We start from the raw sequence: 72,089 nt of genomic DNA, 5'->3' as shown, positions 1-72,089 counted from the left end.
ACATCAGTGTCTTTCTTGAGTTTCTGCAAATAACAATTAGTTGGATAAAACCTGTGAGGGGACATTTATTCTTCTCACTTCCCATTTTCATTTTCTGCTGTAAAGTTGAATATGTCAAAAAGTGACTGTGGTCCAGCTGTGAGCTGTATCCACTTTGTGTGAAACATCTGCTCACTGTCGGCTTCAACTCAGGACTCACAGGCCTGATATAAGGTCTGAGGACACTGTTTTTTATCATGTGTGTTATATGTGGACAGATAGAGACCAGGTGAACTCACGTGTTGCAGATGCAATGAAGAGTTCTGACTGGCTGATTCAGTTGAAGACAAACTGCTGACTTTAAAATCCTAAAGAGAGAATAAGTAGAATTTAAACTATCTTAGTCACTTAAAGTACAGACACACTCCTATTAACACTGATTCATTATATCCTAAATTCCTTACTTCAACACCTCATCCTTCCAGGCAGTGAATACTTGTGTCAGTGTAGTTGTGCTGGTGTCCTCTGATCTCTGAGGAGTTTTGTTGTAGTCAAAGAGCTTAGTGTCACCAACTGTCCTGTAAAATATGAACATAATCACAATAATAAAGAATAAAAACTTATATTTGCAGTTACTGATCATGTAGCTGATTAAAAGTTTTAGTTGATAGTAGTTCTGGGTTTTGTAAAAATACAACACAGTGGTCAGTGAACAAAAGTGGTGGAAAGTAACTAAGTACATTTACTCAAGTTCTGTACTTAAGTACAATTCTGAGGTACTTGTACTTTACTTGAGTATTTCCATGTGGTGCTACTTTCTACATTTCAGAGGGAAATATTGTACTTTCTACTCCACTACATTTATTTGACAGCTTTAGTTACTTTTCAGATGAAGATTTGACACAATGGATAATATAACAAACTTTTAAAATACAACACATTGTTAAAGATGAAACCAGTGGTTTCCAACCTTTTTGTCTTTTGACGTCTTACAAAAAGCAGTGTGTAGTCGGGGTCACATTTCACATGTCTATGAGTTGTTAACAGCTCCACCAAATAGTGATTTTTCCCTCTAAACTTCTCACATGCTTTCATTTCAATAAATGTTCAAATGATCCAATATTTCAGCAAAAATCAAAGATTAGAGAAAAAGTCCAAAAACTGAACTTTGTTTTTTCTTCTTTCCTCTCCCATTCATCATCTCACGACCCCTCAGATTTATCTGCTGACCCTTTGGAGGGGCCCAACCCCTAGGTTGGGAACCACTGGACTAAACTAGCTAACTGTATATAAAGTAGTGTAAACTAGCTCCACCTCCAGCAGCTACAACAGTAACATGCTGCTCTAACACTGATGCTTCACTATTAATAATCTAATGATGTCATATATAATAATATATCAGTCAGAGGGACCAAACCACTACTTTTACTGCAATACTTTAACTACATCAAGCTCATAATACTTATGTACTTTTACTGCAATACTTTAACTACATCAAGCTCATAATACTTATGTACTTTTACTGCAATACTTTAACTACATCAAGCTCATAATACTTATGTACTTTTACTGCAATACTTTAACTACATCAAGCTCATAATACTTATGTACTTTTACTGCAATACTTTAACTACATCAAGCTCATAATACTTATGTACTTTTACTGCAATACTTTAACTACATCAAGCTCATAATACTTATGTACTTTTACTGCAATACTTTAACTACATCAAGCTCATAATACTTATGTACTTTTACTGTGGTAGGATTTTTCATGCATGTACTTGTAATGGAGTATTTTTACATTGATGTATTAGTACTTTTACTACAGTAAAGGATCTGAGTCAATAGTTGAGTTATACAACGTCAGGGAACTTCACAGCTCAACCTGGCTGCGTCTCTTCCTGGTTATTATCAGCTCATATAGATCGCATGTGAACTACGTCACTTTAGAAATGTTAATATGCTACGTTTTGTAGAAATGTTGATATGATACGTTTTGTAGAAATGTTAATATGCTGCGTTTTGTAGAAATGTTGATATGATACGTTTTGTAGAAATGTTGATATGATACGTTTTGTAGAAATGTTAATATGCTGCGTTTTGTAGAAATGTTGATATGATACGTTTTGTAGAAATGTTGATATGATACGTTTTGTAGAAATGTTAATAAGCTACGTATTACACGTGTTGAAACGTAGATATTCAACGTCTCTGTGGTTTGCAGACACGTACAATGCCAACGTTTTATTCTGGCGACCAGGCTGAAACATATCATATTAACATTTCTAAAGTGATATAATTCACTTGCGATCTGTATGAGCTGACTTTCCTATTACGAGGAGGAGAAGTAAGTTTCTTGGTGATGGTTGGTAAGGAAGTTGGAAATCAGCAGAGGACGGTTCAAGACCACCTCGAAACCAACGCCCGCCTCCCGTTCCAACCGACAAAAGCGAGTGGGTGTTTTTAGTGAGACGTCAGGACATTTGCAGCCGTTTTTATTTTATTTTTTATTTTATTTTAATCCAAACCATGATCTTTCCCTAACCCTAACCAAGTGGTCCTTGTGCCTAAACCTAAACAGACGTTAACCACAGCGTTGTCACACCATAAAACATCATTATTCAACGGATAGACATTTTAATGTGCTACGTTTTGTAGAAATGTTGATACAATACGTATTACACGTGTTGAAACGTAGATATTCAACGTTTCTGTGGTTTGCAGAAATGTTCAATGCCAACGTTTTATTCTGGCGACCAGGCTGTATTATCTGTGTTAACGTCTCTAAAACCGCTTCATGGTTGATACAAGTTGATAATCTGATATAAAACAATTCAAACGAGTCGCACAGACACGTTTTAGAGAAAAATATCTGATTAAACACCGTCTGAAATAATCAAGACTTCTCTTTTTATATCAAAATATAGACTATCATTCGTTTTATTGCAAACTGTTTGATTTATTTTCGTTTCAAACAAATATTTTTTTGAAGTCAGACACTAGTTTATTTCTACCTGTTTCAAAACTGTTTCCGGCTCAGTTAGTGAAGTTACTATGATAATAACAAGATGTGGCTTAAATCTGATCTGAAAACACTCACCTGATCAATGATCGATTTTCAGCTGTTATACTAAAGTTTCGTGAAGATTAATGATCGGTTCTGTCTGTCTGAATTTATTCACCGGTTGAACTTTTTCTCACTGCGCCACTGATCCGCATCACAAATGAAAGTGAATGAAAATGTTCACAGAAAAAAAGGTGGGCCATGCTTACCACGTGTGCAGATTCTCACGAGGTCTCTTTTTTCTTGAAGTGACATAAAATGATAAGACATTGTTAAATGCAATGATAAAAACTGTAAAAGTCTAATAAAATATAACAGTTCTGACAGATGATTGTTCAGACCTGACCATCATTAGGTCTAATAATGACGATGATGATGATAATTTCCTAAAAGTAGCCTCTGTGTAACTTTTCATTCTGAGGACATTTCTTTGAAATTGTGATGTCAATTAGTAGAATACTGGAAATGTTCTTATTATGGAGTTTTAAGAAACTTAACATGCTCAGATGTAGTCTGACACACAAAACTAAACAATGAAAACTGAGTATTTTCTGTCAGTTAAAGAATTATTAAGGGTCTTATTTATTAAGAATTGTTGCAAACTAACAAATATGAACTCAATAATTAACCCTTATTTATCAACACTTGTTTTTCTTGTAAGTTGTATCAAATTGCACCACCTTCTCTGTAAAATGTCCTAACAATTAACCATTAAAAACCTGCAAATTACTCTGAAATGTACAGGAAATTAATGGATAACAGTCAAATAAAGTGTTAAAAATAACTTTGGTGAGATTCTCAGAGAATGTCACAAATTCTCAGTGAATGCCAAAAGTGAGAAGAGATTTTAGGGCTAATTTCATTTCAATCAGGAGAGATTTCAGTTTTGTAAGTGAACAATTATATTTATTGAACATGCATAATAAGATAAAATGTAAAAAGTCTTTGGCCATTAAACCCCATCATGATGTCATCATATTTATAAAGGAGGAAGTGAAGGTGAGAGTAGAACAGAATATCCCCCGATGGAGTCTAGACACTGGTGGTGGTGATGAATAAAGGAATACTGGGATCTGGATGATGAGAAGAGGAGGAGCTTCTGGTGATCTCAGACCTGTGCTGACGTGATGAAGTGGATGTGGATGAGGAGGAGGAGAGTTTAAAGTTTGGTAGCTAAGACATGATAGGCTGATAGAAATCGTGGCAGAGGATTTGTCGTCTTTTGTTAAATGTGTTTAAAACCAAAGAGATGTGCATAGACAGCAATATGAACCTTTTATTTAAGCCTATAATGGTCAACAGCCAGGAGATGGAACAAGTGAGCTCCTTTAATACCTTGAGACTGTTATGGACCAAGCCTTCACCTTTTCTAAACATGTGGATCACATTTACAAAATATCACAACAAAGACTCTTTCTATTACATAGTTGCGAGTTTTGAGGTTAGTCAACACATCTTAAACAGAGTATCAATCCCTCATAGAAAGTGTTCTTACATTCAACATGGTGTCCTGGTTTGAATATCTGTCAATAACAAGGTCAAACTCTCCAGAATAGTCAGGCTTGACAGTGCAATATCAGGCTGTAAACAAAACTTGTTAGCTTATCACTGTGACAAAGCAGATGAACAAATAAAAAATCTTAAAGGATGACATCCCCTGAATCATCAGGGGCCTTCAGGGGGACACTACAGAGTCTCCTATGCAAAGAAAAATATCTATAAAAAATCATTCAGTCAGAAGACTGATGCATTTCACCATCTCCTCATTAACCTCTTCATGTAAACAAGGTGGAGTCAAACAGACCAGGAGTGTCGACCACAACGACACGACGACCGTCTACTTCACTCTTTGCTTTCAGCGGTTGGTGACTGATGTTTGACTTGATTCAGCTCTAAACTCTTCTCTTCCCAGAATGGTGTTTCCTGAAGAGCTCTTTCCACTTCCAGTCTTCCCTATCAGCACAATCCTGAGACTCTCTGAGCTCTGATTCTCATCATCACCTGTAACATCAGAACAAGTGGAGTTACTTGACAATCGCTACATTCATCAACAGCACAAAACAAGATCAAAGAAAACTATTAAAAGTGTACTTACAGGTGACCGTGCTTTTTGTTTGAAGTTTTGTAAGTTCAGTCTGTAGCATGCTGATCTTTTCCATCTGAGCATGTGCAAAGGTGTTTGTTGTATAGCAACATGGTTTATTTTTAGATTGTTCCATCTTCTCCACAGTATCCAACATCTCAGAGATCTGCTGCTTGTTCTTGATGTTGAGAACAACATGTCTTCCTCCACAGCTCTGAATGAGCTCCTGGATGTCTCTGTTCTTTCTTACAGAGTCAACAACAGCTGGAGCTGTAGGATCTGTCTCCACAGTGAACAGAATCATGGTGAAGTCATTGACTGGAGAGCTGAATGTGTTCTGGATGGTCTTTAACTCTCCCTTGTCTTCATCAGTGAGGGGATCCACAGGTAGGACCAGGATGAAGGCATGGACGCCCTCAGGATCACAGAGGGAGATACACCTGAATGATTCCTCCATCACTGCCTCCTGAGGTTTTCCATACAAGGCAGGCAGCTCCACCAGGGAAACCCGACGTCCACACACCTCTCCCTGATGTTTAACACACTCTGATGAGTTGGAGACTGAATGAAGCTCTGTCTGACCTAAAATGGCCTTGACTGCTGAAGTCTTTGTTACTGTTGCGATTTTCACATTTTTTTGTCTCTTGCTGATGTTATTGTTTATTTGTCTTTGGTTAAAAACAAAAGAAAAAGAGAGAAGAGTCAATGTAAGAGCAAGATGTTATACTTAAAATTTGATTTATTCTCTCAATAAAAAACAACAATAATTTGTCAATAAATAAACAAATAGTCATCAAGTTTCATTAAAATAAAGGTTACAATATAAAAGAATTTAGTCCCCCATGGCGACCTGAGCTGCCACCTCACTGATGTTTCCTGGCGGCTGATGGACATTCAACCTTTACAGCATCATGTTTTTCAGATTTGGTAACACAGCGGTAAAGCAGACATATGAAATGAGTATCATATGTATCATTAAGTAACACCCCTGCTTCTGTTGAGCAGACATCAGTGTCACTAACAAACAAACATGTGCTCTCTTTTCTGAGCCACCTTCCAGTTCAACTGAAATGGCTTCAGTTTTAACTGAAATCCTCTCGTACAACATACTGAAATCATACAAAATTGTATTTTTTCAATAGAAACTGTGAACACTTTTCAATAGTTTATGTAAAAGGATTTCACAATACTATATGAGCGCATTTTAATTGTGTATATGAGCACATTTTACTAGTATGTGTGAAAGCTTTTCACTTGTATGTGTGTGAGGTTTTCAGTATAGTATGTGAATGATTTTGGTTTCATATGTCTATCATATTTGTATGTATTCATATGTATATGGATGGTAATTCTGAATAATGTCCCTAACAGTCCCTCATAACCTGGAGCTCAGGCCTTAATAAATAATGGTGTGATGGAAAAGCAAAGCTCTGAACAACTGTCCATCAGTCATATGAATCATCCTGAACGTCTGTGAAGTTAAAAGAAAACTAACAAATATGTCATCATTGAATCAGGAATAATAAAGTCCTCAGCCATTATACTGTATATGATACACTGAAGACAGTTAGAAGGTGAAGTCAGTGACTTTCAACATGCTGTTTCTCACTCTTTCACCTTCCTGTGTTTCTAACCACAACCAGTGTGACATTTTATCTCAGCAGCTGCAGATGAACAGGAAGAGAAACTAAATGAGATTTGAAAAGTGAGCGTAGGAATGAACTCTTGTCTCTCTCATGGTGTCTGATTAAAAGATTGACTGAGTTTGAGATTTTCACCTTTTCAAACATTACATTTATCTGAAGAGACTCTTTCACCTTGTCACTACAAAACATTTCTTCCTTTAATTTTTAAATGTTAAATCTCTGTTGAGCTGTTCTGGAGTTCTGGAAAAAAGTTGTGTATTCATGTACCATAAAACTGATCTGTTCAAACTAATGCAGGCTAATCTGGCCATAGTCAAAGTAAACTGGCAACTCTGTATATTTTCATTTTTAATCAGTTGATCCATAATCTCTTTGGGAATTAAAAAATACCTGTTAAGATGTTGGAAATCTCAACTGAATTCACACTGGAAACTTCACTTGGTGTTATGAAATTCAGCCTCACAGAGCTGCTTAACTGTAGACTCTAACCAGCCTTTCTTGTTGAATTAATGATCATTTTTATAATTTAATATTAGTTTTGATGTCAGTATTACATTCATGTCAGTTTTTTTTTAATCTCATTCATTGTGTTTACATAAAAAGGATTTTTTTTCTTTTTTTGTCAGAAGCTGAATTGTGTTCTTTGCTTTCCAGCACATGCAGACACATCCATGTGTTACTCAAGCATGTTTCATTGAAATGACCTCCCCATGACTGTAATAAGAGAAGTAAGATCAATAGATGCAACATCTGAAAAATGACAAGAAAGATTTGTACTTATTCAGATTATACAAATCAAAGATACATTAAGTCTTCTCTTGGTGGAAAATGATAGAGAGAAGAAATCTTCAAACAAATACAGTAATAATGTTTATAAAGATTATTATTTTGCTTCTTCTGTTTCTCTAGTTTTCTTCTTTGTGTCTGAGTCTCTCAGAGCTTTGCAGAGCGTGTTGTCAGGTGTGACTTCCTGTCTGACTAAACCACAGTGGAAACAAGAGCTTGTTTTAGATGAACGAGTCCTGCGTGTATTACTGGTAAGTACGTGACAATACATGCATGTTGGAATTATGATATGCATGTATTGTCACATATTCAGTTTTCAGAATGAACCTCCACCAACCACAAAATGAATATACAGTTCTGAAAGTCCATGTCTAAAATATAATGGAAGGGTAACTTGTGTTGTTCACATTTTCTTTTATTATTTTACATCTGTTCTGTCTTGTGTTTTGAAGTTCTTTATTTTAGGATAGGATATTTCATTTTGAAAAAGCTGTAAATGTGGAGGGTACCCACTTGATTTTGTCTAACTCAGGCTATTGTACCTTAATTCAAGCCTAAGTTGAATTTAACTGCATTTTTCACAAAACAGGGACTGAATATTTGACTCCCATCACTTACATTTCAGTCTGGCTGTACTTCAGAGCAAATATGAACAGGAGGAACAATTACAGAGACCAATAACTATTGTATGTATTGTATTGTATTGTATGTACATATGGGCTTCTGAGTTTTCAGTTAAGAATTACTGTCACACCAGCTGTCTGATGTGATGAAATTGCACTATTTTAACTATGAATTTTGAGTTGCCCCTAAAGTGAAATGTGACAATGAAAAAAAATAAATCTCCTAAATTGGACGTGAGATTTTTTACTCAACAGCAACAATACAAGTCATTGCTGTAAATCCCTAACAGTAAAGGTCTAATCTTCACTTTGAGCAGCTACAACCTTTAAACACTGCTTACATGTTATCACATCAATAATTTCACACAACTATTATTTAAAAGAAGAACTTTTGACATTTAGATTAACTTTAACAGTCCTGTCTCCATGGTTTCAAGTTTATTATTAACAAATGCAGTCAAATATTGAATTAGGGTATGTTTTATTGTTTCGTTTACATACTGTAGGTAAGTAAAATAGTACTTGAAGTATCAAATTATATTCAATAAGTATTTCCTACTCTTATCTTTAAGTTTCACTTTTGAAGGTATGTGCATTTGACTTTTAAAGTCAAAGGAGTTCATTATTTCCTATAAAAGGTTTGTATAAAAATACAATGACACTTTTAAATGTATGAAAAATCCAACATTTTTAAGTCCAATTTAAATAGACTATAATGATATAATGACTTATAAACAACATAGAGAATTTGTTTTTGAATGTTTTACCAGTCATGGCTTCAACATTTTTAAGATTATGAAATGGTGACATATCCAACATACAAGTTTTATTTGCTATATATATATACATATATAAGGTCTATATTTAGACCTTTGTTCCCAGCAAACCTGATCGGAGGTTTTCGTCTGGTGACTTTTCTGTCACAATGAAGGGTGGGATTATCTTGCAGACAGACTGAATATGAGCAGCCTTCCTTGTTCTCATCATCCAAAGTGAAATCAGCCAATCAGAAAATTCTGCAGATACGAGGTTTTGCGCTTTGGCCATCGACATGTGCCTAGCAAAATTGGTACATCTAGGAGAAACCTAAATGTGGGGGATTCAACTTTGAAATTTCATAGGGGGCACTGTTGAGCCATTTTGCCACACCCATGTCCAAGACCCATAAAACATATAAATGTTCACAACTTCAGACGCATGCGCCGCTTTTTACATTGGATGACTTTACTGCAAAAAAAAAGTGTGTTTGTTTCAAATAATACTATTATGTATATTATTACTACTGTATAATATATACTATATTAGTATATATACCTCAGGTTGTTGTGTACCCATGGAAATTAAAACAAGTTATCTAATTATTATGGTTTTAGAACAATGACCCTTCAAAAAAAGTTAGTCCTATGGCACAACTTACCACAAAGTAGGGCTAAAATGGGCATGGGGATGGGGTAAATTGAGCCCTCTATGGGTAATTAGTGCTACGATTAAATACTGATATGAAAATCACACAAAATCAAACAATTTTGAGATAATGTTGAACTTTATTACTGCTATCAATTTAACAAAGGCAAAACTCATACTTTTAAGTAAAATCATATGTTTGTGTCTTGTTGTTCAACATGTTACCTAAACAATTTTAGTAGACATTAAACTGTGATCTTTGTGTTTTACTGTAGCTACAGAAAGAATGAGTGTGTAAATGTGCTTTTCTGTATACAGACAAGTGACAAATTAAAGGAAAAACTGGTCCAGGTCTGAATGCTTGACCCCTACAGTGAGGGGGTCTGGTGGCTCTGTTATGCTGTGGGGGGCATTTTGCTGGCATGGTCTGGGTCCACTTGTCCCCTTAGAGAGAAGGGTCACTGCTAATCAATACAAAGTTGTTGTGAGTGATCAGCTTTATCCTATGATGAAACATTTCTATCCTGATGGGAGTGGTCTCTTCCAGAATGACAATGCCCCAATTCACAGGACATGAAGGGTCACTGAATGGTTTGATGAGTATGAAAATGTTGTGAATCATATGCTATGACCTTCACAGTCACCACATCTCAACCCAACTGAACATGAATCATCAAAACGAGGGAATCTCTTTTAGAAGAAGGGTGTTCATCCCTCCATTAGAGTTCAGAGGCTTGTAGAATCAATGCCAAGGTGTATTGATGATGTTCTGGTGGCCCAACACCTTACTAAGACACTTTATGTTGGCTTTTCCTTTAATTTGTCACCTGTCTGTATGTACAGCATGTTTGTGTGTGGCTTAAACTTAACATTAGTCAACAATTAGGTATTTATTCATCTACATTGTAACACTTGTAACAGGGATCAAACATTAACATGAACAGTGTCTCTAGTCTCTAGAATATCAGAAAAATAATTTTTAAGGGGTAAATTAAATTGACCCCACAACCTCCATTTCGACAAAAGTGTGCGCTTGAGTCCAAGATGGATTGAGTAACGTGAACTATACTTTCTTAATTTGTGGTCACATGATTACTTTTGTTTATGGTTACCTAGATAAAGGGGGTGGTTCATTTTACCCACTGGCTCGATTTACCCTGTTCTCCCCTACATTTACTGCCAGACTGACAACTTACTGCTAAACTTTTCCTCTGCTCCGCTCACATTCACATCACTCTTCTGCTGCTCGCTCTCTGCGCTAGCTCAACCACACACACTCATTTACACACATACAAATGCAAAGACGCACCTCCTTATCCCTTAACGGAGCTACGCTACTCTTGTACCTCTTTAGAAGATGTCCTTTGAAGAATGAAGAGAGGGAGGATGACTCAAAACAATTCCACAATAACGTAGAGTGTTACTGTGTTTACACAGTATGAGAGTGAAAATTATTAGTAGCCCATTGATATTAATGATCGTCTGAAATTTTAGCAGCAGCGCCGCAAAATTATGAGCGCTGCTGCTAAAATATAGGGGAAACACTGGTGTGTATGTATATACCCCTCTGTCGAACAGTAACATACAGCTAACAGTGTAACTACATCCTCCTAAATAACCTACATTAGCATGAACAACACTGATAAGGTAACTCCATCTACAAAGTAATTAAACCATCCATCAATTAAGCTAGCAAACCCGTCAGCAAGTATGCTACATGAAACAGTGTAATAGAATGAGGTAAAAAATGTGAATAAGGAGATTGATTCAGACAGCAATATTCACAAAATAAGCACTGAAGCTTAGATGTATGTCCTTCATGCACACAGCAGAGGTTATAGATAGTCCATATTATTGCCTCTCGGCAGGGTTTCACCGCCATGACAATGGGGAAATTTGGCTCCGCTCGTTAACTACTTCAAAGTCGGGCAGGGCTGTGTGTTGGGAGGGTGAGAGGGGGAGAGAGTCCATGTGTGTGACGTCACCTTATTAAGAGCTAGAACTGGTAGGCTTTCGTACAAGCTCACGGACTTGTGTGCGGTTTTGTTTAAGTTATTAAACTCATGGTATCTCCCTCCACAGTCAGAAATTCAATTCAATTCAATTCAAATCAATGTTTCTTCCCAAAGACTTCCTTAAGTTTTAATTCTTCCTGATCATCTGATCTGAGGCCAATCTGTAACACCAACAGGAAGACATGTGGTCCTGGAGCCAGAAGACTGATGCATTTCACCATCTCCTCATTAACCTCTTCATGGGACAAGGTGGAGTCAAACAGACCAGGAGTGTCGACCACAACGACAGGACGACTGTCTACTTTACTCTGTGCTTTCAGCGGTTGGTGACTGATGTTTGACTTGATTCAGCTCTAAACTCTTCTCTTCCCAGAATGGTGTTTCCTGAAGAGCTCTTTCCACTGCCAGTCTTCCCAATCAGCACAATCCTGAGACTCTCTGAGCTCTGATTCTCATCATCACCTGTAACATCAGAACAAGTGGAGTTACTTGACAATCGCTACATTCATCAACAGCACAAAACAAGATCAAAGAAAACTATTAAAAGTGTACTTACAGGTGACCGTGCTTTTTGTTTGAAGTTTTGTAAGTTCAGTCTGTAGCATGCTGATCTTTTCCATCTGAGCATGTGCAAAGGTGTTTGTTGTATAGCAACATGGTTTATTTTTAGATTGTTCCATCTTCTCCACAGTATCCAACATCTCAGAGATCTGCTGCTTGTTCTTGATGTTGAGAACAACATGTCTTCCTCCACAGCTCTGAATGAGCTCCTGGATGTCTCTGTTCTTTCTTACAGAGTCAACAACAGCTGGAGCTGTAGGATCTGACTCCACAGTGAACAGAATCATGGTGAAGTCATTGACTGGAGAGCTGAATGCGTTCTGGATGGTCTTTAACTCTCCCTTGTCTTCATCAGTGAGGGGATCCACAGGTAGGACCAGGATGAAGGCATGGACGCCCTCAGGATCACAGAGGGAGATACACCTGAATGATTCCTCCATCACTGCCTCCTGAGGTTTTCCATACAAGGCAGGCAGCTCCACCAGGGAAACCCAACGTCCACACACCTCTCCCTGATGTTTAACACACTCTGGTGAGTTGGAGACTGAATGAAGCTCTGTCTGACCTAAAATGGCCTTGACTGCTGAAGTCTTCCCTGCTCCTCTCCTCCCACACAGAACCAGGTTTAAAACTGGTTTGATGGTCTCTTCAGTGAAGGTGAGGAAGGTTCCTTTGTTTTCATGCATAATGTTCTGAATCATCTCCATTAGCAGGTTATGGTCATCTTTAAACATGTTGTAATGTCTTCCTCCACAGTCTTTAAGGAGCTTTCTCTTCCAACCACAGAACAAATATACAGTTCTGAAAGTCCATGTCTAAAATATAATGGAAGGGTAACTTGTGTTGTTCACGTTTTCTTTTATTATTTTAGGTCTATTTTGTCTTGTGTTTTGAAGTTCTTTAAGGTTCTTTTGACATTTAGATTAACTTTAACAGTCTTGTCTCCATGGTTTAAAGGTTATTATTAACAAAGCAGTAAAATATTGATAAAATATTGATGCCATAAACGAGCGTCAAGTGATGAAGTTTGCTGGTGAGGTGAATGACAGCTGAGACAGTCTTCAGAGGCCGACAGTATCCATGACAACACACTGTCCTCTGGACCTTTGTTCCAAAGTAAACACACAGATGTACCCTGTAATTATTTGAAGTACCCTAAAATGCAAAAGGAGCCATGTATTTTGCCTGTTTGTTGGTAATAAGGTCATTTTGAAATAAAATCACATCACATTTATTAAGTGCGCAGGAGTCATCACATCTTCCCTGAAACATCCAGATTTTTACTCAGTTTTATAGTCATACTGTATCCTGTAATAACATAACAGTTACCTAGTAGTTAAAGAATAACTAAAGTATTAATTATCTCTAAATTCTTCACAAATTTCCAGATTATTGCTCAGTAGGTCGTACATACTCTGTAATAATAGAATAGGTACCTGGTAGTTTCTAAGTTTCTAAATTGTTACCCCCTTATTCCATAACTTTACATCTTGTTCCCCTGTACTTACATATATGTATTGGTACGTAGCGTACTGGTACACTGTTACTACATAAGATTACACCGTAACTACGGAGTAATTACAGTGTATGTTGTGGGCTGTATTCTAAAGCGTTACCCATTATTCTACTTTATTTGTTGACGGTCTTTTGCTTAGTCGAGTTAAATGTTACTGATGTTTCATATCTTGTCATCTGTAGTTGTAGGAGGTTGACAGTGAAAGTAAAGAATGTGGGTGAGAGACCTCTAGAGGATTAGAGAGGAATCCCAGCTTCATCCTCACAGCTCTGCTCTGCAGTCAGACTGGACAAGGTAAATAATGCTGGATAGTTTAATGAATAATACTGCATCATATTTTAATTGTTATATTTTTTGAGTAAAATTTGAATCTGCGACATAACCAGTAACATTTATCTGTCAGATAAATGTAGTGGTACAATGTTTCCTCTGAAGTAGAAGTACACAGTTGCATATTTTATTTTTTTAATTGCTTAATTGGGACCATTTGTGAGTTATTTCTGGGTACAATGACTTAGAATAGTAATATAATTCAATATGTTCCATACCTAAACATAATAAATCTATATCTGTCAGAATACAAAAATGTTGTAGCAAATGTTATATACTTCCAAAGACCACCAGGAGTCCTTGAGAGGGCTGCAGAGGTTCAAAAGCACAAATAGATTAATTTCACCTATATTACACTAAACTTCCAGGGAATGTATCTTCTTAGAGGATTCTTTCAGACAAAATCTTCCCAAACACAGGTCTGTGGTCTACTGTGCATCTATTTTGGAGGTTCCTCAACATGAAAAAGTTTGAGTTTGCCTCGTTTCTCAAAATCCCAACAGTGCTGTATTTTTCTAGTTTCCATTTATGTCCATTGTTCACTTTTTGCTCCTCTGAAGCAGGAAAAAAGTTGTTATATATCATGTCATGTCTTTCTAAACCATGATTTGAAAGTTTTTGTTTTTTAATAAATGAAATTCTGAGTGAGTGTTTCACAAATTTCTGCTTTTATAATATGTTAGTCACCTTCAGCCGAACATGGCGGAGGTGAAGCTCTGCTGCAATGGAACAACCAATTAGCTTTCACTTCTTATCAATGTGAGTTCTTTGGTAATATTACTTTTCTCTCTGGGGTTTGGTTTCATCAGGTTTTATTTTTGTGACACGGGCACCATCTTGTGGAGTCTCTGCAAACTGTTTCAGGAAACTGACATTTTACATCATTTTCTGACATTTTATGGATCAAACAACTTATCGATTAATCGAGTAAACATCAAATTAATTGATAATGAAAATAATTGTTAGTTGCAGCGCTGTATAGAAGCTTAAAAATTCACTGTAAAATGTTACAATTTCAGGGAAAAAACCACATCAAACAACTTTTAACTGGCCTCTGGAGTCACTCTTTAATCTCAAGACAATCCTGGTAACCAGAAACATGAATTATAGCAGTAAGTCGTTTCTAAGGATGTGTGTAATTCTGCTCTCTTGTGTTTGATACAATCTGATGGATAAACAGCCAGATAGTGATTTAATAAAAATTTGGAGAAAACCTCTTTTGAATTGAAATCTTAACATTTAAACTCTGTTTAGCACTGAGCTCAAGAAAGTCAAAGTGTTTTTTTCTCTTTTCAGTATTTTTATTTGCACCTTTGTTTTCCTGACTTTTCATTCTGCTTGTGAAAAACTTCCAAACGTGACCAAGAGAGCCACCGTCCAGACGTCAGTTCAGGGTAAGACTGTATTATTTTGGGAGGAGACGTTCACTGACTCCACTGATGAAGACTTCTGATGTTCATCATCAAATAATTACAAGATTATTGAGTTATGTTCACATTTGACATTGATCTATTGACCTCTTAAAGGACATTAAAGTACATGTTGTTCAGTCAGTATGTCAGTGCCACACAAACACTTGTTCAGTTGGCAAATAATTATACTTTCCAGTTCAGAGTGGTAACTGTGTGATGACATCAGAGATGAGAAGAAATCTGATTATTTACAGTTAAAGTCCAGATGAAATGAAAAATACCCTTTCAACCCTTTCACATCACATCTCCAGTCATATTGAGCATCTATTTAACAATATATGCAAAAAATACAAAAAATCAATTTCTTTGTATTCTTATATCAAAATCCAATCATGTTTTCTTCCTGTAAAACAAAATATAACGTGAGTTTACGTCGGCTTGAACCAACCCAGTTCAACCAATAACATCATGAAATCCACCCAAACAATCAATCTGTAGCGACTACTGGCAACAATGTAAAAGTCTCTGAGAGGCTGAGGTTGGGCCTTGTTTAATAACTTTTATTAATGAAAAGGATCAACTTATTATAACGTGCACAAAATATAGGCTACTCAAAATAATCACAGCAATCTGGTGTAAAACAGCGGTCAACAAAAAATACGACGATCCACTCACCCTCTGTCTCTTTCTTACCAGCTGGCATGCAGGTGAACAGGTGCTTATATTAACTATAGGATACCACCACCCATATCCATGTGACCTGATTATCAATCACCGTGATCGTGCTATAATAAACAAACCAAAATAACCCAAAATATAAAACAAAAAATTACTACTTTGCAATTCATTCAAACTTGAAAATTAATCCATTCATGGCTCCTACACAGTCTTCAACTTTTAGCAGCACAGAGCTGAGATTCATTATGACACGCTCACTCCTCAACGTTCACATCATCGTTATTTTCCGCCTGTCTGTCCTGTTTCACTCCAAAATACGTCACAATGCAGAAGTTTAGATCCTCTCAAAATGCCGTTTCATCCTGACTTTAACCAGGGTTTGTGTTTAGGGTTCAGAATCTGTCCACAGTCTGACCAGTTAACCAGTCTGGTGCAGACTGAGCCAGTTATGATTATTAGCTGAAAACCAGTGGGGTTAATATGGGCTATATTCACTCCTGAGTAATCTTATGTAATCCAATACAACAGCTCTGCCGTAAAGTCTACTTTATGAAGCTTCTACATTTTCAGTTTTTGTTGACATTGTCAGAAATGTGATAATTCTACTTCATGTTTATTATTGAGATCGTAGTGGGTTGCAGTTGTGTACTGGAGTGAATTATATTGAAAAGTATTAACATACATGTGGTGCTGACAGTAGATTTATTTTATAAAGGTGTACATATTTCTGTGCAGTCTACATTTGGAGGTTATATCATTTTTATTAATTTCAAAAATGTTTTGTAAAAGACTTAAATTGACAGGATTTTATCAGAATATTTTTTACACATTATATTAGATGGTATTTATCATCTTGTTATTTTTACAGTATGAAACTTCTGTTCTGATGGAAAAAAGCATAAACAGACCAGCAGAGATGATATTTATTAGGCAGGCAAGTTTATTTGTGGCACATTTAAATTATATATAATAATTCAAAGTGTTTTACATAAAACATAAAAGGCATCAAACTAAAATGTAAAAGAAACATTATAAAAGACGCATTTAAATTCAGTTAGTTAAATAGAAGAAATAAAAAGTTCAGTAAACATTGTCAGTCGATGGAAACACTGCTCACTCTTACTGGACAGTCCACTAAACAACACTAGTATATTTTTACACGGAATAATTAATTTGCTCTTTTTTCAGCTGTAAATCTTCACATGATGCTTGAACTCATGAAACCTCAACAGCATCTCACTGCAGCAGTCAACAGGTTTATGATCCACAGCTGAAAAACTAAAACTCTACATGTTGATTATTTTCTAACAGGATGTCTCAGTGTTCACTTTCCTGTTTGAAGTTTTCACTGTTGAACTTTCTGCACTTTTTAAATTATTTAACATATTAACCTTTAATAACATTTACAATCAATCAACATTCACTGTTCAGTTAAAACAGAATAATCAACATAATAAAAACAGTTACATTCTCATCATCCTCCATTTTTACATTCTGTCATTTCAAAAAGACCAAAGAACTGATGTGAGATTTGCTCTTAAATTCTTTTGGTTTTGAACATTAAAATTCACTCCATGAATCTTGATTCACACATTTCTAAACATGTGACAGTTTCTTCTTCATGGATCATTTATCAGTCAGCTGTGTCACTGTTCAAAAATGTGCATCACATCTGTATTAATGACACATTTTACAGTTTCCAGATCAACACGGTTTGCCAATAAAATCCACTGAAGAAGATCAGGTGGAAGCTTCAGAAACAAATAGCAAGTGAACCTCCAATGAAGAATTTATCAGATCAACTCCATCTTACTAATGTGTAAATAATAACTGACCTCTCTCAGTAGTGAAGTACTTCATGTGTACATTACACACATCTACAGTGATATAACAGCCTGCAGTCACTCAGTCCTGACCTTCCATTAAATGAATGAGGATAAAAATACAATAAAGCTAAAAGTTAATTTCTATTGATTAAAACAAACAAATTATAAAAACAAGCAAAACAAACTTATAATTGACTTTTCATCAACTTTATAAAGATTTTAAAACTCTTGTTGCTTCAGAGAACTGCAGCGGTGTGAATGTATTTCTGTCTGTGAATCTAAAAGGAATAATATTAGTTAAACTTCCTCTTGTTGCATCGCTCTGATAATCTCTGATCAAACTAAAATAGTTGGTTAAGTAACCAGGAGCTGTACTCTTTGAACGTGAGACAAACTTAATTTGAATAATTCTTCTTTCCACTGTAAGAAAATAGAGATTTTGGACATTTGCTCATAGAGGAAGTTTGGATATGACCATAAGAAGCTTATTTTGATCAGTCTGCAGCTTGTTTTGAAGAGTTGTGGAGAACTGCTGCACCAGCAGGTGGCATCTTCATCATCATCATCATCATCATCATCATCATCAAAGAGACATTGAACCAAAGCACAGCCAGAGGTTTTAATGTTCCACCATCTAGCAGAGCTGCTTTCCTGTCTGAGAACTTTTAGTGCCATGGCGTCCCCTCAGAGCTGATGATCTAGAATACAACCTAAATCATTTACAGCAGTTGTTGCTGCTGTTACTGTCTGCTCTGCTTTAACTGGAAGTTCTGGATGTTTTCTTAGTTTGACTCCAGATCCAAAAAGAAAGAAGATAAAGTTTATTATCAGAGAGCCAAACAGCAATATTCTCCACTTCTGCACTCCACATATTTTCTACAGTGATTTGATCTTTATGAGATTGTTTAAACAATGACTGTCAGACTTATTAAATCTGACACAAACTGCTGATAATAAATATAATGTGACTCTTTATCATTTACTGGGCTGACTGTAATAACAGGAAACAACATGATGAGACTGAAAGTTCATTCTTCTTCTTGGAAACAAAAGCTGACAAAACATCTCAGCACAAGATCCATTTAGTAGCTGTCCTGGAGCTTTTGACTATATCACACTATCTTCATCAGCAGATGGAGTTTGTCCAGTTTTCATGTAATTGATGTTCAAATGTTCATTATTCTGAGAAGATGAAGAACTTCTTCACCTTGTGATGAGTCAGATTGTTTTATCAGCTGCTGGTTCCAGTTTACAGAAAGAAGAACATTTAATTTCACTTCAAGCCATCATGGATGAGAAATACTCAATTTTCCAAGTGAGTCTTAAAACAACAGTCAGGAGCCCAAATGAACATTAAAGCTATTTTTCTTGCTGTAATCATTTCTCCTGTTCATACTGACCATTAGAAGATCCCTTCATAATGACCTTACAATGGAAGTGATGGAGGACAAAATTCACAGTCCTCCTTCTGTGTTAAAATGTATTTTAAACTTTATCTGAAGCTGATATGAAGCTTCAGCGTCCAAATGAGTCAAATCAAGTGACAGAAAGAGGGACTTTGGCACTAATAATAAAAACAATAATAGAAACTATACAGTAAAGTTTTTATATTGTAGCTGGTATATTATATCATCATTATGCAATATTAAATCCATCCTGAACCACCTTAAAGTGTTTCACACTCTCAGTAATAGAAGCATTAACAGAACATGAGATGAAAACAGTCTATTAGAGTCAAATCCAATCAGATGTGTAGTAGAGAAGCTGTAAAACAGACTTCACCTCACTGTTGATGTTAGAGCTCCACCTGCCGGATACAACAGTGTCAAACACACAAGAGAGGTTCAAATGTTCATTATTCTGAGCAGATGAAGGACTTCTTCACCTTGTGATGAGTCAGAAAGAAGAATGTTTAATTTCACCTTTTAAGTCAACATGGATGAGAAGTACTTAAAGTGCTCAGAATAAATTAACTAGTAACTAAATCACAGGTGTAAAAGAGTCTTTGAATTATATAAAGACTGTGAGAACAAACTATAAAAACTCAGGAAAACTGCATCAGCAGAGAGATCAGTGGACAGCAGTAAACCTCAGCAGCACTGACTCAAAGACATTTATGATATTTACTCAAAGACATTATTTATCTGGTCTGTGTGAAAATGTCAGTTGGTATAAAATGATTCAGACCAACTGTGGCTGGTCAGCATCAGTCATTTAGTCCTGAGCTGAACCGTTATTGTAGGAATGATATTTCCACCTGAGGTTCACACCACAAATGTGTGTTTTAAGTGTTTTCTATACAAACAGTTCCCTGTTTTAACTGAACAATATAATGTGTTGCAGATGCTAAAATAGTTATTTGTTCATGTTTGGCAGGTTGGATTTCTTTATTGAACACTGGACAAGTATAGCAGGAATACTAGGAGTTACTTGGGTTGATAAGATGAAGGAAATAGAGAAATAAATGCAGAGGTGAATGAAGACGTGAGTCAGATAAAACAAACTTCCTTCCTCAGTGTCTCCTGTGCAGGTAGAAACAAACCTGTCAGCTCTGTTCTGTTTCATCACTTTATCTGTTTGACTTCAGCATTAAACAGTCCACACTGAACTACAGAGAAAACACTTTATTCATCTTTCTGCAAGAATGAACAAACACACCAAAGATCAAATACAGACAAGTTGATCTGAGATTAATATGAATTATGTCTTAAATTGATCAGTTCAGTTATAAAACATCTGTTCTTATTTGACATGTAACAAAAAGCAAAGAGTTCATCATCTATAATGACATTTTTCATCATTTTTATTCATCTGATGAGCAGTTTTAATGATATTCATGCTTGTTTAATATTTGATGTGATATTGATGATTTGGATGCTGCAGAGAAAAAAGGCTGAATAACATTTAAACATTTCATTTCACTGATATTACAAACATCATGTTCTTCCTCATATTCAAAAGAAAACAAAAATAACAATTTCTAACAAACCGGCATTAAAGGAAAAATACAACAGCATAAAGACTGTTTACAGAAGGAAAAGGTTTAGAAACTGCAGTTAATTCTACCTTCTAACATAAACGAGTGGTAGACACCTGTATCTCTTAAGAATTACTGGTACTTTATCTTTTTCCTCACTTCTCAAAGAAAACAAACATCAGCTCAACAGTAAACTCCGGATCAGGTTCTGAGAACATTTCAAGCAGAGACACAGTTTTTATCAAACCTAAACCTGCAGGAGCTTTAGTGGTTTTAGGATCTCATTTTCTTTTAAGAGCCGAACAAACAGTGATTAACTGGACTGACCTGGTGCACCAATCACCTCCTTGTTCCCCCACACATCTATTTACATATATATACACACACCTGACACATCATGTATACATCCATGCTGATGGAATAAACACACGTTAATGAACTATTACAACTAGATGTAACACAGTAAGTAAATCTGTAACTGTGTTGTTTTTGTGACATTTACATAAAACAAATCATCTCATGAAATGCAACAGGAAGATTTCTCCTCCAAAAGTTCCTGCATCAGGTTGCTTATTTCTTCTTCTTGGATTTTTAGCAGGTTTTCTCTTTTCTCATCTGTCACAGTCTTCATTTGGTTTTCATGTGTTGTCAGTAAGTCTTTGACTTTGTTCAGATTTTCTCTCTTTTCTGTCACAGATTTCACAAAGTCATTGATTTCTGCTCGATGTTTTTTCCTCATTTCTTTTTCTTTGTTGAATTTTAGTGCCTTTAACAGGTCATACTGCTGATCTTTGTCTTTCAGTTGTTTCTCATGTTCTTGCTTCTGAGCTTCAAATTCCTTGATGTGTTTCTCTTTGAATTCATTGAACTCTTCAGCTTGTTTTCTGGCCTCCTCTTCATATTTCATCTTCGTTTCATCCAGTTTTTTCTTGTAGTTCTCCGCTAATTCTTTTCTCTCTTTCTCCTCTTGTTCTTTTCTGGTTTGATCTTCTTCTTTTCTTTTCTTTTCATATTTTTCTCTTTCTTCCTCATATTCTTCTTGGAGCTTTTTTAATCTTCTCTGTTCTTCCTGTCGTCTCTCTTCATCTTCTTGATTTCGTTTCTCCCACATTTCTTTTTGTTTCTTCTCCCAGGCCTCTCGTTGTTTTCTCATCTCTTCTCTGTTCTGCATCAGCTGTTTATCAATGTTTTGTTTTTCTTCTGATTCTAACTTTATCTTTTTCTCCAAAGCTGCAAGTTTTTGTTCCCACTCCTGTCTTTGAATGTCTTCCTGGTTTTTCCTCTTTTTGTCTTCTTCGTCTCTCTTTTCCTGTTCTCTCTTTCTCTCTTCACGTTCTTTCTGAATCTTTTCCTCCTTCTCCTGAAGTTGTTTGTCTCTCAGTTTTCTCTCCTTTTCAATTTCTTCTCTCTGTTTTTCTATTCGTCTTTTCATTGCCTTCATTTCTTCTTCATGTTTTCTTCCAAGTTCCTCTCTCTCTCTCTTCATCTTTTCTTCCTTCTCCTTCAGGATCTTCTCCACTTCCTTCTTTATTGCTGCCTCGGCCTCTTGCAGCATCTCATTGGTGAAGCAGCTGCCGCCATTTTTCTTCACCATGGAGTCAATCTTGTTTATCAGTTCACTGACTTGTGTGCGGTTTTTTTTATCAAAGTTATTAAACACATGGTATCTTCCTCCACAGTCATCAATCAGCTTCTTAAATGAATCATCACATTTCTTCTTAATGTAATCCTCAATGGACAGGCTCTCACGTTCCAGTAAATCTCCTCTTGTGAAAAGAATGATGGTGAATTTTTCTGAATTCTTCCCAAAACCTTCCTTGATGAGTTTTAATGTCTCCTTCTCTTCTTGTGTTAATCTGCCAATCTGTACCACCAACAGGAAGACATGTGGTCCTGGAGCCAGAAGACTGATGCATTTCACCATCTCCTCATTAACTTGTTCATGGGACAAGTTTGTGTCAAACAGACCAGGAGTGTCGACCACAACGACAGGACGACCGTCTACTTCACTCTGTGCTTTCTGACAAAGTTTGGTGACTGATGTTTGGCTTATTTCAGTTTTAAACTTTTGTCTTCCCAGAATGATGTTTCCTGAAGAGCTCTTTCCACAGCCAGTCTTCCCTATCAGCACAATCCTGAGACTCTCTGAGCTCCGATTCTCATCATCACCTGTAACATCAAAACAACTGAAGTTACTTTAAATGTTCACAGTTGCTACAGTTCAGTGCTGTAGACTCAAGACTGTAATACAGGACACAGAAGAAAATGCTTTATTTTAATTTACTTACAAGTGATCTTGTTCTTGTTTTTCAGCCTCTCAAGTTCAGCTTGTTGTATGTTGATGTGTTTTTCTTGTTGTATGACTTTATCCATCTGAGCATGTGCAAACATATGTGATGTATAGAAACGTGGTTTATTTTTAGATTGTCTCATCTTCTCCACAGTATCCAACATCTCAGAGATCTGCTGCTTGTCCTTGATGTTGAGAACAACATGTCTTCCTCCACAGCTCTGAATGATCTCCTGGATGTCTCTGTTCTTTCTTACAAAGTCATCAACAGCTGGAGCTGTAGGATCTGACTCCACAGTGAACAGAATCATGGTGAAGTCATTGACTGGAGAGCTGAATGTGTTCTGGATGGTCTTTAACTCTCCCTTGTCTTCATCAGTGAGGGGATCCACAGGTAGGACCAGGATGAAGGCATGGACACCCTCAGGATCACAGAGGGAGATACACCTGAATGATTCCTCCATCATTGCCTCCTGAGGTTTTCCATACAAGGCAGGCAGCTCCACCAGGGACACCCAACGTCCACACACCTCTCCCTGATGTTTAACACACTCTGATGAGTTGGAGTCTGAATGAAGCTCTGTCTGACCTAAAATGGCCTTGACTGCTGAAGTCTTGCCTGCTCTTCTCCTCCCACACAGAACCAGCTTTAAAACTGGTTTCATGTGTTCAGACTTTGGTCCCATGTTTAAACCAGCATCCTGATCATCAAATACATTACAGCTCAGATGTTCTCCATTGTTCTCTTGTGCAGTTTGACCCAAACGCGTTAACAGCTCTGGAAGTTCAAGGTCCTTCTGCTTCAAGTATCTGTATCTGCACATTTTGATCATCTTGTTTAAGTGAGGATGGTTCTTGTAGTTTTCTATGAAACCTGAACTCTCCTCTCTGGTTGGTGATATCAATATCAGTGAATGATCAAATGATTGATCACTAAAGAGTTGAAGAACTCTGCAGAGTCTCAGTTTGTGTTCCTCAGTGAAGTCTTCAGGTTGTAGAACCAGCAGGAACACATGAGGTCCAGGATCAGAGAGACTCACACAGTTTTCTACATGTTTTCTTAGTTTGTCTTCAGAGATGTTTGGAAGCAGCAGATCTGGGGTGTTGATGAGAACTATTTCTTTCTCTTTCAACTGTCCTCTGACTCTCAGACAGCAGTTTGGTTCTTCCTCAGTGTTGAACTCAGTCTTTCCCAGTATGAAATTCCCCACTGAACTCCTCTCAGACCAGCTGTTCCCCAGCAGAACAACCCTCAGCTCAGACACTGAGAAGAAAAAAACTATGAATTATTCAAGGCAACTGTGTGCAGATTTAATCCAAAATCAGCAGCTCAAATTATCAACCAGAGAGAATCACAGCAGTTTAAAGGCAGATTTGGAGAAACTCTGTCAGCCATTAATCTTGTATATTTCATTAAACCAGACATTTTGGACCATCAGATCTCATTAAACACCAGAATATTTCTGACTAAGGTCAGTTTGACTTACTGCGAGGTGGCAGCCATTCATAGCTACTGTTGCGCTTCAGTGGTTGCAGATCATCTGTAATATATAATAAATAATTTATTATTTCCCATGTATTGTGTAATAAGCATGTTGATGACAGTAACAGTGTTATCATGATCTTTTTAAATTCATTACCAAGTATTATTTAGTTATTACATGGTCTAACTTTCAACCTTATTTCAATAAAAAAAAATCTTTTTCAGCCAACTGACAAACAAAAAGGCAAATGAACAAACATACAGGAGTGAAAACAAAGCATCCTTTGTAGAGGTAAAAAAAAATCCTGGAACTGTATTACTGCAGTAAGTAAAGAGAAGCTGAGTATTTACAGAAAATATCATGCATACATTTAGGCATAAAGTACATTACAGATTTAATCCCATAGAATAGATTCCTGCAACTGTGGTCTTCTGTCAAACTATATGAGTGACCTAAAATTAAGTATATTAATTTTATCAATAGACACATTATTAATCAGTGCATATCTGTGAGGTAAAGTCTGTCTGGACTCACCAGAAGCTGCAGCCATACTGTCACTCTGCTGGAAACCCACAAGACAGAAATTCAACTGGTGCTGCTAACTGATAAAAACACAATGAAAAACACTAAATTAGAACAAAACTCTCTTTGAATTCACTTTAATTACAATTGACAGGATGAAGTAAGAAGATCTTTAAATGTATATTGATTGATAAAGGTGATGGTACTGACTAACAGCGGTTGTTCAGTCAACACAGTAAATACCATATAATGTATTGATTTATGGCTGCTCCACTGCGAATTTTTACCTCTGATCCCTCAGAAATGTTGCTGCATGAAGAGATCATTTAGGTTTGTGTCATTTATAATCTGTAATTATATAAACAGGTGCAACAGCTTGACTAAACACGGCTGTAAAACTCGCATATCATTTGACAGCTTGGTATTTTGAACAATACAAATGTAAAATGGTTAAAGAAAGAATTGCATTTTGTGTTTATTGCAACACACTAGAAGCCTCCTTGACTGGCGATCCCTAAGAAACAATAAAGGCTCAGTGCCTTGCTCAAAGGCTCCCGTCTGGACCACAGTGTGTCTCACTCAGCTTCCTACCAACATTTAAGACTTTTTAAAAAAGCTTTTTAGAAAATTGAATGCATTCTTAGCTTTCCCTAAACTATAAATTAACAAACGTACTGAAGCAGTTTTACTATGAGAAGCAGAAGCAGGACCAGTTACACTGGTGTTCTCATCACCGTCATCTTATCATGTCCTCATTGGACTTTATTGTGGACTTTGCACTCTGGGATAATGAGTGATTTATTTTCCATCTATAAAACTGATAAAAGCATGAATAACACCACTAAAGATTAGAAACAGCTTCATTTTTATAAGGATTTCTAAATAAGTTAATTCTTTGCAGTCTTTGCACTTCAGAACAAAAACAAACAAATAGACACTATACATATATTTTTAAATAATATTAAAAAGACCAGAATCATTTATAGTCTCTTCACATATAAAATCATCTTCTTGAACACCTGAAAATGCTGGAAATGCTTCACCTACCTGAACTTACAGCTGTTGTCACCAGTTGTACGTCGTCATTGTGCTTTTTACAGCAGATAGTTTTCAGCTGTTAGAGCCACTGTGACAGTTATGATCTTTAACTCTGATGCATCAAACCTGAACAGTCAGCACACAAAATAAAAATCAGTTCTCAGTTAACAATGATATGTAAATATACCATTTAAAAAGAAGAAATACAGGGAGAAGAAAAACTGGAAATCCACGTACACTGTAAGTGATTTGTCTGTAAAATGAAAAGTTAAACTTGAAGTGATGATTAAAAATTATGGTCATTTGTGTCGTTGTGCTACGAGACACAACTGTAATGTAAACTGTGTTTCTGATAACTGATCAGAACCATAACGTTCAGTTATAGAAATTAAACATACAGTCAACAAGTTAAGTCATCTCAACAAAAGCTGAACATTTAGTCACATGACTGTTGAATCAACCTGAACTTCACTGTTTCTATTGTTCTGGTCATTAAGTGCATATTTTCTTTATTCTCATATTTCTTTGGTTAAATCTACTCACCCGAAAACCATTTCACCATCAAGCTCATCAAGGAAAGTACAGACTTCACAGTGATAACTGACTCACTGAGAGTGAACTAAGGGTGTGTCAGGAGCAAACGAGGAACCTGATTGGACAGAAAAACTGGACTTTGATCCAAACTCTAGTCATACGTGGCTCATACATCCTCGTATTTAAAATGGCCGTCCCTGCTGACATGTTAATAAAACAAGGGCAGAGTTTAACATTCAGCGCTGACATCAGCAGGCAACTTACTGATATACAGATCTGTCCATGAATGACAAGTCTGAGTGAATCTATAAGATTCTCCAAATAATGAAAACAGGTTTCAGTCGAGTCACAGATCTGCTGACCAGTCAGAGAAAGTTTAGACTAAACTGAATTTAGTGGCGAGTTCAAGATGGATGGTTGGATGAATAAAATGTCTGACTTTTCTGTTTTTGACTCCAGAAACTGTCGTTTACATCTTGTTTCTTACTTGACTTTCTTACTTACTGCCTAAATGTCACCAAAGTCAAATCATAGTTGTGGTAGATCATATAAGCGGTCGTATGAATAGCTTTTGTAAGGGATATAAGGGTCATTTTGTAAGACAGTAACGACATGTGGTGCATTTGTTCAGTCAGGTTTAGGAAGAGTTCATGTTGATGTCTGAGTGACGGAGAGAACTGTCAGTAGTAGTTTTTTAGTTCCGCCTTGCATAACGAATAACATAATTTAAACAAAAGAAAAAAGTTGACTGTTGATTGTTATAATGTATAATTTTGCAGCTAGTTTCAAGTCAAATAAAAGGAAGGAAGTGATTGTTTTGACGAGAGGAAAAACATTCAAAAACAAGAAAAAAAATCATTTCATGTCATAGAAAAGTGAACTGGCTAAAGGTCCAATCCTAATGAGAATATGAAGATAAAGTAAAATATGAAAACTAACATGCAGGTAAATCTTAAGCCGGTTTTTCCTTCAGATGATGATCCATCCAAACTTGGCAGCAACACACAGTCACACTGCAATAAATCAGACCTTTGATCTGCTGTTTGACTGTAAAATAAAACTGACAGAGATGAAGTTACTGTGTGGAAACTTGATATTCTGGCAACCAAAGAGAAATTCACACAAAGTTATCAGAAGGAACCATTTGTCAAATATTTCACACCTGTTTACTTTTTGTTAAACTACAGTAATTGTTTGTTATCTTACATATGTTGAAATCAAGAAACATGGATTCTAAATGTTCTTCGTGTCTTTGGTTTAATGGTAAATACTAATATCTGGATAAATTCAGTTGCTATAGCTGCCAAGGGAGCTGCTCACTGAGGAGAAATGGCTGCTCAGATTGTGAAAGTTAAACTGCAGGTCAGATGTTTAGTTTATTGGTTTATAATAATCGCTGCAGATCAACCAACATCCTGGTCAGAGTTAATGTTCAATATCATTGACTGAATTTCTATCAGATTAAAACAGAAGCAAAAGGTTTTCTTGGGTGAGCTGTTGTTACCTGTGTGAAGTTTTTTACTTTCATTTACTTTAACGATGGTGAAGGATTGCAAAAGCAAATTTAATAAAAACATTTCTGATCTAAACAACAATTAAGCCTGTAGCTCAGTGTCAGAGTCTGTTTTATAGCTTAAAGTCAGTGTGTGATCACATTTAGTTTCTTTCATCCTGTTCAAAGGTTTCATTTACTGATAAACTTCAGGTTAAGGTCTGATTTATTGGAGTGACTGTGTATTGCTGCCAAGTTTGGCTGCATGTCCAGAATCAGATATTGAAGGGATGTGAGGACACATCTGTACAGTGAAGTGGATATTTTTGAAAAATACGAACATTTTTGAAAGATTACAGTAGTGTGTCTGTGCTTTTTGGCAAATTCAAAATAGTTAACACAGTTGTCTAGTTGAACTGTCCATTAATTTCATGTCATGGATGATAAAACTAGACTGTTTAGTCTGCCAGCCAATCAGATTTGAGAATTGTCAGCAGCCAAGTTATTATTTTTATTTTATTTTAAAAGACACCAGTAGACATCAGAAACCAGAATTTACTCTTTTACATTGTATAACAACATTTATTAAAATCACAATGACAACATTTAACAGCAAAAATGATCAAGAGAGCCAGGATGTACTTATTTACATTTCAAAACAAATTAAAGCAACTCTGCATGTAGTTTATGAAATTAAGGAAAATTAATATGTTTTGGTAAAATATACTCAGTGATTTCTTCATTTATTCATTCAACTTTTATTTATACAGAGAGGTCCAATGAGAGCAGAAACAATAACAAGCATTAATACAACCATTCAAATATAGACAGATAATAAGAGATGGGATACAGAGGAAAATGATAAAACAGGAGTTTAATGCAACAATAAGGGATAAAAACCAAACTGTGAGATGAAGTCCGATGAAGTCGTTTCAGACAAAGAATTTAGTTGATTCAGTTTCTTTAACGAGTTCTTTATTGACTTTTTACATTTCAAAATGTCAGTAAATATATGCAAATGCAATTCACATAGCGTATACATCCAAACTACTGTATGCTTTCTATTCTAGATATCATGTTATTTCTCCTCCCTCCAGCTTGTCAGCTCTCCCTTTGATGTCTTTGTAAGTCTGATTGTATCTATTCATTATTAATTAAGAGAGTATGAGAGTTCTCAGCTCTGCATGTAGAACTTCAGATATCATTTATGTTACAACAAACTTACTGTCATACTGATGACAAATGACAATATCACGTATAAGGTAAAACTGTTTGGGGGTGAGGGAAGGGTTGAAGATGAAAGGGGTTTGGGTTAGAGAAGGGCTTCTGTAAGTCCTTGTAGCATTATATAAAAGGGTTCTAGGTCCTCATGAATCATTGTGTGGTCCCTCTGAGTGTGTATTTACTTTTTTCTAATTTTAGGAAGTACATAGTGTCTCTAAGTGGAGACGGCTCCTTCCAGCAGAGCAGGATGATCCGTCTAGCATTTAAGGACATGAAGGCTTTGACTTCTCAAGCTTTGCTTTTTATAGGACACGGTTCTGGCATAACTCTAAATATGGCACACAGAGGGTTGGGAGAGATTGCTTTTTTTTTAAAACAAAACAAAAAAAAAAACCTTTGTGTAAGCATCAAAAATATTGTTAGAGAATGTAGAAAGACAGAAACATGTGAATATGATCTGCAGGTTGGCCTTTACATCGAGGACAAGTCTGCAATAGGAGACATATCTGACAGTAACGTATATGTCAGATGGACTCTTAAAACAACCTTAAGCTGTATAAGGCCTGACAAGCACGTGGAGAAGAAGTATGTATTAGTTTAAGAGAGGCCTCCCAGCAGTCGTCACTTAATTCCTCACCTCGGTCCGTTTCCCACCATCCCCAAACTGGTGGAGAAATATTAAGTATAGTGTCATATAAAGACAAAATGAATCCTCTGCTGAATGAGTGAAAGAATATAATTCATTATGCTGTTATTTGATAAATCTGGGAATGAAGCAAAGCTTTTCTGGACAAAGTGTCTAATCTGAAGGTATCTGAAGAAATTAGATCTTGGAAAATCAAACATTTGACATAATTGTGAGAATGAGGCAAATTTACCCTCTAAGAATCAGAAACTAATTAAAGCTGCAAGCAGCGTTGAACGGGCCCTCGCATGTCAGGCTGCGGTGCAATTGAAGGGCTTCTGTGACGGGCATGTAGATGTCTTCAGACCCGGGCTGTTTTCAGACAGTGCAAGAAGGAGATAAACATCACTTCCTTTGTCCACTATTTTGCCTGTTGCTGGGGCTGCTTTGCTGAAATTTTGTAGGGGGCGCTATTCAGCCAGTTTGCATCACTGATGGAATATTGTCATGTAGACGTGTTCAGGCCGGGGCTCTTATCAAACATGTAAAGTTTGGTGCAGACTGGAGCATTTACAATAAAGTTATAGCAACTTCCTCTGTCTTGCTCACACCTGTGTCATCAAAATCATGCAAGTTTTGGGCCCATTCACTTGAATTTCAATTAATAGCCTAAATTAAAAACTCTTGATGAGTTTGTGTGTAAAACAAATTAATTTCCTAATTTTCATCAGGTCTATTTTTAGAAAAGTAAAGAGTTTTGACCCACATGACCTGGTCAAAGTTTGATTGACATGTGTACTGTCAGGTGTGTAGAGACAATAAGTAACTGCAACTGGACACAGAAAAATACTCATATATTTGAATGGAGAGTGTGAGTGAACCACTAGGTGCTCGGGGCCTAATAAAGGAAAAACTGCAGTACAGAGCTACAAATTTTAGTTTTGATGGTATTTTTCTACAGCACTTTATCACTAAACTGTCACCCTCACTCCATTTTTTCCCTTCCCCTCATAGGTCATCACCACTACTGAATTATACATATAAGACCTATAATTATTGTAAAATAAATGATAATAACACCAAACTTCATACAAAGTTTGTATATAATGTACTGTATGTATATAGGCCTTTCTGCTGTATCCTACAAAAATGAGTTGCATTCAACCCCCACACCAGTGATGGCTGCTGACTCAAAAAACTGGGGAGGACGGGAGGAAAACCAACATACCGCATCAAACTATATCATTGTCCCCCACCTGATGAAATCGGAGGGGTGGAGGGCAATTTTATATGCCAATAAAACAATTTGTTTTTAAAAACAAAAACCCCTGAGTGGTGTAAAGGCTTCTTCTTTATAGACATTTAGCATATACATATTGTTTCTAAACAAAGAAGAGCTCATTTTAGCCATGGACTGGTTCAGATGTGTGATTTTACCAACAAAGTGAAATTCAAATGTATAGTATTGTTCTATTGTGACAACAGATTTATGTTCTCATCAAAAACAGACAAGATATCACATGATTTACATGTGTTTCCTATGTATTTACTTATACAGAAATATAGAAAGTAGCACAAAGCTTATAATGTGATACAGGTTCAGAGGCATGAATATGAGGCATGAAACCTTCCTCTTTTGAACATGGCAGTAAATTAAACAGCCTCTGTCCACATCATCAAAACTTGATGATAACTTAGAAACTGATAACTGCAGCTTGTTGAACGAGCCACCAAACAAATATTCACCGCTAACGTCAGTTAGCAGCTAGATGCTAATACACTCTGCTTGTTACACACACACAGGGAGTGCAGCAGCGAACAAACATGCAAAAGGTAACAAAGCAAATTGTTTTATTGGCATATAAAATTGCCCCCCACCCCTCTGATTTCATCAGGTGGGGGACAATGATATAGTTTGTATGTTGGTTTTCCTCCTGTCCTCCCCAACTTTTTGAGTCAGCAGCCATCACTGGTGTGGGGGTTGAATGCAACTCATTTTTGTAGGATACGGCATAAAGGCCTATATACATACAGTACATTATATACAAACTTTGTATGAAGTTTGGTGTTATTATCATTTATTTTACAATAATTATAGGTCTTATATTTATAATTCAGTAGTGGTGATGACCTATGAGGGGAAGGAAACAAATGGAGTGAGGGTGACAGTTTAGTGATAAAGTGCTGTAGAAAAATACAATCAAAACTAAAATTTGTAGCTCTGTACTGCAGTTTTTCGTTTATTAGGGCCCGAGCACCTAGCGGTTCACTCACACCCTCCATTCAAATATATGAGTATTTTTCTGTGTCCAGCTGCAGTTACTTATTGTCTCTACACACTTGACAGTACACATGTCAATCAAACTTTGACCAGGTCATGTGGGTCAAAAGTCTTTACTTTTCTAAAAATAGACTTGATGAAAATTAGGAAATTAATTTGTTTTACACACAAACTCATCAAGAGTTTTTAATTCACTCATTGAAATTCAAGTGAATGGGCCCAAAACTTGCATAATTTCGATGCCACAGGTGTGAGCAAGACAGACATGTCTCACCCTGCAGAAAATTCTCATCCTCACACTGTTGAGATTTGATGTTTCGCCATGACAGAGGAAGTTGCTGTAACTTTATTGTAAATGCTCCAGTCTGCACCAAACTTTACATGTTTGATAAGAGTCCCGGCCTGAACACGTCTATATGACAATATTCCATCAGTGATGCAAACTGGCTGAATAGCGCCCCCTATGAAATTTCAGTAAAGCAGCTCCAGCATCAGGCAAAACAGTGGACAAAGGAAGTGATGTTTATCACCTTCTTGCACTGTCTGAAAACAGCCCGGGTCTGAAGACATCTACATGCCCGTGACAGAAGCCCTTCCATTGCACCGCTGCCCGACATACGCGCGAGGGCCCGTTCAACGCTGCTTGCAGCTTTAATTAATTCTCTTTTTATACCAGGTTAGAACAGTGGAATCAGAGGAGGCTGAAGGAAAGTTGTGGTTTCCTCGATAGGGAAGTATAACAAGGTCAAACTTACATCAAAATGTTTTTTAAATTGCCTCCAGATCTGCTTGACTGATAAACAATAAGATTTAACCACCTATCTGAAATCCTGCAGCACTCAGTTCAATCTAAGTGGAGTGTGTGTGTGTGTGTGTGTGTGTGTGTGTGTGTGTGTGTGTCTGTGTATGTGTGTGTGTGTTTGTGTGTGTGTGTGTGTGTGTGTATGTGTATGTATGTGTGTGTGTGTGTGTGTGTGTGTGTATATATATGTGTGTGTGTGTGTGTGTGTGTGTGTGTCTACATATACTGTTTTTATATGTATCTATAACAAAAAAAATGTAAATGATTACTACTAAGTGAACACAGGAACGACCACATAAACAGGCAGGAACAATATTTACCTGAATAACGAATTAACACCATGAGTGACACAAATATTAAAACAAAAAATTAAAACATGTTGATCATCTTACAACAGATAAACTCCAGGGTCAAGTCTTCATTTTCATCAACCCGAGTCAGACTCTGTTCTCAAGTCTTAACTCAACATCATCGAAGCCAAAACAAGTTAAAATGTGAAATGTTTAGGAAGCTGCTGTCATTTCTGTAAGATCATAATGACGTTGGCGTCCTGTTGCTGAGTTATGACCTGCTGCAGTGGACTCTGGTATTTATGAGTCTCAGGCGGCCATCTGGACTCCTTCAACAAGCTGCTGATGCATGTTGGGACATTTTCTGACTTTTCTTTTTGGTATCTTTGGGGGTCCTGTGTAGTCTACAGGGGAGGATTTTTAACAATATTTATCTGTCAACATTTTATTTCATAATAAAGAAAAAACAATACATTTATTGTTTTTAGCTTCTTCAAAAAATGAAACTCAGTAACTTTGTTGTGTTAAAATTTTCTCCCATCACACTTTAAAGCTCATCAGTGAACTTTGCTGGGTTTGAAAGGAGGTTTTCTGTTGGTTTACACATTTCAGCACTTTGAGAAACATCATTTTGATCTGCTGTTTACACTCTGGTCACAAACTCTGGTCTATTTTGATGCAGTTGTTTGGTGTGATTTCGTATTGTTGTGCATTTCTAATATTTTGCCCTACGTATGTAAATGAGGTGGATAAAATATTAAAAACACTTTAAGTAAAACAGTCCCACCTTTAAAAGTTATTAACATGTGAAGAAGACCAGAATATTTAACCTGATCAATGTGGCTCATGCTGGATGAAAGAAGACGCCTCTCAGGACACTTTTCATTATTTTTTCACATTTTCTATTCCAGCTGGTCAAAATTTTATCTATTAATCAAGAAAATAATCAAAACTTTACATGACAATGAAAATAATTGTGATTTGGGTTCCAGTGTTTCCCTGTTGAGCTGCAGGTGGAAGTATAGTAACAAAAAGAGGGACTTTGACACTAAAAAGACTGTAACGTTGAAAGATATCTACTTGATTTGACTCATTTGGAAGCTTCATATTAGCTTCAGATAAACTTTTAAATACATTTTTGCACAGAAGGAGGACTGTGGATTTTGTCCTCCATCACTTCCATTGTAAGGTCATTATGAAGGGATCTTCTAATGGTCAGTATGAACAGGAGGAATGATTACAGCAAGAAAAACAGCTTTAATGTTCATTTGGGCTCCTGACTGTTAACTTGAAAAATTGTGAACCCGTCTTTTAAGAGCAGTTAATGTTTTTAATGAATATTAAAGATAAATAACAACAATCTGTACAGCAGAAAACATCTCATCCACACTCGTCACTATTTTTCTGCTTCTGGTAAAAGAAGACGACCAACTCATTCTGAATCCCGCCTGCTAAACTCTGATTGGCTCGTTGTTTTTCCATCTGAGGACAGCCGTCATACATCAGCAGACCTGTCTGAACTGTTGAAAAATTAGATGATAGATGTGGATGGAGATTCAGGTTACTGTGAGAACTTTACATCATCAATAGTTAGTTAAGATTTGAGGAATAAGGGTTCAGTATTTGTGTGCTGTAAAGAAAAATCACTGTCTGTTTTTAAGCTAATTGTCACAAAGATGAAAGTCCCCGTATAGACCAGGTCTGTGTACTATAGACAGAGCTATAGGGCCTTCAAAACATGCACATTTTGTAAATTTGGGCCTGTTAGCTAACACAGTTTCCACCCTGGTTAACAGATCCAGATGTTTTTTCTTTCAAGCTCTGAGCGTCTTAATGAGAAATATGGAGAGAATGAGGAGCAGCTGGGATGTAAAGTGTTAAAGGTCCTGAAACCTGTGGATTTATAGATCTCTCCTGCTGCTTTTTACATGCTCATCACATCTGGGGCAGGAGGCCCCCGCGTGCCTGCGGCGGCGGCGGGACAGGCGTCTGCATGTCTGCCGTCAGGACGGACACATAAATACCTGGACGTCCAGATGCTGCTTTCACTGTCAGACTGTCTGCAGGTGGAGACAGAAGAGGAGACACCAACATGGTCCCACTGAGGCTGGTCGCCTTCGGCTGTGAGTATCCTCTCTGCTCTACAGCTTGTTTGTTATTTACTCTTTCAGGTGATATTTGCAACTTGTGTCCCAAATGCATCCAACAGTATAAATTATACTGACTGTTTAAAATTACTATTAAATAACTATATCTGTTATGGAAAGCTTGACTTTGTCTCCAAAAGTACAGTTAAAGATAAATGAATTGACTTGTTGTCTAAATTGACTGCAATGGACTTCTGGGCTCAAGGATTAAACCAAAAGACCAGAGCGGAGCATAACAGGGAGGAAAAGAAGATGAAAAAAATACAAGACGAACAAAATGTTAAATATTGAAATGTTAAAGACACCATGTGTGACACTGTAGGACTCGTTTGTCTTGTTGAAATTAGTCTTTAAATAAGTGATCAGATATTTGTAGTGACATTAGTGTGAAGATAACTTGGTCCTTGTAGCAGTAAAAGTACACATACAGAAAACATCATATGCATTTATATATTAATTTGCTTTATTAATCTCGATTTGCAGTTGAGTTCAGCTTTTATATGGTTTGTGTTGATTCTGGGACGTGTTGGTGGTTTATGTTCTTTTTCTTCTATATTGACTACATCCTCATTCTCAAGAGTTTTTTTTATTTATATATCATTTTATTCTCATATTTATTATCCTGCTTTCAGGAGTTTTTTTTATGTATATAATGTTATAATGTATATAGTTTGCTTCTCTCTGCAGTAGATCCTACTGCTCATATATAAATATAAATATAAGCATGCAGATTAAAATCCCTGCAGATCTTCTGATTTTAGTTTTTTTTTTAAACTCAGTGTTTGGTATTTGAATGTTTGTCTCCTCTGGTTCTGAATGTGTTTATAATGCTGTTGACATTCTTACGGAGCTTTATGGTTGAAACTGTGTTTCATCTGCTGATGATAAAGTGTTCATTAGTTCTGTAAAAGTTTAAGGTATCAAAGCTTTATGAAATTTCACAAAAAATTCTCTCATACTGATTAACAACACGAGATTTTTGTTTTGATACATTAATATTTTACTGCAGTATTTAGTTTTCATCTTTTACTATCTGATGTTTTTTGAGTGAAGATATTTAACATCTGTGATGTATTTTCATGCCAGGAGTCAGATTTCATTCACAAATGCAGAAATGTTTGACTGTCAGTTTATTACAAACTGGTTATTATTATTATTGGTTACTGGTTATTTGGTTCCTTTCTGGTTTAGTTTAAATATTAGTTATATTATTAAGTGGATCTTTTTACTGCAGTGTTAAAATGATAAAAGTTGTAACTCAGACGACTTTGTGTTGTGTTTCAGTGCTGGCTGCAGCTTGGTATTTCACTCGCGCTGCAGGTAAGTTTAGCTAAACTTGAAGAAGATCAACTCATGTCAATAAAAGCTTTTCTTTCTAAAACTGTGATAAACAAGACACGTTAAATTAAATTATCAGTAAATTCTGATAATCGTAGTGTGGAGGAAACACTGGAGGAGAGTAAACTGGGAGATAGTTAAAACTCAAAACATGTTAATTTAACAATCTCTTTGTTTTAGCCTTCATCGATATGATGATGATGATGATGATGATGATGATGATGTCACTGCTTGCAGTCTGACCTGTGTGTGTTTCAACAGAGGGAGAGGTCATCTACGCCTGTCACAATGACACTGCTGAGATGTCGTGTGGTAAGAAAACACAGAAACACATTTATCTTAATATTATGATCATTATTATTATTATTATTATTATTATTATTATTATTATTATTATTATGAGGTAACTGATAACTGATGTGCATTTTGCTGCCAGTACTAATGTACTTTTATTTGAGTCAGAACTTTTATTCATAATTAATTATTTTTTCATTGTACCACTGTTTTTACTTAAGTTAAAGTTTTTTTCCACCGCTGGACTTCATTCATTTCCGTTTCCACGTTATTGTTAAAGAAAAGTTGACAAATGAAAGCTGTGACTCGTCTTGTCTCCTCCTGCAGAGGTCGGCAGTAAGATAAAGCTGGAACACATCCTGTATAAGGTCGGCGTGGGGACGAGGTGCGGGGAGGGAAAAGCCCAACCTGACGACGGACCCGACAACTACTGCTCCTTCCCCTGGGCTGAGATGGTGGTGGAGGATCTGTAAGGAAACCTCCTCGTCATCTTTAAACATGAATATATCAGATAGAAGAAGTCCAGCTGACAGACTCACAGATTATCACTTCATAAAGTAACTGTTGGAAAACTGTTCACACATCCATCGTGATCTGTGTGTGTGTCTGCAGCTGTGGTAACAGGAGGTCCTGTCTGGTCCCCGTCACTGAGCGGGTGTTTGGTGAATATCCCTGTAAGGAGCAGACCAGATACCTGGAGGTGTCCTACACCTGCGCCAAACCACCTCCCCCACCTCCTCCTCCACCTCCACCCAAACCTGACTGTACGTACACACACACACACACACACACACACTCATTAATGTTGGGATTATCATGAGGATTCAGTTAAATGTTCAGTTTTTCTTCTGATCTGTCTTTAAAAGCTTCTTTCAGACCTGCAGTTCTTTACGTTAATCTGATGGTAATTAAACATGTTGATCTCATGTCTGAAGAAGCACCTGAGTCACTTTTTTCTGTAACACTGTGAACTTGTCACAAGTCTGAACAGAAGCAGCACAACTCTGCTTCTTGTTTCACCTTCTAACATCCCTGCAAAAACTTTTACATCTCCGTCATCATCACACATGCACAAATTTGGATAAAATGAACTAGGACACTGAAAAAGTCAACTTGAAGGTTTCAAGGAGATCAGTCTCCTCGTATCACATCAGTCCACATAAACTAGTTTTCCCACCGCAGTGTGACTTACAACCACAGCAATAATCAGACCAGCTCTATATTTTCAATTTTAAATCAGAACAGAGTGGACTCATCAGGAGGCGGGCCTGTTAGAGACAGAGGCTGAACTGAGGGGCTGCATAAAGGACCAGTATACGATAAATAAGGACATTTTAACTGTAAATCATGCAAAGATATTCCAGTAGAGCCCCAGAGTGTAAATATAGAGCTGGAAATATGCAGAATATGTGTCCTTTAATGTTTTCCTCCATATTACAGCTGAACAAGATACTGACGCTACAGAAACATTTCACTGAAATACAATCAGATTAAAGTTTATTAAATCAGTTTCCAGCTGAACAGCTTTACTTTCAGAAAACAGAACCTGAATCTGAGGCTTTCTGTGATGGTTTGTTGTCATATTTTATATAGTGTTTTGTAGTATTTAGTATAATATCTGTACAGAGGAGCGTCAGTGTGGATCAGACAGCTTCTCTTCATCTCCAGTAAGTAAATACTGAAGTTCAGCTGCAGTTGTTCAACCAGCAGCAGCAACTGAGAGTCTGATTCACCTGCGAAATGTCACTGAAAGAGAAACATCTCAGTCTGGATGACTTGCTGTTATGTAGGAATTATGTCTGTATGGTCTGTTCATGAGACCAGTAGAACTCCTGCTGTTTTTACTGGTAATGAATCCAGTAGAAGAAGCTCCTGCATGTGGAAACCATAAAGCTTTGAGTGAACATGTCAAACCTTCAGTCACGAGCACATCCTGCTCACGACACACATTCAAAAACTCACCCTGGTTACTCTACAAAAGTTTTTATTTTGCTCCATCTAGTGGCGAATACCAGAACTGTCATATTTCCACATCAGATCAAATCATTTCAAAACCTGTTTTCTGGTTTGTATTGTCTTTGTTTTTGTTTTTGTTGTTGTTGTTGTTTATGTTTCTCCTGAAGATGAAGATCCTGACACTCATCTGTTGTTTCTCTGCAGGTGAAGACAAACCAGCCGTTGAAGCCTGATGTTCAACATTCAGCTTTTAAAACTTTATTGTTCATGACTGTTGACATAACAGCATGAAGACACGTGACCTGCAGCTCTGACGTCACACCGATCAGACGAGTTTGTTTACCGTCTGACCAACCAGAAGGATCTGAAGATACATCAACTTTATAAAAACTCATGTTTGTGTGTTTCAGAAGTGTTTGAATTCATGTAAATGAGTCAAACTGAGAAATATTTGAGATTATTTAGTCAAGAAACTGTCTTGACTGATTTTAAGACAATAAAATAAGATTTACTCCCAGTTTTCTTTGTTTATTTCTCAATATTTTGAAAATGATTGACGGCATCTTGATTGTTTTGTAGGAAAAGAAGCTCAAGACAGAAATGATTTTAATAATGTTTACAAGTGAGTATTGATCAGAAATAAACAGATGTGTTGATTTCACAGCAGATTGCAGCTTTAGTAAATTGAATTAAACTATTTGGAAATATAAACATACATCATATGAACATCATTGAGAACAAGATAGATTTATCTTTTTATTTCATCCTTATCAGCATCACCAACACGACAAACATTCAGATTTTACACAAGAAGTGTGAACAAATCTACAGGACTTGTAATGTATTCACGTTTACTGGCGCTCAGTTGCAGTGTGAAGATAAATCCATCAGAGGGCGCCATGATGTTTCTAACCACACTGAACAGAGCTGGTTCTGACTCTGTGTCCAGTTAGAGATGATAAATGACCAGTGGCTGTTTGTCAATCAACATTTAATCAAACTAAAAGTATCAAAGTAAAAGTACATAAGTATTATGAGCTTGATGTAGTTAAAGTATTGCAGTAAAAGTACATAAGTATTATGAGCTTGATGTAGTTAAAGTATTGCAGTAAAAGTAGTGGTTTGGTCCCTCTGACTGATATATTATTATATATGACATCATTAGATTATTAATAGCGAAGCATCAGTGTTAGAGCAGTACTTCAAAATTGTACTTAAGTACAGTACTTGAGTAAATGTACTTGTACTACTGGTCAGGGTCAGTTCTGGGCAATTTGATCAATAATTAAGACAATTATTACTTGAATAAAACTATTAATTTTTGCGGTATAAAGATACAGTTTAATGTTTAATTATTATGTCTGAATATTGAATTGATTCTAATCATATTATTTACTTATTTATTTATAATATTATCAGTGGGTGCTTCCTACAGGCAACACAGGCAAAAGAATTACACACTTTGAAGCTGTATTTGTATTTATGTTGGATATTATTCATGGATCATTTGTGTGTATTTTGTATGTTTCCAAACAATTTCTGTTCTATTTACATTATATTTATACTGTAGTTCTAATATTGTCTATTTATGATTCCTTAGTGTGAGTTTTGCATGTCTTTCTTGTGTTTTTTGTTGATTTTGATTTGACTAAGTATCAATAAAAATCAATACCACAATGTAAAAATACTTCATTACAAATAAATATCCTGCATTTAAAGTCCTACTTAAATAAAAGAAGTACTATCAGCAAAGTTTACTCAAAGTAGTGAAGTAAAAGTACAAATTTTGCAGAAAATCGGGCTGACTGATGCGTTGAGTATTAATAATGTACTTTATTAAATGTATTTAATATATCAGTCACAGCCCGATTTTCTGCAAAAATTGTACTTTTACTTTAGTTCTTCAGTAAATTAGCTGCTAATATTACTTTTACTTAAGTAGGATTCATGCAGGATTTTACCTGTAATTCAGTATTTTTACATTGTAGTACTGATACTTTTACTAAAGGGTCTGAGTACTTCTTCCACCACTGCAGGTCACAGAATCTGAAGGGTCACCAGATGCGGTGTAACACCTGTTGACAGTGAATATTATCATCGTGCTTCAGTTTCCTTGAACTTGTAGTTTCAGGTTTTGGTGAAATGAAAGTGAAAGCGGCCTCCTGCAGTCAGACTCTCCGCTGCTTTCAGTCGGTCGGTATTTGGACCGGACGGCGGGATGATGGAGGAGTATCTGTGTCCTCCGGTGACCGTGGAGGGCGACTGGACTCCGGCTCAGACCAGAACCCTGAAGAACAAACTGCAGCTTTACTTCGGGAGCAAGAAGAAGTCAAACGGAGGAGACTGCCGGGTGGAGCTGGATGACGGAGCTCCGACAGCCGCAGTTTACTTCAGATCAGAGGAGGGTGAGTCTCTGCGGAAACCTGCAGCTTCAGAAGCGGCCAGTTTCTCACTGGAATCTCATTTTAATACTTTATAAAGTCGTAAAGATTCAAATAGTCCAAAAAAAAAAAAGAGAAAGAAAGAAAGTGACACCGAGTTTAAAGACGTTTCTGCAAGTCATGATGGATGAAGACAGAACAGAAAGTTAAACTGCGACTCGATCTTTTACACAAAGACTCTGTTTAATGTTCGTCAGAGTAGTTTAAAGAAATAATTAATTCACTTCGTTGTTTTGTCTTATTTCGATCTTTAATCTTGGATTTGAACTTTCAATCTCTCTGATGAGCTCAGCTGACACTTTTAAAACATCACAGCTGTGGATCAAACAGCTTTAAAGTGATGAATTATCAGCTGTAAGTTCAATAACATCTTATATTCTCATGTTCGTTTATATTAAAGTCGGTTCGTAAAAACACTGTGAGCGTGTCAGCTGACTTCCCAGCATGCACTGCAGCTCTCCAGCTGCTCCTCCCTGATGAGTCACAGCAGAAAGAAAATATCTGAAATGGAATTAAAATAATAATAATAAACTAATGAATCATAATGCTGGAAAGTAACTAAATACATTTACTCAAGTATTGTACTTAAGTACAATTTTGAGGTACTTGTACTTTACTTGAGTATTTCCATGTGATGCTACTTTCTACATTTCAGAGGGAAATATTGTACTTTCTACTCCACTACATTTATTTGACAGCTTTAGTTACTTTTCAGATGAAGATTTGACACAATGGATAATATAACAAACTTTTAAAATACAACACATTGTTAAAGATGAAACCAGTGGTTTCCAACCTTTTTGTCTTTTGACGTCTTACAAAAAGCAGTGTGTAGTCGGGGTCACATTTCACATGTCTATGAGTTGTTAACAGCTCCACCAAATAGTGATTTTTCCCTTTAAACTTCTCACATGCTTTCATTTCAATAAATGTTCAAATGATCCAATATTTCAGCAAAAATCAAAGATTAGAGAAAAAGTCCAAAAACTGAACTTTGTTTTTTCTTCTTTCCTCTCCCATTAATCATCTCACCACCCCTCAGATTTATCTGCTGACCCTTTGGAGGGGCCCGACCCCTAGGTTGGGAACCAGTGGACTAAACTAGCTAACTGTATATAAAGTAGTGTAAACTAGCTCCACCTCCAGCAGCTACAACAGTAACATGCTGCTCTAACACTGATGCTTCACTATTAATAATCTAATGATGTCATATATAATAATATATCAGTCAGAGGGACCAAACCACTACTTTTACTGCAATACTTTAACTACATCAAGCTCATAATACTTATGTACTTTTACTGCAATACTTTAACTACATCAAGCTCATAATACTTGTGTACTTTTACTGCAATACTTTAACTACATCAAGCTCATAATACTTATGTACTTTTACTGTAGTAGGATTTTTCATGCAGGACTTTTACTTGTAATGGAGTATTTGTACGTTGCTGTATTGGTACTTTTACTGCATTAAAGTATCTGAATACTTCTTCAACCACTTATAAAAGTGCAGCATTCAATCCTTTACTGAACTAAATAAAGTGATTAAGGGTTCAACAGTGTGCTGGATTTTTGGTTCTTTCCCTCAGTGCTTTAAGACTTTCTGGTGCACAAGAACTTTGTAGGATTATTATCTGTTGGGATATTTGTTCTGACACAACTGTTTAATGTGATTTCAGTGAGACAGCGAGTCCTCGCGAAGGAAAACCATGAAATCATCCTGGAGAATAAAACTATCAAGTTACGGCTGGTTTCTGCATCAGTAAGTAGAGTTTAGATTAACAGGAAGGTTTGAAGAGGTTTGTGTATCATTTTAACTTTCAACATGTTGGAGTCAGATTAAAGGACACCTTAAAACAACAGTCAGGTGTCCATATGAACAGTGAAAGAGGTTTTCCTCGCTGTAATCATTCCTCCTGTTCATACTGGATATTAAAAGATCCTTCAAATGTGTTTTCAATGGAAGTGATGGAGGCCAAAACCCACAGTGTGTCCACACAGTCATTTAAAAGTCTGTGTGAAGCTTCTATTCAGCTTCATCAGTCTGAGTTAGTCATATCAAGTGGATATCTGACACATTTACAGTCTTTTTAGCATCAAATTCCCTCTTTGTGTTTCCTCAGACAGTGTTTCCCTGTTGAGCTGCAGGTGGAAGTATAGTAACAAAAAGAGGAACTTTGGCACTAAAAAGACTGTAACGTTGAAAGATATCTACTTGATTTGACTCATTTGGACGCTGAAGCTTCATATTAGCTTCAGATAAACTTTTAAATACATTTTTTGCACAGAAGGAGGACTGTGGATTTTGTCCTCCATCACTTCCATTGTAAGGTCATTATGAAGGGATCTTCTAATGGTCAGTATGAACAGGAGGAATGATTACAACAAGAAAAACATGTTTCAATGTTCATTTGAGCTCCTGACTGTTGGTTTAAGACACACCTGTTAACATGTAGAGACTCTGCCCCTGTCACATGTTATCACCTGGATGTTTTTATGGTCTCATAAATCTCAGAATTAAATATTATAGTCATCATTAGTTAATCATTAATCTGTGTAGCAGGCTTCTGCGCCAGTCAATCAGGTTATGACTGTAGGACAGAGGAGCAACACCCTGTCAACTTCCTGCTGCCGTCACAAACAGGAATTTATTACATGTAGCTCGAAGGAGGAGAAACCTGTAAGATTATAAATGAGCAGGTGACTCAGTTTAAACCAGTCATACAGACTGGGACAGTAGGAAAGTTATTCAGGTGGGGAGGAGCATTATTTACCCTCCCCTGAATATCTCACAGTAATATTTCATGACAAACATAACAACATAGCAAAATCGAATGTTGAATGAACAGTTTACCTTTTTACAGCCACCAAATGAGTGCATGAATGAAAAATGTATAAATCTGGGAGAAAAAGTTGAAACCTGCTCCCCTGCTCTCCCAGTACAGACTATCCTCAAATACACTCTGACCCTCCGTCCCACCCTGATGATAATTATCTCACAGTCGCTTCCTGCAGGATGTTTCCACTGCAGCTGATCTAAACACTGCTCATCTCATCACCAAAGAAGAAGTACTGCAGTCTTAAGATTCCACCGCAGATCAGTTTACAATCAACATACGACTGAAACATTTATTTTAAGACCAGATTATCATGACGATAAACAGCTGAGCCCTTTATCTGAAGCTAATATGAAGCTTCAGCGTCCAAATGAGTCACTGTCCAAGGAAACACAAAGAGGGAATTTGATGCTAAAAAGACTGTAAATGTGTCAGATATCCACTTGATATGACTAACTCAGACTGATGAAGCTGAATAGAAGCTTCACATCAACTTTTAAATGACTGTGTGGACACACTGTGGATTTGAAGGATCTTTTAATATCCAGTATGAACAGGAGGAATGATTACAGCGAGGAAAACCTCTTTCACTGTTACTATGAACACCTGACTGATGTTTATAGACACAACGGAAACATTGTGAACTCTTCCTTTAACCTCTTAATCTCATACGTTTTCCTCCCAAATTTCTCCTGATGTTAAATTAAATGTGGAGTAAAAGTTGAACGCTGTCTGATAATGTCACAAATATATCAGCTTGTTTTTTTTATGGCTGCAACATTAAAATCATTCAAATGGAAATATTTCAGACACATTTCTCCCAAACTGACCTTGGAAACTAGAAAATGTAAAATAAAGTTTCAGTGTGTAAAAGTGGACCCAGTCAGACACAACATGCAGGTTTTTTAATCCTCATCTACCAACATATTTAACATACAGGGATTACCAACTGTTGGAAACAACCGACATAGCAAAATTTATTAAAAAAAGGTATGTGTTCTCAAAATATGAATTGTTATGTAATAAATGTCATCTGAAAAAAAACATTATTATTATTTTAAGTTAGAGTTAAATAGCATATTATGTAAAATGGATATTTAGGGTCGTTGACGGAGCACGTGAGGAAATCTGTGTCTGTCTCCTTCAAACTGACCAACAGAGTGTCTCTACCCCCCCGATAGTGTGATACTTTAAATTAGGATCCACAGCAAACATGACCTCAGTAAATAGTTCCATCTGTTAAACTGCAGAGGTGGAATTAGGTGCTTTTACTGGTGTCACCATGGACCCCAATACATTGGTATTTTTAAAACGCACTAACTAAAACAGAAAACAATGATATGAAGTCATTAGGAACAAGTTGATTGACAAAGTTATAAAAAAAATTGAATGATAGAATAAAGCACCTGTGAGATATGACAAAAAGTATAAATCTGCAGGTACAACAGTCGGTAGGTTGAAGTTAAACCAACAGTCAGGAAACAGAATATTCACCACTGAAACTAACTGCAGGAGCCTGAAGTTAAATATTAATGTAGTGAGCAGCAGTAAAGATGTCCTGTGCAGGTTGAGTCTTTATATATCAGATAATTTATGAGTTATCAGATATCAGACACTTAGTTTTTCCTGAACACAGAAACTGTCCGATGTTCCTTTTGTTTCTTTGCACATTTTATTTTATTTTATTTGTACAAAAGTTAATTAATTCTTAAGGGTTTCAAAGTTTTTACCCAACAGCAACACATTTGTCTTTTTGTTTGTCGAATAAATTCAAATGAGTGGATTGAAAAATGTGTAAAATTTAAAGGACCAGATGAAGGGTTGAGGAGTTCTTTATCAGGTTCATTATAAATATTAAAGCTGCGTCGATCACCAGAAAATTAATCTGGGACTGTTTTGATAATCGATTAATCGTCATTTTTAAAAGAAACATTCCAGATACTTTCTGGTTCCAGCTTCTCCAATGTGAAGATTTGCTGATTTTCTTTCTTTTACATCATTGTAAACTGAATATTTTTGGGTTTTCATGACATTTTGTGGACAAAACGATACCCATCCATGTGTGAAGACACCATTTAATGATGAGATATTGTTGTATATGTATTCTTTAACTTTTTAAAATGTTTTTATTTCATCTTCTTCTTTATAATGTGTTGTATGCTGACTGTAAAATTACTTCTCTGACACTTTTCTCTTCTTCATGTCTGTAAGTACTGAAGGTGAAACTGTGGCAGAAGTTGCTGCTTTGTTTGAATTCACACTGAGACATCCGAGCTAAACTCTTTACATCTTGAATAGTTTACAGTCTGCATGTAAAATAGATTTTTAGACTTTTTTTCTCTGCCATCGTTTCATTTCAAACTTTGTTTTTGTTTTTCCTCCTCAGAGTCCGAAGAACAGTGACGACGTCTCAGGTAAAACTCTGCTGCTTTGGTTTTTATGGTCACAGTTTCCTTTTTTAATGTCATATTGATTTACTCTCATCAAATATTGATATGTGTAATCCTGCTTTCACTGAATGTGGTTGACAAGCTCTTTGAAAGGGATTAAAAGGAGAAACTTAACATTTTTCCCATATTACAGCAGAAAAAATAGGTTTTAAACAATGAAATAAAATGTTTTCTATTGACTTTGGTTTGAAATGAGATATTTTATGAGCACGTTGATGTTTTATTTCTGCTGTGGACGTTCTTGTGTTTCATCATGTTCATGTGTGCAGATAAACAATGAAAACTGGACAAACCTGATTCTCTCGACTCTTAGATTCATCGACAGATTCAAAGACTCAGAAGTCAGAAGTTGAACCTGGAAATGGAGCTTCTGCCGAGAACAAAGAGGGTAAAAACAGACTGTGTGTTTATATAAAATCCATATATCAAATTATATGGATTATATTCTTTTCAGGAAATTATTAGGAAATTGTCTGAAATATATTGTTACCCAATTTTCCTTCTAATTTTTGCATTGACTTTTTTGTCAAATGCAGATGAATTCCTTTAATGAAAATAATGGTAGAGAAGGCAGATGATGCAGGTTTTTATTTTTCTCCTCTCAGGTTCAGAGTCCGTTCAGAGCGTTGCGGTGGTTTTGGACAACGTCTCAGACAAAATGTCCAGAGATCTGCTGTCGATGCTGGTGGAGAACATCTCAGGGTTGGACGAGAGCAGCTACAGTCTGGAGATCATCTGGGAGACCAACCAAGCTGTGGTCACCTTCAGCAGCCCTGCAGGTAGGAAACAGTCACCAAGACCAGGTTTTCATCAGGTTTCTTTTGAGTCTTTAACACCCTCTCCTGTAGATTTGAAATGTAGCTGTAAAATCTTCATAGTTTTGTCCTTTATTGTCAACAACTCTCCAAACTTCGAAACATAATGAACTTTATTTACAAAGTGATTTTTGGGACAATTTTGGGGTTGAAATGGCACTAAATTCTACTGCTGTGTTTGAAAAGTTTTGTATTTTTGGATGGCAATATCGATCTGAATGAAGCACTTTGAGAATCAAGAAAAAAATCCACAAAGAAGCTGTTAGATTGTCTTAAAGGAGGTGGTGATATGTGACTTACCAAACTGTAACACAGTCATTTTTTATATGTAGGCATCACTTATTCTTAACATGTGTATCTGTAATTTTACAGTAAAACTCTTTTAACCTTTCACCCGTTGAGCCTGTTCCAGTCTTAAATGAGTAATCTGGAGTTTTTTGCAGATGTGTGGAAGTTCCTCACTGTGAGTCAGAACAGCCAGAAGCTGGAGAAACACGAACTGACCGCTTGGCCGCTGGAGGCAGCAAAGAGTGTCCGAGTGGAGAGTCTTCCTCCAACTGTGGTTAAAGGTACACAAACTGTTAAAATCAGTGTTTCACCAAAAACTAGTCTTGGGTGTGGAGCAGTGGAAGAGAAATAGTGGCCACTGGACCAAATCTGGCCCTCCAGAAAATATATTTGGCCCCCTGATGAAAACTTAAGTTTTCACTTTAATAATTTGCATCAAAACTTTTACATTTATTTTTACAAATCTCCTGTAGGTAACAAAATAAACACAAGGCTCATGTAAATCCCAATCAATATGTTACTTCTATACTGTCCCCACAACAGGATTAGTAAAGTACATCTAATAAACCTACCAGGAATAAAATTCCCATACTGTTTTAATTCCACAACTTTAACCTATTCAACCATAACAGATTTATATTTCACACAAACAAACAGATGGCAGTTGACCAGAAATTGGGTATTCATGCCAATTTTTTCTAAGGCAACAAAAACAATAAAATGCAATACAGAACATATATTTGTGTATGAGAACATCATGGAGCGACCAGGTACCTGATAAGATGACCAATCACATTGTGTTGCTTCATAAATTTGTCACATTATTCCCTCAGTGCAGCCTTTGGTTTCAGTAATCCAGGTTTTGGAAAGAGTTACAGGTTTTCTACTTGCAGCATTTTTGCTATTGTGGTTAAAAATTCTTTATTTCTAATTCCTTTCCAGACATGTTGGAGCTGTATTTTGAGAAGAATTGGAGATTGCCGGATCATATCATCATGATCCCGGATGAACAGGCTGCCATTGTCACGTTCAATGATCCTAAAGGTTTTATATTTAGCTTTACTACTGATATACTGATGACTCACTGTTATTTGTTAAAGTGTATTCTAACTCATAAATGTTTAGAAGTAAAAAGTCTAATGAAACTGGACTTATTTGGAAGTGAAGTTCTTCCACACCAAACTGGGAAAAGCAATTCTTTATGGAGCTGGCTTTGTGTACGGGGACATTGTGTTTATTTCTTTTTCCTGTTTCAACATGACAAACTGTTGACACAAAGTTGGAAGAACACTTCTGTCTGAAATGTCAGATATTTTAGAATTAAGATTTTCTTTCATTTGAACCAAACCAGGAAAAAATCCCCTGATATTAAGTTCAAAAACGTTAGGGCAAGAATGTCCACATAGTTTTGGTCTTATAGCATATCTTATGACCTGGATGACTGAGAATCTTAAACTTAGAACAAAATCAATATCATTTAAATGCATTGTAGCAACAAATAGAGCAATCACTTACCTGAGTTTCTTTCTCTATTCCCTGTATTGCTGCAGTTGTTGAAAGCATTTGCATAAAAGAAGACTATGTGATGCGATCCATCCCTGTGAAGGTGTATCCTTACTATGAGTCCCTGGGCACCGCCTTGTACGGCAAAGAACGACCAACATGGAAAATGCCCGAGCCCTTCACAGAGTGTGTTCACCACGCTGTCTGGAAATTCCTCCTAATGAAGAAACAATTAAAAAGCATCAATGAACAGATGCGTCCGTACTTCTGCAGTGTGGACTTGGATAACCCTGAGGTGAAACTCAGCCCTCTCCCAAGTTTTTTGAGGCAGAAAGATCTGACTGCCAAACACGTGGATAACTGGATGAGTACTAGCCAAAAAGCCTTCCGTCAGCAAATGGCTCACTACACAGCCTTTGAATGCCCAGCGAACGCACCTGCGTGGAAAGCTGTGGAGAAAGAAGTACGCTCAGTTGTCAGGGAAGATGCTGCCTTGGTGCTGGATACATCCAGGGGGACTTTGACTGTGGCTGGCCAGGCTGACAATATAAAACAAATCAGGGCTCCTGTGGAGAACATCGTTCTCAAAGCGATGAGTCAGATTGAACGTCACACAAATGGTGTTTCTGAGGTAATGAATTTGTCCCCTGCAATGTTCTACATCCTGAAGCAGGACGGGTTGCAGAAAGCAGCACTGGACATTTCCCCTGAGATGAGCCTCTCTTACACTGATGACACCCACAAGTTAACCATTTCAGGACTCCCTGCAGAAGTTTTCAAGACAAAATCATGGATCTTAGAGAGGAATGTGCGTATGAGTAAAAAGCAGCTGGATATCCCCCCACGTCTTCTAGACTTTCTCAGGACAGTTGATCCCATGGACATGTCCCAGGATATGTTCACATCCCAAGGCATCAGTGCCATCTACAGCGTTGAGAGCAAAGGGGTTTTCCTGTTGGGGAGTTCTGACCGTGCCCTTGATGACGCAGAGAGTAAGATAAAGATGGCTTTGTCTTTTGACACTCTAGATGTGGAAGACCACGGAGTTCTGAAACTTCACAACTGGGTGGACCTGAACCAAAAGTTGTTGGACACCTACAACTCCTCAAAGAAAAGAACAGTGGACATTCAGTTCCACCCAGAGAGAAGAGATAAAGTAACGGTGGCAGGCTTCCGGAATCCAGTGAAAGAAGTCAGCCGCAGTCTGAAGGAATTCATCGTGAACTACTCACAAGTTCAAGAAACCATTCGTGTCGAGTCCTTTGCTGTTGTTCTTTTTATGGAAAAGAAAAAATCACAAGATTGCTCCAATATTGCCAAAGATAATGATGTAACATTCCATTTCGATTCAGAGAGGCCACGAATTATCATTGCTGGGGCTCGTCTTCACGTCCAGAAGGCCAAATCCTGCTTTAAGGAACTGACCAGTGCTCTCTTCACTGACAACTTCATCGTGGACAAGCCTGGAGCTAAGAAATATTTCCAGTCTCAAGGAAGCCTGTTCCTGTCTACATTAATGACGGAGTTCAGCTGTATGGTGGTGCTGCGTTCAGAGAATCAAGAGGAAGAGGAGGAAGAGAACTATGAAGAAGAAAATGGCCTTTGTTATTGCAAAGTGAAGACTACCAGTGGAGTTCTAGTTTCGGTCAGCAAGGCAGACATCTGTAACTTTGGCGTTGATGCGGTGGTCAACGCAGCTAATGAAGAATTACAGCACATTGGCGGCCTGGCGTTGGCGCTACTAAAGGCTGCAGGACCACAGCTGCAGAAAATCAGCAATGATTACACTGCCAGATATGGAAAACTACGCCCAGGTGACGCCATCGTAACAGATGCATGTAACCTGCCCTGCAAACACGTCGTACATGCAGTCGGTCCAAGGTACTCTGACTCTGACAAAAACACATCAGTGTCACGTCTAAAGCTTGCTGTCAAACACAGTCTGCAGGAAGCAGAGAAGGTCAACGCCTCCACCATTGCTTTGCCAGCGATCAGCTCCGGCGTGTTTGGTTTTCCTGTTGAGCTCTGTGCTGAGACCATAGCTGAGGCGGTGCGGGAGTACTGCGACCGTCCAGGAAGTCCAGAATCTCTGACTGAGATTCACCTGGTGGACAACAATGATAACACTGTGAGAGTCCTGGCCACAGCTGTGAACAAAGAGTTCATTGACCTTGAACCTACAATGACAATACCACAGCAGGCAGGCAGAAGAGGCCGCGGGGGTTCAAGGTAAATTAAAGAAACATTTCTTATTAAAATGAACTTTTACTTTTGATTAAAATTTACTACAAGGATTCAGAGATGGGTGAATAGTTAGTTGTTGTCGCAGATGAAAAGGTGGATATCAGATTCATTTCTGTGCATCCAGTTCAGACAGAAGTCCAGGACATGTTTGCCTAACTTAGCGCAAAGACGACTGACAGCAGGAGGAAACTGCTAGCCCAACACATTCAAAACAGACCAAATACACCTTCCAACAAAGGATGTAGCGGTATTTTCACACCACAATTATTTTAGGTAGAAATATCATTATAAATAGTATTATCATGATAATCATTTGAGTTTTTTAAAATCCTACAAATCATATAATTAAATTACACCATGACTACCTTGGATTTTATTCTCTTAATTATTCTATATACTGCAGCTTTGTTAGACTCATAAGAAATAACATCAATAAAAAACAGTGTCTCTCACATGCACCCATTCATATTTTGAAAATTTGTGATTTTTTTTCTTGATGAAGCTCCAGTAAAATGCATCTCTCTCCCTCATTGAACATCCAACTAAACACCTGAAAGCTAGCTGGGCCTCAGGGGGTCGACGCTAATGTTAATATAAATTCCTGGCCAGAGAAGCTAGAGTTCAACAGACAGGAGCCTGGTTCTCTGCTGTGGTTATTCTGTCTATTTTTGACCAGTAGAAAGCTGCTTCTTTTTGGGTAAACAAAATAAAACTGCTGATAAAGGCAGGAGAGCTGCTCTGTCCTCTGAAAACAACAATAATCACAGTAATGACAGTAATGGAAATGTTTGGCGGTATTGATACTGTCTGTTTTACTGCTGTATATCACAAAAAGGTATACTGGCACATCTCTACTTTCAACGAGTCCATCACTGTATGATTTACATGTTGTATCTTGTTAGCTAACAAGCCTTTTAGGTAGCCACCAATCCATCCAATAGGAATAATTTACTCTGGACCAAGGTGTTGGACCAACAGAAAAAACAACTAACATGCCTTCCCTAGTTCCACACCAGCTAATAAGATAGTCACCCATGATGCTGGCTGGATTTAGATGACAGAAGAGCTCAAACCTACTGTAGCAACCCACTATTGTAATCAACAAATAACACCAATGCTAACTACTGCTAAAACCTAAATGTCTCTTTTTTACACTTGTATTTCTACACGTGTTCAGAGACAACATGGAAATCAGACAGACTTGTAGTTTACTGTATTGTTCACTTCCCAGCAGGGGTCATCAGCGGGGTCGAGGTCGAGGTGGACATCAGACCCAGTCGCCCAGGGGCCGTCGATTTGGTGAGAGAGGAGGAGGAGGAGGAGGACGAGGAGGAGCTGGCTACCGGGGAGGTCCACAGGGTAACAGGGGAGGTCAGAGCCCCAGGGGACACGCTAAGCCTGAAGGGTATGGAGGGTAAGACTCTTCCTTATCCCCGTTCTCCTTTTTCCTCTGTTTCTCCTTGGATATTTTTCTGTCTTCGGGAAGGTATTCAAGACCAGCTCCGACTTAAATCCCAGTTACAGAGTTGTCTACTAATAGATCATATTTTGTTACAGAATACATGACTTTATGATCATTAAGGAGGTTTTTCAGTTTTTCACTGTGTATGCTGTATTTAGTCAATCAACTACCATTTTTAAGCTGTTTTGCATTATGATGTATGATGTATGATGTGTTTACCTGTGTGGATCCCAGGAAGAGTAGTTGCTACCTTGGTAGTAGCTAAAGGGGATCCAAATAAATATGTAAAATAATGCATTATAAAAATCCTATTGTTTCCTGGGGAGTCTGTACTAGAAGCTAACCTTTTCTGAGATTTTTATCTTTTTGAGTAGCATTCAAAAAGAAATTTTTCATGCATTAACGGTGATAATGTTCGCTATGATGACATCAGTCCTGTTCTTTGATTGGCTGTAGGCCGGGGAGGATTGAGCAGACTACAGCTGAGGGTCTGAAGATTGTTCTCTGGAAAGGAAACATTCAGGACCAGACCGTAAGTACTGACTGACCCTGCGCTGCCTGTGCTATATACATACATACATATATATAGATATTTTAGCCAGTCCAACTACGCAGCAGTCTGTAATATTACACACAATCAGTAAACATCATGACATTCTTTTGCGATATAGTTTGTTTTTTTCCTGCACAACAACAAAATAAACTCTTCTGATCATTTTTTAATCTGTAATCCTCAGATATATTTTTTGGTCGTTTTCCTTGAGACTATTTAGTTGACTAAATAATCTTTCTGTTGATCAGTTCATTAACTGGTGGTCTCAGTTGTCGTCCTAAACTTCTGTGCGACTCTGTGATTTTGGTCCACAGACTGACGTCGTAGTCAACACCATCTCAGAGACCATGAACCTGGGCCAGGGAGCAGTGTCTAAAGCGATCCTGCAGGCGGCCGGGCCCAGCCTGCAGTCAGCTGTTCGGACTGAAGCCAGAGTGGCCACGCTGCAGTACGGCGACGTCGTCGTCACTGACGGCTTTAACCTCATGTGCAGGAAGGTCTTTCATACTGTTTGCCCTGTTTGGGACAACGGAGCAGGCCAGGCAGAGGAGGTAAGTGGCTTTAATTAATGAGATTATATTTTGGGCTATTGTGTAACACTTACAGTAGCGGTCAGCAGTTAGGTTCAGTAGAAATGTCTGTATGGTTTGTTTATTTTTTTTTTAATCAATTTCACAATGTAATTGATTGATAACAGATGTCATTTTTCAGATGTCAGGTTTAACAGGGTTACAGCTTATTTTAACACTAATTCGGCTAAAAATGACTCACACATAAATATGTGTTCTGTACACTTTGAGACCAGAGACGTACTTTATTGGTTATCCATTAATATATTCTGCTCCTGCTTCATGTATGTTCAAATGAATGTCTGTTAGACCGCCACCTATATGTGTTTGTGAAGAACACATCTGTTATGCTTGAACTGGCCGAAGTTGTGGAATTAAAACACTGTTGGAATTCACACATAAAAATGGTTAAAAAAAAAAAGGTTAATTAGACGTAATTTTTTTATTCATCTAGATTTTTATGAGGCATTTTTAAATCTAAAACAGATTTGGAAAAAATATGTAAATGTTTTTATGTAAACTATGAAAGTCAAAATTTCATCAAGGGGCCAAATGCTTTTGCAGAATTTGTCCCACTGGCCACTATTTGCCCACCACTGACTTACATTAGATACATAACAGAGTGTCTTAGTAGGTGGATAAACTTAAAATCTGAGTTTTGAGCATTACATACTCATCACCAGTAGGTCTGAAAGGTTTGTATCTTCCTCCTTCGTGGAGGATTCACAACACTTTCAAAGGTTTCTAATGCAGGCACAGAGTCACAGTGAAAAATATAATAAAACACCATAGAAACTCCTCAAATATGTGTTCAGTATATTCCAAACACTCAGTTTCTTCACTACTGACCTACATGTACAACTTCCATATTGTACTGTAGAGGCACTGGTTCAAGTTTATTTCTTCTAGCTGTAATTCCCAGTTCAAAGTTTTATTTTAATGATGTTCTCTATCATAGAAACACAGGAGTCTGCTGGATACTCTAACTATACTAAAGGTTTATGTACTGACCTTCAGTTTGTATTTTTTCAACTTCGTTACTGTTCTGGTAACAAATCCTACAGAATTTGAAGTTCTTTAGTTGGATGTTTGTTACTGAAATGCACCTTGGGAGTCATAGTTTGACTTCTCTGCTTCAGTTTTCATGTCCACAGGCTTTAACCTTTGACTTTTTATCAAAGAAGAAGATATTTTGTCTTTTGTACTTTTGTACTGATGATTCAACCAGAAGAGTTTAATGTTCATCAGAGACTCCAACTGTCAGTCACTACAACATTGTCTGTGGGGAAAAATGAATGTGACTTTTACTACAGGAGGCCGAGATAACAGCTCCTTTTCCCCACTCTGTTGGTGGCAAATAGCTCTTGAGTGACATCTAGTGGCGGCCTTAGTAACTAGAGTTACATTGAGAGATTTAACGACAAGCAATACTTTAAAGGACAGGTTCATATCTACTTGATTTGACTCATATAGACGCTGAAGCTTCATATTAGCTCCAGATAAACTTTTAAATACATTTTTGGACAGAAGGAGGACTGTGGATTTTGTCCTCCATCACTTCCATTGTAAGGTCATTATGAAGGGATCTTCTAATGGTCAGTATGACCAGGAGGAATGATTACAGCAAGAAAAACATGGTTCAATGTTCATTTAGGCTCCTGACTGTTGGTTTAAGACACACTTGAAAAATTGTTAGCCCAGCATCCTTAAAAGCATTGTTGGAGGACGTATTCAGATCCTTGAATTAAGTAAAAGTACCAATGCTGCAATTTAAAAATACTCCATTAGAAGTAAAGTCCTGCATTGAAACTGTCACTAAGGTAAAAATCATTATTATTATTAGAAAGATGAACTGATAATTCAGAAAAACAGCTCCAGCAAGTGTTATACTATTGTATTATTATTACTGATGCATTAAAGTGTATGTAGCATCTTACTGTTGTACTGTAGCTGGTCAAAATGGAGCTTATATAAAGTATTTCACATACTGTTGGGTAGTTTATTCTAGAACACTGCATCATATTTTATAAACCCAATCGATTTTCGATATGTACAATATTAATCTGTAAAAAAACAAATAACTACAGTTAAGAAATACTGTAAATGTGGAGTAAAAAGAATATTGATTTGTAGTTGAATAGAAGTATCAAGTAGCATAAAATGGAAATACCAGAGTATAATAGGACTACCTCAAGTGTGTACTTATAGTACAGTACTTCAGTAAATGAACTGTGACAGGTAGGAATTTTAACCAACAACCTTCCAGTTAAAGATCTATTTATTGAACCTTATAGGCTCCTGCCATCTCCACATATGAGGTTATAACACTTACTGAAAATATTGCCATCTTTCCACCACTGACAGCAGCTTATTCACGTCAGTCTTACTTGTTCTCTCTGTGTCTTCTTGATGTCTCAGGAGTTAATATCCATCATCAGATATTGTCTGGAGGAGGCTGAGAAGCGTCACATGGGGTCACTCTCCTTCCCTGCGATCGGAACGGGCAACCTGAGCTTCCCCAGAGACCTGGTGTCCAGAGTCCTGCTGAAGGAGATCCACAGCTACAGCCGCAGAAGAACTCCTCGCCACCTGAGAGAGGTGGCCATCGTCGTCCATCCCAGCGACAACCACACTGTGGATGTGAGTCTCTGGTTTGTTGAAGATAACAAGTCTTTCATCATAAAAACATAGATGAAGTATTACTCATCCAGCAAGAGAATCAAAGCACAGTTTGTCTTGTACTGAAATTTTAAAATAACACACATACAGTACATACTGTGCATACAAACACTGGCCACTGATTCTGCAGTTTCCACTTCCAAGATCTATCACCTGGTGGAGTGACAGGTGACCAAAGCTTAAAGGATCGGTGCAAAAATATTCCAAAGTTTATCTGAAGATATTATGCAGCTTCAACAGTCAACCAAGTGGGTGTCCTCCAAAGTCACAGTTGTCTTTAGTGCAAAATAGTGTTACTTTTCCTCCAATGCAGCTAAACAAGGAAACACAGAGGTAGTTTTGTACTAAAAAGACTGTAACACTTGATTTAACTATCACAGACTGCTGAAGCCTTACATTAACTGCATTTCTACAAAGATTGAGGACTGTGGATTTTGTCTCTCATTACTTACATAGGAAGCGCATTAGGAAGAGATGTTGACCAGTATAAACCAGTGAAATAATTGCAAAAAATGTAAACTTATCCTTTGAAGGGACAGTTTGACATTTTTGATTTGATTTGGAAGGTCTCTAAAAAAAATTGCAGGTCAAATCTGACTTTTTGCTCCACTGATGTTTGATATTAATTTATTAATTACTTAATTAATTAATCTTAAAAAAAGAAATTGGCATGCACACTGCGTATGTACATCTCATATATACTTTGGGGCTGTGCTCCGGATGTTTGAAATGTCTAGAGACAGCCCTGGTGCGTGCTATGTGCCCTTTATTCATTTTTTTGCCCCTTCCCCGATAAAAGTCTCTGCATGCCACTTTTCTAGTGTAACAATATCACTGCATAGGCATTTGGACATTTCAGCAGTGAGATTTCAGTCACAGCTTAAATGCAGAAAAAAACTTGGAGGCACAAACAAACTGGATTAAATGAGATACTTAATACATGATGTAATTTTTTTATATCAGTTAGAAGACGTGAGGTGTGAGAGTTAGATCCAAACACATGTATACTAGACTAGTTTTCACCTAACGAAGCATTAAGCTACAACCTTTGGTAATTACATGACTCCAACCATTTGATAAGTGAAGGCCTTTTATATTGAGAGCCATACAGCAGTGCTGAGGAACAGAAAAGCCCTTTGACGAGTTCCCACGGTAGCCCATGTCATAATAAGTGAATACAGAGCTGGGCAACATGTTTTTCAGGTTCCCATTATGTGCTATATAGAGCTGTGGAAGTGATATCTCCTGAGTCAGCATCAGTTGGGTTAGAGTTAGAAAGCAGTGAGGTTACCAGACCTCTGTAGCTCCTCATCTCTGGCTACATGAGCTGCTGCTAGCACAACACACATCTTCAACCAAAGTTTTCTAAGTTTTGAACAGGAAAAGTGTTTTTTTTGCACACATCATCTGTGTTGATGGAAAAATCATCTGTATTAACATATTTTGGCAATATATTGTTTGTCAGTGTTTCACCAGAGAGTTCAGAGGTGAGACTGGTCCGAGGAACTTCCAACATGAAGCACAGGATTTTAACGAGTCACCAGTTCAGCAAGCACAGAGCCAATCACAACAGTCCTCAGGTAAAAAGGCTCCAACACCGTTATTTAAACCTTTATCTTTATGTGGAATTTTATGAACAAAACAACTGAAATAACACATAAGTTCAGTTTTGGTTAGTTTTGAACATTAACATGAGCTGTGTGTGTGTGTCAGCATCCTTCGGTCAGGTATCATCACCCTCCCTCGGTGTGTACCGGATGCAGATGGGTCAGCTCACTCTCGAGGTTTCGTCCGGAGACATCACCAAGGAGGCCAGTGATGTCATCATCAACTCCTCCAATAAGGACTTTACTCTCAAATCAGGTGACTGTTCCTCCTGGCAGCACTGCAGCGCAAGGTTTCCCCGTCATCTCCTTCCTGTGTTTGTCTCAGAGTGAATAGAGCCAAAGTCATGACATCACTTCCTGTCAAGCCTCCGTTCCACCAGCTTCTGTAACTCAACACAATCTGTCGTTCTGTCATCTGTCTTTATGAAAGAATAAAGCGTGTTTACTTTTCATATTCTAAGACAAACTAGCTCCACTACAGCAGCTGCTTTTAGAAGTTGACAGTGCTGGAAAGTTACTAAATACATTTACGCAAGTACTTGTGATGCTACTTTCTACATTTCAGAGGGAAATATTGTACTTTCTACTCCACTACATTTATTTGACAGCTTTAGTTACTTTTCAGATGAAGATTTGACACAATGGATAATATAACAAGCTTTTAAAATACAACACATTGTTAAAGATGAAACCAGTGGTTTCCAACCTTTTTGTCTTTTGACGTCTTACAAAAAGCAGTGTGTAGTCGGGGTCACATTTCACATGTCTATGAGTTGTTAACAGCTCCACCAAATAGTGATTTTTCCCTCTAAACTTCTCACATGCTTTCATTTCAATAAATGTTCAAATGATCCAATATTTCAGCAAAAATCAAAGATTAGAGAAAAAGTCCAAAAACTGAACTTTGTTTTTTCTTCTTTCCTCTCCCATTAATCATCTCACGACCCCTCAGATTTATCTGCTGACCCTTTGGAGGGGCCCGACCCCTAGGTTGGGAACCACTGGACTAAACTAGTTAACTGTATATAAAGTAGTGTAAACTAGCTCCACCTCCAGCAGCTACAACAGTAACATGCTGCTCTAACACTGATGCTTCACTATTAATAATCTAATGATGTCATATATAATAATATATCAGTCAGAGGGACCAAACCACTACTTTTACTGCAATACTTTAACTACATCAAGCTCATAATACTTATGTACTTTTACTGCAATACTTTAACTACATCAAGCTCATAATACTTATGTACTTTTACTGCAATACTTTAACTACATCAAGCTCATAATACTTATGTACTTCTACTCTAGTAGGATTTTTCATGCAGGACTTTTACTTGTAATGGAGTATTTTCACATTGCTGTATTGGTACTTTTACTTAAAGGATCTGAATACTTCTTCCACCACTGGGAGTTGTCAACTTCATCATCTGAACAGAGTTAAACAAGTAGTTTGTGAGCACAGAAACAACTACAGCTCCTGTGAAAATTTACCAGCTCATCAGTTTAGGTACTTGCGTCATCGTAACTCGGTGTCATCCATATCAGTAAAACTCACCAAATTAAATTTTTTAAACTTTTCGGTTGTAATCTCTGCTGTCTAAAATCGTCTGCTGTGTTCAGTCCTCTCCTCTCACTGTTATTACTGACATGTGAACCAACCACAGACACTCGACTCACCAATAGCCTCGTTTACCCCATGATGGTCTAGGAAGTTCCTTTAATTTCATTCCAATCACTGTCGCCGGAATTAGCAGGAACAAGGGGCCATTGCCATGTATCCGGGATGTTGCAGAAACATTGGTACTGATGTTCTGTTTGGTGTCCACAGCTGCTGTGTGTCAGATTCTGTCCTTTGACTTTATTAAATACCTGCAGCATCACACAGCAGCTGAAACGATAAGTGTATTAGAGAGGATGCATGCAGCACAGCAGCGGTAACTTTATTAACATCAGATCAGTCGGGATCTGACGGTAATTAATGTTCTGTGTTCTGCTACACATCTACACCATTGACTGTGAAAACGTACTGTACAGTAGAGATCCATCAAACTCCACATCATGTCCACATTCATGCTACCTTGAGCTTTTCACATTCACCTGTCCTGAGAACTACCTTACATTTCAGTGTCAATAAAACTCAACAGCATCTTTCATTAGTATCTCAATAATGATAATAATAATACAATAATAACTTTGTGTGTCTTTATTCTTTTCTTCATATTTAACTCAGTGACGAGTAATTTTCATTTGAAATTTCCCTCCTGACTTACAGCAGCTTCATTTCATGAATCTGTTTCTCTCTTTTTATTTTGTTTAGGAGTGTCCAAGGCGATCTTAGACAGCGCTGGATTACAGGTTGAGCTGGAGTGCTCACAGATCGGTACGTACCTGGAAGTTTATCTGTTTATTCACACACTGTTTGCTAGTTTTTCAGCTTCACTCTGTTTCGCATTCACACAATTCAGCCCAGTCTAAACTGGGAGTGTCCCAGTTACTGCAGCATATTGCTGCCACCATTACAGTTAATATTTTTTTGCTCAGTTTCTTGTTATATCAATAACTTTAACGATATTTTCCATTTTATTATAACATATTTTCTCATTATAACCACATTTGAAATTATTCTGTTTTTACAAGAAACTTTCCTAGAACTTTTTGATGTAGTTTGCAGGAATTTAACAGTTCATTTCTGGGACATTTACAGAAAGGGTGGTGCAATTTGGTACAAATGATTAGAAAGATTAGAAAGAACTAAGTTGGTTTAGCTGGCCACTCATTTTATTTGGGATCCTCGTTGTTAATTTCCAAAAATTCTTAATAAATTAAGACTCTTAACAATTCTTTAACTCACAGAAAATACTAAGTTTGTGTTAGTGTTGGCATATTAGATTCTTTCTTAAAACCTCTCCCATATGCTACCAGATTACATAACCCTTTCAAAGAAATGACCAGTTACACAACAGCTACTTTTAGGAAAATGTTACAAAAATATAGAAAAAACTACATATGAAACTACAACTTAACTTTTCCTCCCATTTTGCTTATAATTTGTACCAAATTGCACAACCTTTTCTGTAAAATGTCCTAAAAATGATCCGTTACACATAAAATAAAGTGTTAGTATAATGTCTTGTAGCACAAGAAAGTTTTGTGACATAAGATAAAGTCACATGTTGGTATAAGAAAAGTTTCTTACAAGGTTCTTTAAGAACTTTAAGAAGAAGGCAAGGCTGTATGGTTCTATAAAAACTAGAACATTGAATTTAAGACAGTCTTACCTAGACTAGACCTTCGACTGTTTGTTTCCTCTCTGTAGTGAATTCTCCGGGTTATCAGCCTCGTCCGATGATGGTGACGTCAGCCGGGTTGTTGCCCAGCAAAAACATCATTCACATCGTCGGCCAGAATGATCCTGCAAACATCAAGGAAGTGGTTTACTCAGTGCTGAAGGTCTGCGAGGACAACAAGTTCAGCTCCGTCTCCTTTCCCGCTCTGGGAACAGGTCTGTTCAAACACATTCTACAAATACATGACTTTTATTATTTGAATCTGACATTGAAGCTTTATTTCACTTTTACTGTGTTTTAAAGAAAACTCTTCTCTGAAGGGGCTGAGACCTATTTATTTTATCCTTTCTGTCATTTCACTGGTTCCCTACACAGCCATGTTGTTTGAAATTATTGGAGTCTCACTCAGATTTCTTGAGTGTTATTCACAAATTTCTCTGTATTAGAATAGACAGAAGACAAATATGATCTGATGTGCAGGTACAGTAGATTGTGAAGTAGATTCTGTCAGAAAAATCTGAAAAACTCTGAGAAACCTGCACAAAGTTTGTGTCACAACCACCAACCATTAAAATTCATCAGCCATTAACACTAGCTTCAAAAGACAGAAGTGGAACACATTAGCTAAATGTGACCTTTTCAGATATGTATTAATATTTGTATTAATTGAACTACAAAGTAAATTATCATAATGCTTTATGAATAAGCCTTCATATCTGTACATATATTATCTCTGAAAAAGTCTACTGGACAAGTTTTACTGTGGATATTCATGATCCCCAGAGGATTCTTAATGATTTGGTAATTTTGTTGACCCAAAAACTGGACATAATTTCCACTTATATAGATTTCCCTTTAAAGTTTCTGAGCACATTAATCAAATAAATATTGACAACAATATTTTTATGAAATATTTATTCCAGAAAATGTTTGGAAATTTTTAAAAAAATATCTGTCACGATCTCAAATGTCTTGTTTTCCGACTAAGTGCACAAAACGCAAAGATATTCAGTTTACAATGATATAAATGAGAAAAGAAGCAAATACTTTTGTAACACATTTCAGAGGCTTCAAATGTCTGCCACTAGAGCTGCAGCGATTAGTTGATTAATCGATTAGTCAATTGACGGAAAATTGATCATTTTGAGCCATTATTTGGAGAAAAAATGCTAAATTCTCATGGTTTCAGCTTCTTAAATGTGAATATTTTCTGGTTTCTTTAGTCCTCTATGACTGTAAACTTTGGTTTGTGGACTGTTGGTTGGGATGAAACAATTTTCAGGTTTTAGGTTGCATCCTGAGCTTTGGGTAACAGTGATGGACATTTTCCACAGTTTTCTGACATTTTACAGACCAAAGAACTAATCAGTTAATAAAATAAATAAATGACAGATCAATTAGTAATTCAAAAAAATCATTGGTTGCAGCCCTGAACTTTTGTTTAATAAATGACTGTCGAAAATTAACAAAACAATTAGTTTTGTATTGATTGATTATTTGACTAATAGTTTTTAGCACTAGTTTAGCTCTAGCGCCACCCTCAGGAGAAACACGTTCCTAGCTCCACTGTTAGTAGAAGAAGAATTAAACCATCAGGATGTTGTCAGTTCATATTGTAGTTATAGTTTATATAACGTACATGTAGGTATATAATGGGCACGACACCCTGTAGAGGACACCAACAGACCTTTAAAGACACCACCACCTATACTATACTCTATACTATATACTCTTCACACCAATCTCCTTTTCCAACCCCACATCTTCAACTTCATCAATATCTTCATCATTTCTGGTCCTTGTGTATTTGTTAGGTCAGGGAGGGGCCAACCCGTCGGCAGTGGCAGACGCCATGGTTGGCGCAGTGGTGGAGTTTGTGAGGAAGAAGCACCCAAAGTTTGTTCAGAGTGTGAAGATCTTGATCTTCCAGACGGCCATGGTGATGGAGTTCCACAAGAGCATGAAGAAGAGACAGGGAGAGGATGTGGAGGAGAAGAGTGTCTTGACCAAGATTAAAGGTATTTAAATGTTTTTTTTAATAATGCATCATGCACAGATACAGGTTCTCACTCACTATATGTCTGCACTTCTTTCCTTTTTACCTGTTCCTTTTGATCAAGATTAATAAAATGTTTTCAAGAATTATTTTGTAATTTCTTAGACATTCAAGGACATTGTGGGGTTTCTTTCTCTCATGTGAAAACCCAAACCAACAATGTGTTAATTTGTCTCTCACTACTTTCCTCCTTCCTCACTCTGTCTGTGGCTCTCAGCCACAAAGCCCATTTGTTCCTACTGAACACGTAAATCTTTAAAAATGGCCCACAAATATACATATAATTTCATTTTATGTTTTTTAATTTCTAAAAAAATGCTCAATAATTCAGCTGGCGACTGTAGTTTTCAGTTAACAAACAGGAGGAAATGGTGTGATGTTGATCAGGTGATTTGTTGGGGAATGTACTATCTTGTTCATCTGTGGCTCATTAATGTATTTTTAATAGTTTTTTGGACACAGTGGAGATGTACGGCACCAAGGAATAAGATATAACAGGCTTTGATCCTACAAGCAAATATTGTCCATGTATCTAATTAATTGTTGGTGTTTGTCTTTTCATTGGATTTGTTGATTAAAAGAACAAAACAGAATATAACCAGACCTATCCTTTAAATGTCTTGATAAAGCAGAAACACTCTTTGAGAGATTGTATCTTACAAACATTTGCTGGTGAATCTGTTATTGTTGGCCCTTTATAATATCATTAATTCATTCAGTTTCATCATTTTTCCAATGCTGAGGTATGAGGTAAATGTAAGACAACAAACTACATTGTTTTATGTTGTTTCAGAAACTGTCACTGCGTTTTTTACGGGATCTTCGGAGGAACGACTCGGCACTGATCGCTTGGTTCTGGAGAAGGAGGAGTTTGAGCCCACAGTGTTTCAGCTGTGTGCTGATAACGCCAAGGTTAACATACATTTATTCAATTTATTTCTTAGCTCTTTGCTTTGAAAGGACTAAAGCTCAGCGATTAACACCTTGTTTAATCTAAGTTCAAACAGAAATGTAAAAACTAGTTATGTGCTTGAACTATTTCTTGTTTGAACATTTGGTGCAGCAAGTCTTGTTGTCACAGTAAGGTTGTCAGGCTTGGTATCATCTTACTGGTGCAAAGATCAAAACCAACCCTGTCTTCACTGACTATACCTGACAAGCAGATGCTGCAGAGAAGTACTGGGCGGATGGATACACTGTTGTTTGTAAAGAAATAGTTTCAGCAACTGTCTATAAAACCACAAATAATACTTTTTACATTTCTGTTTCTGTATGGATTAAACAAACGAGACGTGTTATTTACTGAGCAGAAACCATACATTGCATTCACCAATGAGAAAAAAAATCATAGGCCTTATCTCATAATTATGACTTCTGTATCTCATAATTATGACCTACTATCTCATAATTACGAGAAAAGATCTTAAAATTATGAGATAAGATTGCATAATTATGACCTTTTATCTGAAAATTACATTGACATTTTTGTCATTGGTGAATGCAATGCACTTCCATATAGTACATCTGTTGTGCTTTCATTGTACTGCCTTCATTGAGATTATCAGGATGTATTGATGACTGTTTGAATCGGACACTTCAACCATTTCCCCAACACTGCAGGCTGTGAGTCAGGTTAAGAAAAGAATTGAGGAGCTGATTTTGGCCGAGCAGGCGAAGCGAACCATCATCGACCCGTACATCAGTCAGCTGTCGCAGGCTGACATGGAGGAGCTGAAGGCCCTACAGAGGAATCTGACAGTCAGCATCCGACTGGACAGGAGCCTGGAGGACCAGGAGCCCACCATCCACCTGGAGGGCCTGACCAGGGACGTCATGATCGCTGAGTCTTCAGTGAGGTCAGTCACCAACCAAATGAATTAATGACACACAAAGGACCAAAAACATAAAGTAAAGCTTCAATCCAGAGCACCAAATGCTAAAGTATTTGTTTAAATGTTGTTGTTTTTTTGCTGAACATCAGAGACATCATCCGGAAGGTGGAGAGGACGGAGAACGAGAGACACAAGGCCTGGCTAGTGAGTGGACTGGTAGAATGGCAGTTTCAGCATCGCAATGGGAAGATGGTGCCATTCGACATTTACACCAACCTCAACCTCGAGAAGGCTCTGGAGAAAAAACAAAAAAATGTTAAAATCAAGATTAACAACCAAATTTACACAGCTGATGTAATGTTTAAAAGAGCTGTTTCAACGAATGGACGTGAACAGTTGGAGCTACTTAGAAAAGACCTGAAAGGTGAGTCTTTACATAGTCCTTATTTAACCTGTTTAAACACAAACATGTTCTCATGCACAGAGGTTCATTTTGTAGAAAAAAACAAAAGTTATCACAAGTTAGAAGAAGAGTTTAATGAATCTTGAAGAAGTGAAATGAAACACCAAAGTATGGTTTACATTTTCTGTTACCCTGTCATTTGCAAGTGCCTTCATCATTTCAAGTGTTAAATGTAAAAAAAAAAAAAAAAATTCTCTAGTTTTAGAGATTTGGTCAATTTCATGGGCCAAATTGTCAGGGATTATTATTGGTGGCAGATCTTCTATGGAGGTACATACGATACCGGTCAAAGTTTGGACACACTTTCTCATTCAAGTGAATGGGAAGGTGTGTCCGCACTTTTGACTGGTACAGAATATTTAGACCGCGGGCCTTTGAGGAACTAGGAACTAAATTTAGTTACTGTAGGATGGTTCCTGGTGCTAAAAAAGTTTCTGCTCTGAGGGGAGGTTTTTATTCTCCATTCATAAAACAATGAAGTATTATAGTACTGATATTAGGACAAGGGGAGGAAATTTCGTTTTGTTTTTGTTAACATTAAAAGTAAAGTTAGGCTTTGCTGTTGACTTCCTGACTCATTCTGAAAAAGGGTGAGAGAAAACATCAGTAAATACAAAGAACAACAGACTCTGTGTTGTTACGTCATGTGTTCATATTATGTTTCAAATGCAGCCGTTTTTTAATCACCATGGGTCTAATTTGCCTAATCTACATGGTTCTTCAGATGTGGTGGAAACACAAACAGGATTGTACAACAGAGACTTTTAGTTCCAAATTTCCTGGAACTTTTTGGTCAAAGAGGAGCTTTAGAGAGTCTTTGCTTTTTATGAAGGCTCCCTGCAGGAGTATAAGGCACAGCCTGTTACACTTGTACACTGGGAATTTATCATTTGGCCAGTTCATTACAGATTGAATATTTGATTTTTTATTTGAACAACAGTTAAAGTAAAAAGTGACCCTAGTCTAAAAACAGTTTTGAATGATGCCCAAAACTATGAAAATAATATCCAGCTTACACAAAACTAATTTACCTTTAAACAAACACTCTTATTGTTATTTTAGCAGATGATGCTGCTCTGCCTTCACATTGGGACGACATGAAAGGCGACCTCATGAAGCTGTTTCCTCTGACTGTGGGATCTAAAGAATACGGCGATGTGGAGAAGGAATTTCAAAAGACCGGCCTTTCTGCAAACATCATCAGCGTATGTTCACTCTCCAATAATCTTAACTATGTATTGATAACTGATAATTATGGTATCTGTACTCCCTCAGCATCATTAGGTGATCATTAGGAGGCAATCAAAATGTATAGATTCTCTTAAAAGATCAAATCATTAGTGTTAATATATAACTCAGAATCACTGGTATAACTCAGTGACCTCAAAATCATGAATATACAGTATTTACATTTTGTTCAGTATAGATTTTGAATAATAACAGGAGAGATTAGGCCTGGGCAGTAAAACAATAGCGATATGCACTTGCAATCGACATTTCATCAATAGCAATACGAAAATTGTTTGATAGAATGTTCGATAGTTTAACTTAAATGTATTAAATGCAAACCGCCATTAAAGCACATAATGAATATGCAGAGTTCCGTTGCATGAACACACCCCAAGAGTACTCCCTCCCTGGCTCATAAACAGCCCATTATATTCATTGATAATGGAGCATGCTACAAGTGACATGCAAAGAGCCAATCAATAAGGTTAAGAGTTCTTTTTATTTTAGTAAGTTTTGAGCCCTGATATCTCAAATGATAGGGCTAACAATATGTTAGATATACTGCAAATAAATAAAACACATTCATGCCACTGCAGTGGTAAGAATGATGTCGTTGTGCCTTGAAAATGATTTACGTGGAGTATTCTGGTAGCTGAATGGTTACTGTGCATGCCATATAACTGCAACTTCCAGCCAGTGACCATACATGCATGTATGTACATGCATGTTGCATAGCCATCTCTTTCCCCTCACTATCCAATAAAGGCAAAAATGCCAGAAATTGAATTTCCTGTCATGTCTTCATTGTGTTGGCAGATTGAACGGGTACAAAACGAGACACTGTGGCAGAGCTACCAGCTGAAGAAGAAACAACTGGAGGCGAAGAACAAACACAAAAACAACGAGAAGATGCTTTTCCACGGCACCGGCCCCGACTCCATCGATCTCATCAACAAACAAGGCTTCAACCGCAGTTACGCAGGAGCACATGGTAACTAAAGCTGCACACACTCATAAAACAGTGGAATATTTACATCGAACAGTTTGAGATGAAATACTGCATGGTAACAAAATCACACTTACTATACTGTTTCACAAAATTCAAAGTCTACTGAAGTTAAGCATTAAAAAAATCTAATATTGAGTTTGACTTGACGCTTAAACACACACTTGGTATACTGTATGCCAAATGTATGTTTAAAAATGTCCATCATATAAAACTACACTAAACTTTGTCAGCTACTTGTTTTGTTTGGATGTTAGTTGACAAAAACTTTGTTTACCATAGAACAGTATTTTACATTTCCAAATCACTCTAGTTCTTTAGAGCAGTGGTTCCCAAAGCTGAAACCAGAGAATGTTTGGCTTTTTGAATTGATTGATCGACTAATTATTGCAGCTCTACTTTCATGTCCTCCTAAAATTAACCTTAGTTTTCTGTTTTGTTTTGTTTGTTGTTCTGATTTTATTTGCTGTCTGGAGCTGTCACTGAACTTCTGGCCAATAGAAGAACAGAGTTAATATCTACAAAAGTATTTTTTAAACAGTGTATTCAAGTCTCATAGAGGACAGAAACATGGTGCAGCAGTGGCAGTCTTCTTACTGAACTTCTTTGACTGGGAATCATTCATGTATGTATTTAGTTAATAATGGAGCCTGTGTTTACTCTTATTTTTTTCTGTAGGAGCGATGTATGGCAATGGCTCATACTTTGCGGTGGACCCTGCCTACTCAGCACGGGGTTACGCCAAGCCTGATGCCAGGGGGCAGAAGCGCATGTATCTGGCCAGGGCTCTGGTTGGAGACTTTGTCCAGGGTAGATCTGGAATGATCACCCCACCTTCCAGAAGCTCTGGAAATGCTTCAGACCTGTATGACAGCGTCACCGATAACCCTGCTACGCCAAGCATGTTCGTCATCTTCAATGACATTCAGGCATACCCAGAGTACCTGATCACATTTACATAAACTACCATGATCCCACTGTGCAACAGTTCTGATTACTACCATCACATATTTTCTAGTTTAAATTCACAGTCTATAAAAACAATTTCTAATAAAATCAAGCAGTAGTTGCCATTTTCTTGATTTGGTTTCTAAACACTCACACATAAATGTAGAAGAAACCATCACACTATATCTGAGTTTAAGGTTAAAGTTAACTGGAGAATGAAAGCATGAAAACCTTGAATATACATATTTTAACACACTGTCATTATTTTCCTTCATCTGGAATCTGTCACTTTCTTTTTCTTTTGGCTGTAGAGAGTTATGGAGCTGTGTTGGACTGTTGGACTCCATCCAAACCTCCCTTGTCCTCATTGTTAGATTTCTTTGGAAATATACAAAACCTTCCACCCAACTGAGATCACGTTTGGTTTTATGATAGGCAGGGTTAGCTAGTCACATCAAATCACATTAGATTTGATATAATTATGTAATACTGACCTTAAGTGTCTCTTGTGGGACTTTGTAGCAGCCATGTTGCTGCCTACATCTGGTAAATGATGTTTCATATCTACAACATCTTATCTGGGCAGTTTCGCTACAGCACTGTAGCTTTCTGGTATTATCAGCCATGCTAGTGTCATGGCTCTATGGATGGAAATGTTCTGTTGCCCTTCAACTTTGGTCCAAACAGCTCAACAACTATTGGCTCGATTACAGTGAAATTTTTATGTTCCTCAGAGGATGAATCCCTGACCCAGCAACATCATGATGTATAGAATGGATTGGCATCAAATGTGAGTCATGTCCCTGTCAATCATATGTCTGATGATCCTTTAATTCTCTATTGAAAACAAAAAACACACAACGACAGACATCTGAAAACACCAGAACCAATTCAAGGAAAGTTGACTATGTGTGTTTAAGGGAATAAGTGGAGATGTTTCATTGCTTGTAAGACCTTGCTGTGACTCTGGACCTGTAAAGTTACTTAAAGGGTGTCTTCACTAAAGTTTCAAATCCAAATTCTGCCTCATGTGTTTGTACTGACACACCAGTATGACCAGTATGACATACCAGAGTATCACCTTACCTACCTAACAGTCTATAACCTCCACATCCACTGTGCGAATCATGTTTTGCCTTAACCTCAGGATGTCAGACTGAGTAGTAAATTTTATGACATTATTTTTGGCTGGACCGCAACAGCAGGGCCAGCCCTATAACTGTGATTGTCCGTGAGTGCCTGAGTGATGAAGTTACACCATTGGTCCTGTTGGAGTTTCCTCATTGGCCGTTACTCTTTCAAAATGAATCAGCGCAAGATGATGGAAGTGGAGGACAGTAGTGATGCAGAGTGACTGTGTTTCTGCTCTGAGCTCTGACGCTTTCAGCTCTGGTGTTAAATGTAGTGAAGTCAGTTAAACTCCCCTTTAAACAGACATGTAGCAGCATCTCTGCGTCTCCTCCTCTAGTGTGATCAACTCTCCGACTGACAGCGCTGTCAGCAGCCAGCAGGAGAGACGCTCTGCAGTGTGTTTGTATTTTATAACTGAACTAATACCAGGACACAAACATTTTATTTCTCTGATGTTTTCACATCACAAACAAAGAACAACTGCATTAAAATATGATTCTTGCAGCTAAAACATGAGACTCATGTAGCTGTTATATCAGTTTAGTGTGGGGTGGCTGCTCTGCAGATTTGACAGTAACTGCAGTAACTGGGCGGCGATAAGCCTCCTGAATTTGCACTTAAAATGCTGTCAAAACTTTCTCACTGCAGTCTCCTTAACTGGGAAAGAGACAAAAAAGGCACATAGAGGGAGGAGGGAGTTACAGCACAGTTAAAGCACCCAAATAATCACTCAACACAGAGTGAAAAACAAGAGACATCTGCAGAGTGAAACAGATGAAAGAGCAGGGGGAGTTAATAATTAGAATAGTTCTAACTTATATCTTTAAACACAAGTTGAAAGATCATGAGGAAATTTGGCAACCTTTAGTCTCTCATCTTGCAGAAGGAACTGAATCTTAACTGCAGTCTGGGGCGGGGGTGGGGAGGAGGTCGATAAGGGGAGAGTGTGTGGCTGGTTATGGATTAGAGGTCTTTGTTTTCCTTTGATATGTATATAATATGTATGATTTGATTTTTTTTCTGTCCTTTGACATTGTTTTCTTATATGAAAAGAAGGATGGCAATACCATGTGTGTTTATCTTTGAAAATTATGCTTCACAATAAAATCATTTGAAACAGCAATACGTTGAAAATAAATATACTGAGTGAATTACATTTGAGGGACTGATTTAGTTCTCGTGACACCTGCAGGGTTTTGTAGATTTGGTTTATTACAAAATGTCAGACAATACCAAGCTCTATACCACCCACATCAGAGACTGAATATTTCTGAAGATTGTGTGTGGAATTATTTGTTGGGTTGCATATATTAGGGCTAAAGCAGGATTTTGACTGTTATTATTTGTGTTATATTAATTATTAACTGGCGTGTTAGGTCTCAAGCTTTATCACAGTTTGAACAGCCTTTAATCATATTAAAAATATATTTCATAATTATGTAATTTCACAACTGAGCTTTAG

At 37.1% G+C, this 72,089-nt stretch overlaps 4 protein-coding genes and 1 long non-coding RNA gene across 9 annotated transcripts in view; 2 read left to right on the top strand and 3 right to left on the bottom strand.

Moving 5' to 3' along the window:
• LOC121903429 overlaps window positions 1-3,204 on the bottom strand; it is a 5,179-nt gene extending 1,975 nt beyond the window's left edge. For 2 of the 3 annotated variants that reach the window (XR_006098041.1, XR_006098040.1), the window contains exons 1-3: window positions 3,165-3,204; window positions 444-557; window positions 279-347 (exon numbers count right to left, since the gene is read on the bottom strand). This is a non-coding gene — a long non-coding RNA (uncharacterized LOC121903429). Of the gene's footprint in view, window positions 1-278; window positions 348-443; window positions 558-3,082 lie in introns of all 3 variants that reach the window. The other variant, XR_006098042.1, reaches the window with a different exon arrangement.
• Window positions 3,205-11,919: 8,715 nt separating this feature from the next.
• On the bottom strand, window positions 11,920-12,898 carry LOC121903766 (GTPase IMAP family member 8-like). The gene is made up of 2 exons (XM_042421137.1): window positions 12,160-12,898; window positions 11,920-12,065 (listed from the first exon to the last, which is right to left on the bottom strand). The coding sequence occupies exons 1-2, from the start codon at window positions 12,896-12,898 to the stop codon at window positions 11,920-11,922; spliced, it is 885 nt and encodes a 294-aa protein (XP_042277071.1).
• An 8,203-nt stretch (window positions 12,899-21,101) lies between these two features.
• LOC121903380 (calponin homology domain-containing protein DDB_G0272472-like) lies at window positions 21,102-25,282 on the bottom strand. The gene is made up of 3 exons (XM_042420335.1): window positions 25,212-25,282; window positions 23,192-24,734; window positions 21,102-23,072 (listed from the first exon to the last, which is right to left on the bottom strand). Exons 2-3 carry the CDS (start codon window positions 24,024-24,026, stop codon window positions 21,421-21,423), a joined length of 2,487 nt encoding a protein of 828 aa, XP_042276269.1. The 5' UTR covers window positions 24,027-24,734; window positions 25,212-25,282; the 3' UTR covers window positions 21,102-21,420.
• A 9,504-nt stretch (window positions 25,283-34,786) lies between these two features.
• On the top strand, window positions 34,787-39,726 carry LOC121903418 (L-rhamnose-binding lectin SML-like). Its single transcript, XM_042420419.1, has 6 exons — window positions 34,787-35,608; window positions 36,917-36,952; window positions 37,232-37,282; window positions 37,592-37,733; window positions 37,877-38,028; window positions 39,425-39,726. The coding sequence occupies exons 1-6, from the start codon at window positions 35,578-35,580 to the stop codon at window positions 39,451-39,453; spliced, it is 441 nt and encodes a 146-aa protein (XP_042276353.1). The 5' UTR covers window positions 34,787-35,577; the 3' UTR covers window positions 39,454-39,726.
• Window positions 39,727-41,309: 1,583 nt separating this feature from the next.
• parp14rs4 (poly(ADP-ribose) polymerase family member 14-related sequence 4) lies at window positions 41,310-70,515 on the top strand. Of its 3 annotated transcripts, none has more exons than XM_042420314.1 (23): window positions 41,310-41,625; window positions 43,344-43,426; window positions 46,888-46,915; window positions 47,265-47,339; window positions 47,557-47,730; window positions 48,210-48,335; window positions 48,997-49,098; window positions 49,605-51,786; window positions 53,036-53,215; window positions 53,720-53,795; window positions 54,131-54,367; window positions 56,804-57,025; window positions 58,530-58,644; window positions 58,778-58,927; window positions 60,992-61,054; window positions 61,991-62,176; window positions 63,776-63,979; window positions 64,811-64,929; window positions 65,638-65,873; window positions 65,999-66,273; window positions 67,375-67,517; window positions 68,359-68,533; window positions 69,227-70,515. In XM_042420314.1, the coding sequence occupies exons 1-23, from the start codon at window positions 41,439-41,441 to the stop codon at window positions 69,508-69,510; spliced, it is 5,622 nt and encodes a 1,873-aa protein (XP_042276248.1). In that variant the 5' UTR covers window positions 41,310-41,438; the 3' UTR covers window positions 69,511-70,515. The 3 variants fall into 3 exon arrangements, with proteins under 3 accessions (XP_042276248.1, XP_042276247.1, XP_042276246.1); XM_042420313.1 differs by having other exon boundaries at window positions 53,033-53,215; window positions 67,378-67,517; XM_042420312.1 differs by having other exon boundaries at window positions 41,311-41,625; window positions 53,033-53,215.
• Window positions 70,516-72,089: the final 1,574 nt, after the last annotated feature.

Source organism: Thunnus maccoyii, chromosome 9 (genome assembly GCF_910596095.1).
Source record: "Thunnus maccoyii chromosome 9, fThuMac1.1, whole genome shotgun sequence".
Taxonomy (NCBI): domain Eukaryota; kingdom Metazoa; phylum Chordata; class Actinopteri; order Scombriformes; family Scombridae; genus Thunnus; species Thunnus maccoyii.
Note: the sequence above shows the minus strand (reverse complement) of the source record. Positions and strands in the feature narration are given on the sequence as shown.

Coding starts and splice junctions, on each gene's coding strand:
- LOC121903766 (XM_042421137.1), bottom strand. CDS start 12,898: ATGTTTAAAGATGACCATAACCTGCTAATGGAGATGATTCAGAACATT. Junction 12,066..12,159: donor AACAAAAAGCACGGTCACCT/GTAAGTACACTT, acceptor CTGATGTTACAG/GTGATGATGAGAATCAGAGC.
- LOC121903380 (XM_042420335.1), bottom strand. CDS start 24,026: ATGATCAAAATGTGCAGATACAGATACTTGAAGCAGAAGGACCTTGAA. Junction 23,073..23,191: donor AAACAAGAACAAGATCACTT/GTAAGTAAATTA, acceptor TTGATGTTACAG/GTGATGATGAGAATCGGAGC.
- LOC121903418 (XM_042420419.1), top strand. CDS start 35,578: ATGGTCCCACTGAGGCTGGTCGCCTTCGGCT. Junction 36,953..37,231: donor GTATTTCACTCGCGCTGCAG/GTAAGTTTAGCT, acceptor GTGTTTCAACAG/AGGGAGAGGTCATCTACGCC. Junction 37,283..37,591: donor CACTGCTGAGATGTCGTGTG/GTAAGAAAACAC, acceptor CTCCTCCTGCAG/AGGTCGGCAGTAAGATAAAG.
- parp14rs4 (XM_042420312.1), top strand. CDS start 41,439: ATGATGGAGGAGTATCTGTGTCCTCCGGTGACCGTGGAGGGCGACTGG. Junction 57,026..58,529: donor GCGACAACCACACTGTGGAT/GTGAGTCTCTGG, acceptor ATTGTTTGTCAG/TGTTTCACCAGAGAGTTCAG. Junction 68,534..69,226: donor CAGTTACGCAGGAGCACATG/GTAACTAAAGCT, acceptor TTTTTTCTGTAG/GAGCGATGTATGGCAATGGC.